The sequence below is a fragment of the Diabrotica undecimpunctata genome, chromosome 7 (assembly GCF_040954645.1).
Source record: "Diabrotica undecimpunctata isolate CICGRU chromosome 7, icDiaUnde3, whole genome shotgun sequence".
NCBI lineage: Eukaryota > Metazoa > Arthropoda > Insecta > Coleoptera > Chrysomelidae > Diabrotica > Diabrotica undecimpunctata.
The window spans coordinates 19,741,828-19,813,916 of NC_092809.1; the positions used below are offsets into that span (position 1 = coordinate 19,741,828).

General features: G+C 31.7%; 3 protein-coding genes across 3 annotated transcripts; all 3 read right to left on the bottom strand.

Moving 5' to 3' along the window:
• Positions 1–8,042: 8,042 nt before the first annotated feature.
• On the bottom strand, positions 8,043–30,128 carry LOC140445026 (cathepsin L-like proteinase). The gene is made up of 5 exons (XM_072536806.1): positions 30,022–30,128; positions 24,292–24,385; positions 18,522–18,857; positions 9,462–9,738; positions 8,043–8,352 (listed from the first exon to the last, which is right to left on the bottom strand). Exons 2-5 carry the CDS (start codon positions 24,373–24,375, stop codon positions 8,105–8,107), a joined length of 945 nt encoding a protein of 314 aa, XP_072392907.1. The 5' UTR covers positions 24,376–24,385; positions 30,022–30,128; the 3' UTR covers positions 8,043–8,104.
• Positions 30,129–38,915: 8,787 nt separating this feature from the next.
• On the bottom strand, positions 38,916–45,020 carry LOC140445020 (cathepsin L-like proteinase). The gene is made up of 5 exons (XM_072536800.1): positions 44,971–45,020; positions 43,063–43,156; positions 40,867–41,196; positions 39,930–40,209; positions 38,916–39,237 (listed from the first exon to the last, which is right to left on the bottom strand). Exons 2-5 carry the CDS (start codon positions 43,144–43,146, stop codon positions 38,990–38,992), a joined length of 942 nt encoding a protein of 313 aa, XP_072392901.1. The 5' UTR covers positions 43,147–43,156; positions 44,971–45,020; the 3' UTR covers positions 38,916–38,989.
• Positions 45,021–52,834: 7,814 nt separating this feature from the next.
• On the bottom strand, positions 52,835–60,160 carry LOC140445021 (cathepsin L-like proteinase). Its single transcript, XM_072536801.1, has 5 exons — positions 60,104–60,160; positions 58,094–58,187; positions 55,971–56,300; positions 53,811–54,090; positions 52,835–53,116 (listed from the first exon to the last, which is right to left on the bottom strand). Exons 2-5 carry the CDS (start codon positions 58,175–58,177, stop codon positions 52,869–52,871), a joined length of 942 nt encoding a protein of 313 aa, XP_072392902.1. The 5' UTR covers positions 58,178–58,187; positions 60,104–60,160; the 3' UTR covers positions 52,835–52,868.
• Positions 60,161–72,089: the final 11,929 nt, after the last annotated feature.

Below are 72,089 nucleotides of genomic sequence, written 5' to 3' on the forward strand. Positions count from 1 at the left end.
ATAGATATTGATTCTTAGAAATTAAATCCACCAGAGAATTCTTTGAAGCATTTGTTTCAGTTAAAATAGTTAGAAGCCTTTGTGACTGGACCAACGAACGTGCTGAACTATATTTTGAGGAAAGTGAAAATTTGTTTCGCAAAATTTATGGTCGAATATAAAAAGATGTTTCTATAGAAGAAATGAATGTTCTTATTTGTCTTTTATTATTAATGGGGGTAACTCACTTAACTAAAATGCATGACTATTGGCGAAAATCCTTTCTATTACGAGGACCACCGGTGTTTTATGGAAAAATTATGAGTAGAGACAGGTGAGTAAGGTAGATTTTATTTTTGTGCCAGAGATGTTTATTTTTGTTTCTTGAAAGTTTTTCGGAATTGTAAAGTTTTTGAAATTCGGACCTCCAGGAGCTGTACAAAAATCAACATCGTTGACGCGTTTAGCTGTTTTTTGCGCTGTTACGTGAAAATACCACACTTCTAATTGACATAGTTGATGAATGTCTTATGCTATACAAAGAGTAATAATATTTCATTGGGTTTAATACATTTATTTAAACATACTTTTTAACAAAGTCTCCAAGAATCAACAATATCCCAAAACCCATGTTCTAACAATAATCTTGACAAGTAGTGACAACTGACAAAGAGTCTCCATACATTGTGCCTAGAGCCCCGTAACCGTAATCATAACCTACTGATATGACATATTTCCCCTTACATTTGATAGTCCTTAAAACGCACTGCAGCCCTTTTGAGTCTAGCGCTAGTTCTATTTTCAGCATTCATCTGGAAGGTTGAAGGTTCCTCTACTCCACAACTCTGATTCCCAGATGTGGAGTTTAATGATCTATCATTATGTGCGAAATCAGTGTTCTTCTTAATTTCCGCTTTAACTAGGGAAGGCCTCAAGTGATAACTGTTTCGCCTGACCACTTCCCCATTTTCTTTCCGCACTAAATAAGATCTGGGTGCCTCATCTTTTTCCAGAATCTTACCTGGTCTCCATTCTCTACCCTCTCTGACACCTACATTCTCTCCTGGCACTATTTCTCTTCGTACCTTGGTGTTTCTATCATAATAATTTTTATATTCGTTTCTTTTTGCCTCTAGTTTCTCCCACTCTTCCTTTAGATTTATGTCTTTGTGCTTTTTATTTGATGGTAGCTTCGATCTAAGAACCCTGTTAGTCACTAATTGGGCCGGTGTTTTATCTGTTCCATTTATTGGAGTATTTCGATACTCCAGGAGCGCCATATCTAAGTCGTCGCCCTTTCTAAGCATGTGTTTTGCAATTTGAACGGCTCGTTCTGCCTGCCCATTAGACCGTGGATAGCGGGGACTGGACGTTACAAACCGAAAATCCCAGTCTTTAGCAAATTGCTGACAATACCACGAATTATAAGGCATGTTATCTGATATGACTTCAAAGGGTATTCCGTGTGTTGAAAAAATTTTCTTTAACTCCTTGATGAACAGCTGAGAAGTTTTTGAATTAATTTTCACTATATCGAGCTATTTAGAAAAATAATCAATCAGAACTAGATATGACTGTCCACCATAATCTAATATATCACTTGCTACCTTTTCAAAAGGTGCTTGAGGCAACTCTCTAAGTAATAGTGGTTCTTTAGCATTGTGACTTTTAAATATCTCACACTTGCTACAATTTCTTACCCAGTCTTCTATACTTTTGTTCATTTGTGGCCAATGTAATATCTGCTGTCTTGCTCTCTGTTGGGTTTTCTGAATGCCTCGAATGACTCGAATGCAATATTCTTAGCATGCTCTCTCTTAATATTTTTGGGACTATAACTCTGTCTTTGTAAAATATTAGTCCGTCAAGTAAATATAGTTCATTTCTTATATAATAATAACACCTAATTGAATCGCTTACTCTTGACAAGGTTTTGGGTCACCCTTGTATACAATATTTCTTTAATAGTTTCAGATCCTCATCAGCATCCACTTCAGTCCTAAATTGTTCTCTCTTCTTATCAGTCATGTCAATAGTATGAACTATTTCTGTAATAAATTTATCATCATCCACTTCACCTTTTATAAAATTCCTCGATAATAAATCTGCCACATGCATGAACTTGCCTAGCTTAAATTTTACCTCTATGTCATATTTAGATAATCTTACCCTCTCTGGCACCTAATTCCCTGTGGGAGCGTAGGTTCGAATCCTACTGACTGCGCCAAGTAATAATATTTCATTGGGTTTAATACATTTATTTAAACATACTTTTTAACAAAGTCTCCAAGAGTCAACAATATCCCAAAACCCATGTTCTAACAATGATCTTGACAAGTAGTGACAACTGACAAAGAGTCTCCATACATTGTGCCTAGAGCCCCATGACCGTAATCATAACCTACTGATATGACAAAAGGCCGCTTGCATTTCAAGCAATGTATTAAAACCAAAAGTTCCAGATTTGGAATAAAATTATTTTGCTTATGCCCCTGCGATCCAAAAATGCGAGGTTATACATTCAACTTCGGACTGTGTATTGGGAAAGATATATATGATGTATCTTATATTCCAGGCACAGCATCATTATCAATGAGTGAGCAAATAGTCGTTTTCCTAATGCCAAATCTATTGAAAAATGGTCGTAAAGTAATTCTGCATAACTGGTATTTGTCTGTCCTCTTGGCTCAATTTCTGATATTAAAAAATATTTTTATAACAGGCACTATAAATATAAGACGAGGACTGCCGCAAGAAATTTCAGGACTTCCCCTAGATAAGTATCAGTCGTGTTTTTTTAGAAATAAGGATATGCTAGTTGTAAGATTTCGCAACAAACGGGATGTCTATGTTTTGACTACAAAGCTTACTGCTGGTTTCGAAGAATATGAAACTTCAAGAAAGTGTAAAGTTTTTTACAAAAAGCCTGCAAATATAGAGTATTATTACATGAACATGGGTGCAGTAGATATGATTGATCAAGAAATCGAACCATATAATATATAATGCCATATAATGCCAGAAAGAACTACACCTGGTTCAAAAAATTAGAAGAACACATACTTCAATGAATGGTGTTGAACGCTGGAGTAATCTACCAAAACGCCTTCAACAAACAAATTTCCTTTGTGGAGTTTACACAAAAATTTTGTGACGAATTACTGTCTCATTACAATCCGCAATATTCTGAATATCGCGAATCTTTCAATAATACGCAGAGAAAGAAGACTTCAAAACCCAAGAAGAAATTGAAAGTGAAATTAATATAAATTGATTAGACTTGGTAAAGATAAACAAAAAAGGCGAAGGTTTTTTGTTTGCTATAACATTGCTAAAAATAAAAATAAATATACGTTTCTTTTCTGTTTCAGCTGTGATGTAGCATTGTGTTCCAAATAAAATTGTTCTCTTGGTATGATATTATTTCAATAGAATTTTTTCTATTGTTCCTACATTTTTTAATAATTTTCGTGTAAAATGGTATTTTATAGATAAAATATAATAATTCGGCTTAGTGACACAAAAATGTAACTACATTTTTTCCCGTTTTGAGATATCTACACCATTGAACTTACTTTAGTGAGTTCTATTGAGTGACACAAAACTGTATCTCTTCGACCACCTAAAACCCCAGTAAGGAGTTTTCGTAACTACAATTCTTAGCAATCTTTTAGTGTCACAGAAATGTAAGTGCTGTTACATTTCTGTGATACTATGTTTTCGTACTATCAATAAGCTGATATTGAGTTACATTTTGTGGCATCAATTTTTTTGCACTGAATGGTGATTGCAGGTAGTAACTGTAAATTTGATAATTTGTTTATTATGTTTAGTAGGGTGGTCCGTTGTATTTGCAGTGCTGTTACAGTTGTGAAACACGTGAATAAGTTGATAATTTGCTTATTATATTTAGCAGGGTGGTCCGTTGCATTTCCAGTTCTGTTACAACTGTGAAGACGTAAAAACGTGAATCAGTTTTAAGTTAATTGTTGTAGAGATTATTATAATAATCGATATAATACTGTTTTATAATTTTATGATTACACCATAATGAATTCAAGAGGGAAGAAATTAGTTTTGTTAGCTCTTAACAAATCGGTACGAGATGATAAAACACATAGCATAATTTACCGCTCTCATCACAAGTGACATATTCAGATAGTGCCTCCCATGTTTCTACCAGTGAACCTAATGTATCATATATCATCAGTATATGAACAATGTGAGGATATATTTTTTTGGTGACGATTAAGCATAAGTGACACGTGTGGTGGCCAAAACCGCAACGTAAATATATCTGCTATGTTGCTTTACGCTGTTCAGACATTAGAGATTCCAAAAATTGACCATTGCTTTTTTGAACCTAGCCATTCGATGATGAAGTGTGACTCGGTCCATTATCATATTGAGAAAGCATAAAAAATGTGGACATATTTGACCCCACTGTGTGGTACTCCACTGTAAGAAGGGCGTCAAAGAAATCAAAATACACTGTACACGAGAGTGGATAGGAAGAGATGTATGACTTCAAAGCTTTTGCCACAATTCTAACAAAAAACAAAAAAGTGGACATCGATGGTAGTAGTATAAATTGGCTAAAATTAACATGGCTGCAGTACAGAAAAGACGATAATAAATATATTTTTTAAATAAAACAAGGAAAATGAAAATTTTCCATGCCAAACCTAACAACGGCATATGAAAGACAAGGGCCAATAAAAGAGGAAAAATATAAGGATTTAGAAAACCTGTGTAATAAAGGCATTATTCTTCTATTCTTCTTCTTCTATTCTTCTATTCGGCTTCTATTCTATTCCTTCTATACTTTCTGCTAGTATCATCTCTTCTATAAGTCGTTGCTCACCAACAATAAGGTCAATCAGTCAGATGTGCAAAGTGACATAATTAAATTTATTGTTTGAAAATGTTTTCGAAGTTTATGTTTAATTAAAAAAAATATTTTATGATTTTAAATAAAGTTATGAACGTCTCGATGGGAATAACCACAATATATTTATTAAAAAAAGAAACTTTATTGGCGTTTCGACTTCTAATTCAGAAATCGTTGTCTAAACATTTTATAAAGTCTCTTTTTTTAATAAATATATTGTGGTTATTCCCATCGAGACGTTTAAATAGTATTTAATCTCACAAATAATTAGCTTTAGAACAATATAAAGTTATAAAATGAATTATGATTATTATTTTTATTATTATCATTAGTAAATTGGGTAATCTTCATTTGTGAAATTAGATTATAATGCTACAGCAACAAAGAATTACTAGTAGGTACCATTTTATTTTAGAAAAGTTTACTCTTAATCCTACTACAAAGTCATTTGTATTTAAATGGCGTGGTTAAGTTTTCGGACCAGGTAGAGATTAATTAATTTTAATTTATTGTACTTTTAATTATTATACCTGCCACTCAGTATGTTCATCTCTCGAAATTTATCGATATTACTCAAATACCAATGACTTTGTAATAGGATTAAGATTAAGCTTTTCTTAAATAAAATGGTACATACATAAGTCTCTATAATAATAGACTTTTCAGTTAGGAACACAAAAATGTATCTCCGCTATTTTATCTAATTGTTGATATTTTTAAAACACAATTTATCCATTGTTGCGTATGATTGTATTACCGTAAAGAATACATTCCTAAGATTAATAATTCGGAACAAAAAAGTTGAGAATAAACTACAGATCATTACAAAATGCAAATCATTTTTTTAAAAACCTTATATAAGCTCTCCTGAAAAGTAGTCATTTTTGAGATACATTTTTGTGTCACTAAGCCGACCAATTTAGCTCACATACTATGTAGAATAATACATTTAATAAAAATATTTTATTTCTAAAATTAGTGTTATTATTACATTAACTTTAATTAGTTGTAGTGTGATGCTGTAATTTAACCGACGACGGCGCGAAGTCGCTCGGTAAGTGCTCAAAACCGTATATCGGAGCCAACTTGCCGAATGGCGGTCCGGCACGAAGGGGTTAATGCACAGCGAAATGATATTTCTCCACTTTTTTCATTCATTTCATTTTTCTCCAAATTAAGTTTTCTCTTTTTTGACTAATATGACGTTGATCCATAGATAAGGTTTAATCCTCTTTATAAGGTTTAATCCAAGTAGCGACACTAGTTATTTTCAGCATTTTAAAATTAAAAAGTTTCACAAGCTCGACTGACGATGATTAAGTTGTCACTTCCATTTTTAAGAACAGAATGATTTTAAAAAGGACAATTCTATTCATATCCCACGCAATAATTATTAAAAATGTATTAAAAATTGAAACAATCTTTTATTACGGGATTATAATCGGTTACCTGCTACAACAATACCAAGAATATTAGGTAGTATCTATACGTGTTATCGGTAATATTGAAGACTGAAATACTGAAACCAAATGAATATTGGAATTACCAGCTACTTAGACATACCAACTATTACTATATTCAATCATTTTACCTACTAAGGGTATCTGGACATTATTTTTAATAACTCCATACTTAAATGAACATTCCAAGTACCCAAGTTTTAAACCTTTTCCTTAAGAGCTTGTCTTCACTGTTCCAGTTGCGTATAAAACTTTTGTATAAACTAAAACTTTTTTGTATAAACTGGAGCAAATCTGTATGTGAACCAAATGAGAATTGAACGTGTCTCACAATACAACTACTTGGGAACTATAATCAATGAGTCGTGAAACAATACCCAAAAGATTAAATTTCGCATCGGAAAGGCAAAAAGTGCATTCTAGACTATAAGTTCTGTGTTCAAGAGCCATGACCTCACCCTAAAAACAAAAATATGGCTCCTTAAATGTTATGTGTACTCAGTGCTTCTGTACGGAGTAAAAACGTGGACATTGAAGGCGGAAACTCTATCAAAACTTTAGGCTTTTGAGCTATGGTCATACAGAAGGATCCTGAAAATACCATGGAAAGACAAAGTCACCAATGAAGAAGTACTGCGGAGGAAGAACACAACTGCGGATTTGGTCAACATCGTGAAGAGCCGTAAGCTCCAGTACTTGGGACATATAATGAGATACGAGCTACTTCAATGCATTTTGAAGGGTAAAATTGAAGAAAAAAGGGCCTCAGGACAAAGAAGAATATCCTGGCTTGCTAACCTAAGAGCATGCCTAACCTAAAAGGCCTCAACACAGCTAGTTCGTATAGCAACCAACAAAGTAAACATAGCCAGCATGACCACCAACGTTCGGAACGGACAGGCACTCTAAGAAGAAGAACATATGTATATTATCTGGTCCGGTACTATAGCAGTAGCTGTCTTCAGAATCGTTGAATCGGATAGCAAGTAAAAGAACAGCATATCTTTTTTTGTTCATAACTGCTTTGAAGATTTCTCTTCTATTTCCATCTGTAGCAAATAAACGGTCTATATTTTCGTGACTGGAATTGAAAATGGCAGTGTAAACAAGAAGTCCCAAAAATGCTTTTAACTCCATAACACCCATTTCTCTAAGATGATGGATAGAACCAGCAGAATATTTCTCACGCATTGCTCGTAATTTCATGTTTGTATTCTGCTCAATATGTTCTAGAATCTTATCACTGAACAACATATTTCAAACAGAAAAGCTGCTAATTCATCACAATCTGCAGGCTCGTCAGATCCCGAAAATTCCGAACATATTTCGTGTTCAGATTCAATGTGATGGTCTTCCAAAATATCGTGTATATCACTGTCACTATCACATTCCTCATTGTACCATTGTGTTTTGATGGCTTGGCCATTACTTCTAAAAATGCACACCACACAAAAAAGTAACACAAACGGTCCGGCTTCGTCTAAGCAACTACTCTCGACCTACCTGTTGCGATTACTTGTCAAGCTCGAATAGTTAAATTACTAGATTGGGCTGGACTACTTGCCTGTCGGCGGTGCCGAGTGCCATTAAGAAAGAATTAAAATATTGAATCGTTTGTCAGACGACGCCTTACTAGTTAAGGGTTAAACATATTTGTATTACGATTTCAGTTTTAACTTTCACTGTTTCTTATACCTTTAAAATAATTTAAATAAAATCAAACCTTTATTTATATATTTATTTATATTAAACATATTTTTTAATTGATCACCATTTACAACTTGGGGTAAGAGTTCATGAGGTTGACACCGCACAAATTCTGTCCACGGATAATTCTGATGTAACCACGCTCACCCCAACTGGTTCCCCATGAATTCTTCACGATCAAGGCATCTTTAGTGTATCCTACAGCAAGAACTCCGTGGTTAAGAGAGGTTCGACAGTTCCTATTGTTATAAACTCCACCTCCATAATGCTGCCATGTATCTGCATCAACAGCTATAGATACTGGACCTACATTAGCTGAAAAAACCTTAATTTTAGTTACTAGAGTCACTTTTCTTAAACGTCAGTAATATATATGTAAATGTAAAAGAAACACAAAATTCACACAAGAGCATTGTATAACTGTAAGTGAAGTTTAAAACTGTTGAATATTGCTAAGGTGCCCGAATATAAGGATACCCAGGCTACGATAGGCTAAGTTCCGGAACACGAGGGTCATAAGGGCAATAAAAATAGATGAAATGACCAAACAAGACTTATCAATGCATTCGAGGAATTAAAACCCTTCTGCTACATTGCAAAGGCAGTAAAGAGAACAACTACAAGAAAGTTGGTAGCTCACCAATCTCTGAAGTGGTGGAGGAATTCACCAGAACAAAAACTGGCAAAACAGTTCATTATAGAATATTTGCCAAAATTTACGGCAGACCTAATAACCATACAGGAAAACAGTGAACTCCGTAGTGGGGCTGCTAATGGGGCACTGTAAGCTGAATAGGCAGTTAAAGCTGATGGGATTGGCGTATGACCTAGCAGATTCTGTTACTTAAAGAAAGAAACAGCAGAGTACATTTTATGTCAGTTTGACTGCCTGGCAAATGTGGGGTACTTCGCATTAGGCGAAGAAATGCCACCGGCAAAGAGGTACGTGAAAGGTTCTATCTAGATGAGATCATTTGAGCATTAACACTTGATAAGACATCAGGTCACTGCTACTATTTTATTTTGTCTTACTTTTTACAATTAAAAGACAAGTAGTTTTCTAAAAAAAATGCTCTAAAAAATGCAAGAACTATCAGGAACTTGTTATTTAAAACTAAAACTTCACTTTTTATTTAAAAAAAAAATAGTGTTGTGCAATTCATACCATATGGCTATTTAAATGATTGTTATATTGGTGCAGCTTGTCATTCCTTAAAGGGTGTCTTACTTTTCATAGAAATTATTGATCATTAATACATAATCTTGTCAGTCAAACAAGTGTTACTTATTCAAGGTCAAGACCAAACACAATTAACATGGGATAAGCATTATTATTAGAATATTGATTTAACAAATCTTAGGCCTCTTCTAATAAAAAACAAATTTCAGAACCAATATCTACTACAAAATAGTTATTAACTTACCAAGAGCATTAATTAGTGCAGTTTCAGTTCTAGCAAGATTTACGTATCCACTGATGGAAGAGACTTGTTTTTGTACCTTCTTGCAACTACCATCTCTACCTGTGTATTTATATTTACTTTCTGCTGCTAGACCATGGCGTTTAACGTAGTTGAAGGCATCTGTCATTAATCCTCCGTTGCATCCACCGTTTACTGTGTCACAATCGACCAATTCTTGTTCACTAAGAGGGACGTGTTGATTTTTGTGAATAGCAAGTTGACCTTCGATGGCTCCGGCCTAAAAAATATATCAAATTACAGTATGAATAATTAAAAAATATTATGTTCTAACAAGCTTTTTACAAAGTACAGAAAACTTGAAATCTCCTAATGATATTTTTTACTTTTGCTAACATATATATCACCGTTTTATATTTGAAGGTATCCCTCATTCTTAGAACTATAAAAAGATAATCCATACATATTTTTTAGTTCTATAATCAATCTTATGCAAAGACAAAACTGATCGGAACTGAATGTACAGCATTTTTGACTGCTTGACACATAGTCATTATAACAATATTCTCTTTCAGATCTGGTTGATCTAGGTCAAGATATTTTAGGAGTGACACTACACCAATTTGACGGATGGAGGAGCATATACGGGTGGTAGCCCAGAAAGCCACGAAGAGTACGGCTGCGATGGGAAGGGTGATGTTTAACACTGCGGCGGCCTTGTGGATTATCACGGGTTGTGTTTCTTTGCATGTGTTAGCAGGAGAAAGGAGACATCTCTATGAGAGTAGAGAATATTTGACATCAGCCATAAAAAAAGAAGAAAGAGAAAGCTCAATAGAAAGATGGCAAGAAGAGTGGAACAACACGAAAGATTTTGCTCAGTGCACCAGGATGCTGATCCCGAGCCTAAGGAACTGGCGAGACTGTGATCACAGGTGACTGGATTACTTCCTGGCGCAAGTGCTCACAGGATATGAATGTTTTAGGACATATCTTCATAGATTCAGAAAGACAGATACAGATAAATGTTGCACTGTTACTCACACAATGCTAGAATTTAATAGATGGACAGTGGAGAGAAATGCACTGGGAACGAGGGAAGCCCTGTTCGCTGTGAATGTACTTGTGCAAAGGTGCATGAATGTTAATCAGCCAGTATATATGTATTTCTTGGATTACAACAAAGCCTTCGATAAGGTCAGACATAACCGTCTTATCGAATTACTTAAAAAGAAAAACTTGATATGAGAGACATCAAGATCATTAGCGCTATCTATTATAATCAGATCGCTGTGGTAAAAGAGAATAACGTCTTTTCAAATGAAATACAGATTGAGAGGGGCGTCAGGCAAGGCTATGTCCTGTCTCCTACTTTGTTCAGTTTGTATTCAGAGAAAATAGTCCAAGAAACACTAGAAGAACTAACTATCGGAATAAAAGTAAATGGCCGACCAATCAATAATATAAGGTTTGTCGACGACACTATTTTATTAGCGGAATGTCTGGAGGATTTACAACAAATGGTTGACAGAGTGGTAGAAGTCAGTGAAGAAAACGGTCTGTCCCTAAACACAAAAAAGACACAATTTATGGTAATTACAAAAGCCCAACAGCGTCAAGAAAACAAAACAATACATGGAGAACAAATTAAAAAAGTTGAAAAATATAAATATCTGGGTACAATAATTAACGAAAATAATGAGTACACAGAAGAAATTAAGGCAAGAATAGGACAGGCAAGAAATTCTTTCAACAAACTGAAAAAAGTGCTCTGCAGCAGGGACCTTTCAATTTCTTTAAAGATAAGACTTTTGAGATGCTACGTGTTCTCCGTATTATTTTATAGGTTGGAGGCTTGGACATTAAAGAAAGATGTTTCGGACAGATTAGAAGCATTCGAGTTATGGGTCTACAGAAGGATATTAATTAGATTATATTAAGGATTATATTAAATTAAGGATATTTTCTCGAGCTTTGAAGAAGCTGCATTAAACATCGGTCTAAGAATAAATGAAGACAAAACAAAATACATGGTCGTCTCAAAACAAGAACGACGGCGAATAAGGTAAAACATGACTATAAATGACCACAACTTCGAAGTGATTAAAGAATTTAAATATCTAGGAGCAACAATCACAAATGACAACAAATTAGAGCGAGAAGTTGAAACGAGAATAATGGCAGCAAACAGATCTTTTTTTGTAATGCAACATCTAATGAAGTCAAAACTTCTTTCACGAGACACAAAAATCCGGATATATAAGACCATAATACGATCAGCAGTCGCGTATGGAAGCAAAACATGGACGCTCACAAAAAGAGAAATAAATAAATTGCTGGTGCGGGAACGTAAAATTCTTCGAATGATATATGACCCTTGCAGAGACAGCGTGACAAACGAATGGAGGGGCAGATACAATAACGAGCTAGAGTCTCTATTCGGAAAAGAAAATCTAGTCAGATATATAAAGGCCAATAGACTCAGATGGGCAGGGCATGTGATACGCAGTAACGACAATCGCCTTATAAACAATGTGTTATGGGAAAGGCCAGAGGGAAGAGGGTCTGTAGGGCGGTCTACAAAAAGGTGGAAAGATGCAGTCAAAGAAGATCTAGAGAAAATGGGAGTGCGACAATGAGAATTACTGGCACAGGACCGACAAAAATGGAAGGCAATGGTAAACGCGGCAAAGACTCACGAAGAGTTGTAGCGCCATTAATGATGATGACGAGAAGGATATTAAGAATAAGTTTGGTGGATAGAGTCACGAATGTCAAAGTGTTGAGAAGAATGGGAAAAGATAAAGAGGTTTTAAATAAAATTAAAGTCAGATAACTGCAATATCTGGGACATGTTATGAGGGGCGAGCGTTATAACTTGCTGCAATTAATAATACAAGGAAGAATACAGGGTAGAAGGAGTCGCGGGAGAAGACACATCTCCTGGTTAAACAATTTGAGAGCTTGGTTTAACTGCACTTCTGCTGACCTCTTCAGAGCAGCAGTATCGAAAGTGCGAATTGCCATTATGGTTGCCAAACTTCTTAGAGGAGATGTCACATGAAGAAGAAGAAGTGGAGAGAAACAGAATGGTTAAGAAAATAGGTATAAACCCTGTTACCGTGAGAGAGATAATATAGATAAAAGAAGGTAGTGCTCCTAATGTGTCGTTAGGTCCCTTAAGCTAGCGGGGACACATGAGCGGAATCCAATTTAACCTACGTAATATTTTTTCACCAATTTTTCACTAATTTATTACCACCCTAATAATTTTTCACCACCAAACCAACCTTAAGGGGAGCGATTCTGCTGGCTTAAGGTTCAAGCTAGCAGAATTCAAAAAAAAAACTTTTTGTTGATGGCATATTTTTTCACCAATTTTTCACTAATTTATTACCACCCTAATAATTTTTCACCACCAAACCCCCCTTAATGGGAGCGATTCTGCTGGCTTAAGGTTCAAGCTAGCAGAATTCAAAAAAAAAACTTTTTGTTGATGGCATATTTTTTCACCAATTTTTCACTAATTTATTACCACCCTAATAATTTTTCACCACCAAACCACCCTTAATGGGAGCGATTCTGCTGGCTTAAGGTTTAAGCTAGCAGAATTCAAAAAAAAAACTTTTTGTTGATGGCATATTTTTTCACCCATTTTTCACTAATTTATTACCACCCTAATATTTTTTCACCACCAAACCACCCTTAATGGGAACGATTCTGCTGGCTTAAGGTTCAAGCTAGCAGAATTCAGAAAAAAAACTTTTTGTTGGTGGCATATTTTTTCACTAATTTTTCACTAATTTATTACCACCCTAATAATTTTTCACCACCAAACCACCCTTAATGGGAGCTATTCTGCTGGCTTAAGGTTTAAGCTAGCAGAATTTAAAAAAAAAAACTTTTTGTTGATGGCATATTTTTTCACCCATTTTTCACTAATTTATTAGCACCCTAATATTTTTTCACCATCAAACCACCCTTAAGGGAAGCGATTCTGCTGGCTTACGGTTCAAGCTAGCAGAATTAAAAAAAATACTTATGATCTACCACAGTGTTTTGCTAGGTTTTTACGAATTTATTACAACTTTAGTAATTTTTCACCCCTTACTACTCCTTTAACAAAAATTAAATAAATTTGTTTTTTCAAAAATACTTGAATACATTTACACGGTGTGTGTGTGCGAGTGTGTGTGTGTGTGTGAAAAACACTTCTGTTGTAATAATTGGTATAATTAATTAAAAATTACTACTTACCTATTACTTATTAATTACTTACTAAAAGTACTACAAATTTCACTGGACTGATAAGTCCGAAAACGTTTTGAACTTAATCCTTTAGGATTTTTAAAATTTAATTAAATATACCAATCACAACAGTGTTTTACTTCAATGTTCGAGTTTTTTAACTATATGATATACAGCCAACTCACGGGAATGATCCCTTTTTAAGTTGTAAAATTTTGTTAAAAAATAGGTAGTGTACAAAACAACAATATTGCAATGTTTAGCATATAAAAAAGTTGGTGAAGTTGGTGTTTGTGTAAATTCTAGCATTTAAAGATGTAAACTACTTTCCTTATTTGAATTTCTAGTATTTATGGGAATTATCTTCTACATTGACACATACGGATTTCAAGATTGGAGGGTTATTGGAAAACAGATCCACTATTCAGCTTAAAATCTTTTTTGCAGAACATCGGAAGATATCTTTTTCTTATAATTTTAAGGTGCTTAATCTTCATCCATAATCCAATGGGACCGAATGTTATTCCTGAAGATCGGTTTTATAGAATAAGAAGTTATAGACTTTTTAATAATAAAATGACTGCTCTGCGTTATCCAGTAAAATAATTATCGCTAGATGAATCGATGGTACCGTGGAAAGTTAGACTTAGTTTTAAACAATATACTAAACAAAAGACATAAAAGACGATATCAAGGTTAGAATTAATTCGTAAATTAATTTATAAAAAAGCAAAGAAAGACGGAATATCGCACGCGAACATTTACCTATAAATCATTGCTAATAAATCGGACAAACGCGAAACGAAAACGAAAAGATGCAGAGTATGTCCTATCCTAAAAATAAGAAAAAACCCAATTTATGAGTGTGTGGATTGTGCCGAGAAACCAGATCTCCCGTGGGAGATTCTTTCAAACATTTTCATAAACAAAATAAATAAGTTAATATTTTTTTGTAATAAATAACCTTTAATTTTTACCTATATTCAACTGACAATGAATGAAAAATCGACTAAGAATTAAAATACAAATATCTTTAAATTTTTAAAATGCTGCTAATATAAATTTATTTTACTACGCAAATAATCTATATCAGCTGTTCTGACCAACCGGTAATTTCGGTCTCATTTGAATATACCTACTTAAAATGTTTTGCAATATAAATTCTTTATGTTATACACCTAATCTTAAAATTATGTTTTGACCAATCGTTAATACTCTTCTTATTTAAATATTATTAAAATATTAAATACCTAAATTATTTTTCAAATTTTCATCTACCTAATGAATGCAAATCTTTTAACAATAGGGTGCAATAGATGCGCACGATCCCGACGACCCTCCTTTACAATCAGATAAATAATGTAATAGACGTAATAAAATTATTTCAATTTGAATATTTCTTACCTGGTAATTTATTCTGTGAAATATAAAAATTCCATTGTATTTACTAAAACTCAACTTGATTTCAGTTATTTTATATTCATAAAAAGGACTAACGATTCGATTTCGCTTAGCCATGTAATACGACTCGAATCAGAGTCAATTTTTTAAAACGGGTAAAATTTATAGTTTTTGGAATAAAGTGTTTTCATATTTTTAATATTTAAACATTGAAAAAATAAATATTAGTTAGTATAGAATAACATTTGAAAACGTTTTTCAATTAGGGTAGTTGAGAAAAACATGACTAGGCTGGTAAAAATATAGTAAAATTCTAGCAGAGCACTCTTGTGTTTTCAAAAAGATTTTTTATTCACCTAGCGTCAATGTGTATCTTGTTGAATGTTTCCCATTATCTGAAGCTTAGGGGGTCAAAAATTATAAGGGTGGATCAAATTTAGTAAAAACCAGGCAAGCAATTTATATTTTCAGTTACAAGTAGAATACAGTAAAATTATAAAAATAGATTTTTTATCACCTTAAATTTTAAGGTAGTAGAATTATTGACTCCTCATAGAGGGTAGTTGAAGGGTGAAAAATTACTAGGATGGTAATGTATTAGTACAAATCTAGCATAATACTGTAGTATCTCATATTTCCGAAAAGATTTGCTTTGCATTCAACCAGCGCAAATGTGTAGATGGTGGAATTGGTGAAGTTCGTTAACATTTAGTAAAAACTAACCAGAGAGTTTCTTATTTTACTTATAAATAGTATTTAGTAAAATTATAAAACAAAACTTTTTCACCTTTAATTTAAACATAGCAGAACTATTGACTTCCACTAAGGGTTAGTCGAGGGATAAAAAATTACTAAGTTGGTAATAAATTCGTAAAAACTTAGCAAAATACTGTGGTATATCATAAATAATTTTTTTAATTACGCTGGCTCGAATATTAAGCTAGCAGGAATGTTTCCAAATAAGATTGGTTTAAAGATGGAAACTTATCAGGGTAAAAATACTTTTTTATGTCAGTTATAAGTAGAGGATAGTGAAATTGTAAAAAAAGATTTTTCTCACTTTCATTAAATTTTAACCTAACAGAATTATTGACTTATCACAAGGGGTAGTTTAGGTGTGAAAAATTACTAGGGTGGTAATAAATTAGTAAAAACTTAGCAGAATACTGAGGTATTTCAAAAATACGTTTTTTTCTTATTTTGCTGGTTCAAATATTCAGCTAGTAGGAAAGTTTTCGAATAGGTTTATGGGAGCAAAATTATCAGGATGGTCAAAGTTTAGTATAAACTTAACAAAACACTTTTTTATTTCAGTTATAAGTAGTGGACAGTAAATTTGAAAAAAAATTTCTCCTTAAATTTTAATCTAACACAATTATTGACTTTTCATAAGGGTGAAAGTTAAGGGGTGAAAAATTACTAGAATGGTAATAAATTCGTAAAAACCTAGCAATACACTGTGGTATATTATAAATATGTTTTTTAATTCTGCTGGCTTGAACCGCAAGCCAGCAGAACGGCAAGCCAGCAGAACCGCAAGCCAGCAGAATGGCTCCCCTTAAGGGTGGTTTAATGGTGAAACAATATTAGGGTGGTAATAAATTAGTGAAAAATGGGTGAAAAATAAGCCATCAACAAAAATTTTTTTTTTGAATTCTGCCATCTTGAATTTTAAGCCAGAAGAACCGCTCCGATTAAGGGTGGTTTGGTGGTGAAAAATTATTAGGGTGGTAATAAATTAGTGAAAAATGGGTGAAACTATATGTCATCAACAAAAAGTTTTTTTTTTGAATTCTGCTAGCTTGAACCTTAAGCCAGCAGAATCGCTCCCCTTAAGGTTGGTTTGGTGGTGAAAAATTATTAGGGTGGTAATAAATTAGTGAAAAATTGGTAAAAAAATATGCCATCAACAAAAAGTTTTTTTTTTGAATTCTGCTAGCTTAAACCTTAAGCCAGCAGAATCGCTCCCATTAAGGGTGGTTTGGTGGTGAAAAATTATTAGGGTGGTAATAAATTAGTGAAAAATTGGTGAAAAAATATGCCATCAACAAAAAGTTTTTTTTTTTAATTCTGCTAGCTTGAACCTTAAGCCAGCAGAATCGCTCCCCTTAAGGTTGGTTTGGTGGTGAAAAATTATTAGGGTGGTAATAAATTAGTGAAAAATTGGTGAAAAAATATGCCATTAACAAAAAGATTTTTTATTTTATTATTCTGCTAGCTTGAACCTTAAGCCAGCAGAATCGCTCCCATTAAGGGGGGTTTGGTGGTGAAAAATTATTAGGGTGGTAATAAATTAGTGAAAAATTGGTGAAAAAATATGCCATCAACAAAAAGTTTTTTTTTTGAATTCTGCTAGCTTGAACCTTAAGCCAGCAGAATCGCTCCCCTTAAGGTTGGTTTGGTGGTGAAAAATTATTAGGGTGGTAATAAATTAGTGAAAAATTGGTGAAAAAATATGCCATTAACAAAAAGATTTTTTATTTTATTATTCTGCTAGCTTGAACCTTAAGCCAGCAGAATCGCTCCCATTAAGGGTGGTTTGGTGGTGAAAAATTATTAGGGTGGTAATAAATTAGTGAAAAATGGGTGAAAAAATATGCCATCAACAAAAAGTTTCTTTTTTGAATTCTGCTAGCTTGAATCTTAAGCCAGCAGAATCGCTCCCCTTAAGGTTGGTTTGGTGGTGAAAAATTATTAGGGTGGTAATAAATTAGTGAAAAATGGGTGAAAAAATATTACGTAGGTTAAATTGGATTCCGCTCATGTGTCCCCGCTAGCTTAAGGGTCCTTGTGTCGTTAGCCTAACAGCGGCCATCTCACTTTCGGAGTAGAGTACGTGCGACAGTCAACTGCGCACAAGTAGGAGAGGGTGGTTTTAATTGGTAGGCAGGATAACAGAAAGGTATCTGTTTGTAGGATCTGCTTCTTCTAAGGGTAAATGGGCTCGGATGTACTCCTCTACTCTGAATCCAACACACGCCAGTCATTTCTAGGGATGGGTTAATCTGGTAGTAGGGTTTTTAAAAATTTCCACCCTAAGAGAGAAAAAAAAAGAAAAAAAGGTCAAGATATTTAACCAATTAACCTTGTGTCTGATATTAGGTTTATAAATTATTACTCCAAATATCGTTTCCTCTTTTAACTGTTTAGATAGCTATCTTGATACTATATAGTAGTTTTTTTCATTAGATTCCTGAAGGATTTTTTTATTATTTTTCTAAAATTATTAGGAGTTCTGTGAGAAGCATTGAAATATAAATCAAATTGAAATATTATGATGATATTATTACAATTACAAAATTAGTATCTTTACAACTGATTTAAGCAATTTAATATACTTAATGAAAATATACCACAATTTTAATCGAAAATGCCTTTTTTCCCAAAAATTTCGGTGTTATTATTAATACTTACAGCACTGAAAGCCCAGCAGGATCCACAGCTTCCTTGATTTTTGACTCCCAAATCAGCGTTTTTATTTCTCCAATCAACCTCTGTTGGAACTTGTAAACTAGACACAGCTTCAAATTTTTCAGTAACCGATAGTTGTGGCCTTTGAGCCATTTGAGAGTCCAACATAGCTTTAAATTCGGCATTGGACCAATCCGTAAATTGATTTACAGCGAGGTAGTAGGTTTCTTCTCCAATTTCATATTTAGCATTGTGTTCGTCGATTTTGCGGAGGTTCTCTTGGAAAACTCCGAAACGAAGTTGTTCCTCAATAAGGTTGTAGGATTTATTATGTGTTGCCTTGAAAAATAAAATAATTAGCATTTTTTAAACAAGATCTTCGCAAAATGTAACTTCAAAGAATAAACAGTTATATTATAAACAGTTTCGTTATAAGGAAAAATGGCGAATATATTTGTTTACCGTACAATAATCGGAACAAAAAAAAATAAAGTGTTATCTATGTTATTTAGCTCATTGTATAAAAAGTAGGCTGTTATTTTTAAAAATTGTGAAATTAAAATGTTAATGTTAAAATACATACAACTATTTTAGCAATACCTGAGGGAGAAACTTAATAATTATTATACGAAGAACAAAAAAGGATCCAAATCTAATTAAATTGAGTAAAAATCTTTTTCTACATATTTAACAAACTTCAAAATCAAAAACAAATTGAAAGTCACTAACACGACACCCAAATGGCCAAACCCAGGGTTTTAAATAATACGAAATATGAAACTCTCTGATTATTTTTCAAATGGCATTTCACCAAGTTTAAAAGAACAAAAATGTGAATAATAAACCAATAACAACAGACCACACAATAATTGTATTTAAAGTCACAAATTAAGAAAAGAAGAAGAAGAAGAAAATATAAGAAAATTTTTTAACATATATAATTAACAAATATATATTAGCAGCAAAAAATTAAAAAACAGAAAAGCACCTGGTCCTGATAAGATAAACAATGAACTGCTAAAATATGGAGGAACAACACTACGCAAATGGCTCCTAAAATTATTCGTCGATATAATAAATACCGGAGTAGTACCAGCGGAATGGAACGAAAGTCTCCTGCTACCGATACTTAAAAAAGGAGACTCGAGAAATCCTGAAAATTATAGAGGCATTAGTCTGATGAATAGTACATTAAAATTGTTAATGGCAGTCATAAAAGATAAAATCTAGGAAAAAGCGAACATGGCAGATGAACAACAAGGCTTCCGGAAGAACCGCAGCACAATAGACGCAATTTTTATTATCAGACAAATAATAGAGAAGTCTATTGAATATGGAAAACCAGTATACATGTGCTTTGTAGATTTAAAAAGTGCTTTTGACAGGATGAAGCGAAATGACATCTTAAATTTATTACAAGCTGAACAAATAGACCATCAGATTATAAGGACAATTAATGAAATTAACAAGAACAACAAGACCAGAGTTATAATGCCAACAGGGGAAACAGAATGCATAGAACTAAAAGGAGGAATCTCCTTTGCAGTACTAATTACCGATGATGCAGTACTAATTGCTGATAATGAAGATAACCTACAAAGGCATCTCCACACCTTCAATATCACAGCAAACAAACTTAATATGAGAATATCAGTAGAAAAAACTAAATGTATAGTGATCAGTAAAGAGCCGCGTAGATGCAAACTAGAAATATGCGGCAAAATTGTAAAACAAGTAATGAAATTCAATTACCTAGGATTAGAGATCACTACTGACAGGGATATAAGAACAGAGACCACAAGGCAAGCATCAAAAGCGGCAAGAACAAGTGGTTGCCTCCGAGAAACCATATTGAGAAACAAATATCTGACCATGGAAAGCAAAATAAAAGTATACAAGACAACAGTAAGACCAATCCTAACATATGCAGCGGAGACAAGGACCGATACAAGAAAGACGAAACAACAAATCAACAATATCGAAATGAAAGTATTAAGATCAATAGCGGGCATATCATTAAGAGACAGACAAAGCAACAGAAGTATACTCGAACAATGCAAAATTCAAAATATTAACAGGTGGATAAAAACAAGAAAAAAAAACTGGAACGAACATGTAAACCGAATGGGACCAGATAGATTAGCGAACATCTGTAAAAACAACAAGCCGTATAGCAGAAGACCCGTTGGAAGGCCGCTAAAAAGGTGGAAAGATAATGTACAGTCAACAACGACTGAAACAGAATAAGAGGCAGACAAACAGGAGTAATCCTAGTCCCGCGAAGAAGAAGAAGAAGAAGAATATTAGCAGACATTTAAAAAATTGAAATTAGTGGGTTATAAGCACAAGCCATAATGATTAAATATGAAAAGTAGCAATACAGTATCCGTCTAAAGCAACGGGCTAACCCGCGGCCCGCATGTGACCAGCTGGGTGACTATTTGTGGCCCGCGGATCATATGCAAACATTTTCTTCTTTTAATGTACAAAATCTGCAAAAATAATATCAATGTGTATAGTTCATATTATATTTCATATAAGAAAGGTAGCCGTGAGCTCGTTGGTCGTATTCCGTGAGCTCAGCCGCTATTCTGTAGCATGTATCTTGTATCTTGCGACGTAGTCTAACGTGTGATCGCTTCCGTTGTGTGCGTAAGCCCCCTTTCAGACGAGGATACTGTATCCGAGATACGCGTATCCGAGACGCAGATATTACAGACTCAGACGCAGACTCAAATGGAGCTTTTCACACGAGACGCGCAAGGGATACAGTATGCCAGATACCGAATTCAGTATCTCGAACCTTCCTGTCGCCGACGACTGAATACGTATGCCAGATACAGAAGAACCATTACGTTAAATGAACGCTTTCTGACATGAATACTTTTGCACCACATTCCATAGACGCGCGATTTTCTGTCGAATAATTGTGAATGAGCAACGAAAGAAAGAAGGTGTTTTCTGAATATAGTTAAATAATGGAGCGTGCTGTATTTGATAATGACAAATTTATTTGTTTGGTACAATCAAATCCCTGTCTATGGGATACAGCATCGCCAGATTACTGCAATAGAAATAAAAAGCAGCAGTACTGGGTCGAAAATTCTAAGCGAAAATTTTGAGGCCATGACTGCAGTACAGCAAAATTAATATGGTAAGAAATAAACATGTTTTTATTATAAATATATAGGTTTTTTGTTTCATACGTATACAGTTTAGTTTTAAAAGTTTGCTAATTGGAATTTTGATTATTTAACTAATATCAAACTACATTATTGTAAAAGGAATACGGTCATTTTTTATTTAGGGCGAGGTAAACAATTTACAAATTGGAGATAAGTACACAAATTTATTTTAAATTTAAGTCATAGACTTTAACTTTAACTTAAAGTCATAGAAAGCCGTTCTTTTGATGAAATACTTCTACGCATAGTTGTGTCTTTTTTACGCAATTGAATTTCCAACATTTTATGAAGTTCTTTAAACGACTTCACAGACATTCGAAAATAGTTAAAAAACTTCGATGGATCTTGCAATAAATCTTGATACAGCAAACTATACGTTCCCTTGGTTTCTCTTAATTCTACAATAGGATGAAACCACAAATTACGTCGTCTTTTCAGTTTCTTTTTCTTTTTATTTAATATGTACCACAGCATAACACACTCTTCTACATCCATAATCCAAAAATATAACCGCACTGCACTGCTACTATTTTTATACTGACGAGCATGCCCGTGAATCCGATACATCAGCTATCGAAAATTCTGTATCTCGCATACAGTATCTCGCATACAGTATCCTCGTATGAAAACCCTCTTAGCGTTGTGTTACTTTTACATACACATTGATAAGAATACAAGTTTCCATAACCAAATATCCTGTCTACTTCTTGAAGTGTACTTCTGAAAGTGCACTGAAGGTAGCAAACCCAGCTTTTATGTATTTTTTTTAATAAATACATATTTTTCTCAGAAAATTGTGTAATACTGATGTCATTTCACTGATTTTTTTATTTAAAAACCGTAGACCAATAATGGCGACAAGTAGTAAGGACGCTGGACCAAAGAAGAGAAAAGTCACAGAAGAACTAAAAAAGTTTCAAAGTAAATAGACTATAAACTATGTTTTTGTGGAATTTAAAATTAAGCCAATATGCTTGATATGCCATTATTATTTTTCGGTCTTAAAAGAAGATAACATTAAACAGCATTACGAGACTAATCAATCAAGCAAATACGTGTAATATGTACAAAAGGCAATTCGATAAGAACAAGTAGATGTATTAAAAAAAAAGTTTCTGCGCAACTTTAGATATTTACTGGAGCGGCACAAGAGTCTGTATGCTATCTAGAAGCTAGTTATGCGGTGACTATAATACTATCAAAAAAAATGTGCCAGAATAGAAAACGGATTTCTCAAAAATAAGCCTGTCTCGTTAAACTGTTACTTCTTATTGTACTATAAGAAAATACTGGAAAACATATTGAAAACAATTTGAAAAATCGAACATCCAAGTTTATATTTTATGCTCTAGCATTTGTGTTGCATTTTCGTTTTACCCTGTATATATTAAAGCACCTAAAAATATTCTATATGTTTTTGCGTCGCTGAGATTGGTAATATAAACATTTTTAGTTTGTTTATAATAATTTTAATTGCTATTTCATTTGTTCTTGATTCCGCCTAGATATTACGCAGCAAAAAAATATGAACCTTTTCACTTAGGTTGATGGGAAAGTGATGCGGGGAGGCGAATGATTTTTAAGGATGAGATCACTCTTCGATGAACCGCGATAGCAGTCGGTTTCATTGTTATAGTCATGAAGAATTTTGTAACATCGGGAATTCGTAAAGTGCAGTAGTCGAAAGAATGGAGAATCAGAATGAGTTCTAAACGGGCAAGATCTTTTTCGGTTTTCGATTAAGACAACTGAATCTTAAAATTACGTAAAATAATGATGAAATGTTATCTTTGATCAGTGTTTTTACAGGACATTAAGATTTGGACACTATAGAACTGGCAGATCAATCGCCTAGAGGTGTTTGAGACGTGGTTTTATAGAAGAGTGTTTCGAATAGCCTGGATAGCAATACATACCAATGAAGCTATGTATATAGAAAATGCCGCTTGTAAATTATTTAAAACTATTTTAAGGTTTTCTACCTAAGGCATGTTGTTAGAGAAAACCGATACAGAATCTTTCAGTTTATTATAAAAGGTAAAATCGAGGGCTGCAGAGAAACTGAAAGAAAGCAAATGTCATGACACGACAATATGGCCCGAAAGACAAAGAGGAAGGACACATTAAACCGAGTTGTGGATAACGTGCGACCCTGTCTGATACCTCTTCTTTTCGGTCTCGTTGTCTTCTTTAAAACAAATCTTGTACAAGAATGAATCTCTATCATATATTCATATGGTTTCTGGATATTTAAACAGCCTATGGTGTTCGACAGTAACAGACATAAATTGGTTTCTGTACTTCTCATTTTTATGTTAAAGTTTACATTCTGGTTATGATTTTCATTGTTTTTATTGTCGATAAAAATGACTCCTAGAAGAAAAGTCATAAATACTCTAACTATTTTACTAATAAAACAAAATCTAGTTTGACTTTGTCTTGCTATGAGAACGTACTGTAGACAAATAAATGTTTTCAGTAATGTCTGATTTCATAGTTTCGTCTTATGATTGACGTCACCAAATGAGTGAGTTAGTTTCTTGAAATTTTGTAAGACCTATAAAATAAAATAAAAGTAAAATTAATACCTTAAAACTGGTCCATTGTTCGAAGGCGGATAATTTGGCATTTGTGGCTACAATAAGGGCAGCAGCGATGATCAACAGCTTCATTCTGACTTTTCTGAAAACATGTTTAAGATATATATATATATATATATATATATATATATATATATATATATATATATATATATATGTATATATATATATATATATATATTTATATATATATATATATATATATATATATATATATATATATATATATGTATTGTTATGGATCAGTTTATCGATCAAAAATAGAATAAAGAGTTTTTTTTTATTATTTTAATATATAGCGGGCATATAAGTTAAAATACAACCCTGTACTTATTTGTAATCGTTAGCATAAGAAAAGACATTGTTTCCGTGACAGACTAGTTTTTCCTTGAAGGACTAAGTGAATAGTGAAAGGACAATGGAATTCGTGTAATTATATATTTAAGGAATAAACTTTGTAATTGTATTTTGCGGTGGACATTTTTCGAAAGTAAATAAGAATTAGATTTAGATATGAGATAACAAGAATTTGGAAGCTTATTTCGGTTGAAAAAGGCAAAATTGTTAATGGTTTCTGAAAAGTAATTTGAGTGAAATTAGTTTATTTGTTTTAAATATTATGTTGGAAATTTTCTGAATCGAAAATTAGTGGGAAAGATGAATGCTTATGATTGGTTAAAAAGGAATGATGGGGAATGAGAGAGTTTGAGAAGGTTGTCTGGGGAGATTGAAAAGATGATTATTATGTTACCGGCAGACCAGAAGAGAAGACGTGTTTTTTTTGTGTAGTCAATCGGAGTAAGAGTGTTTTTCGTTCGTTAGTGAAAAAGGTGGAAGCTGAGAGCAGATCAAAAACGAGAAGATTAATACCTCTTTTGAGTCTGCATAGTCCACGAGATCTAATTGAGAAAGAAAGGAGAATTTGTGAATAAAGAGTACCGGTCAAAAGAGGTTTGGGCTTGTGTTTTCGGAGGAGTAGTTTGCTGGTATGCGGTTTGGATCGATGCTGGGAACGGGAAAGATTTGATGGTAGCCGGACATAATCAATCAAGGAAGGAACTGTGGTTTGATCGAGAGGAGACATCATTGGTGTAAAAAAAATAAAGGTCAGTCAAATAATTTGAATGAAAGAAAACTTTAAGACATTCTAAAGATAAAATCAAATATAAGCATACGAACTAAGATTCCAAGTTTTAAAGAGTTATTTTTTTGTGAATAAATTATATTTTTTATATGGTAAATTTTTTAGTAGATATTATTATAAAACAGATCAATAGATAGTTTGTTAATTAAAATTAAATTAAGAGTATAGGAATTTGTTGGGAAAGATAATTGCCCACAAAAAGTTATTTATTAACATTCACCGTATTGCTTATTAAAAATAAATAATAATTTGTGTGCATATTTATGTTGTTTTAATGTAGTTCCGTTTCCTGTTCTATCCCGATTATGAGCAACTAGAAGATACTGAACCCACTAGAAGAGATATATAAAGTAAACTGATTAAAGTAAAATTAAAAAGGCACCCTGAGAATTTTTAATAGTAATTGAATTGTATGACTCTGCATAAATTAGTGAACTAATTAATTAAATAATTGGATTAATTAAATTAGTCTTAATCAATAATAAAACATCAACATATATATATATATATATATATATATATATATATATATATATATCATCATGTGCAGCTTTATCAACCGTTTCCAATTACGGTGCAGCCTCCCTTATTTCAATGTTATTTTATGTTCTTATTATTATTCGACGATGTCTTAGTTATACGTTGTTCTAATAATTTGCGCTCATTTGCGCCCATATTTTTCTATCTTGTGCTATTCGAGACCACGTTGTTCCTGTGGTTATATATTCCTGTGACTATATATATATATATATATATATATATATATATATATATATATATATATATATATATATATATATATATATATATATATATATATATATATTATATATTAAATTTATTTAAATTAACAGAAAACGCTAAAGTATCCATAAGTAAATTTAATACAAAATAAAAGATTTGTGATCTTTTATAAAAGATTTGTGATCTTTTATAAAAGTTTGGAATTGAAAAAATAATTTTAACATATAAAGTATGATCTCCACGTTGGCTTATTACAGCGCATTATTACATCGTTTATAGTCAAAATAATTGTTTGCTATTAATTATAGACTTTAGTGGAAATTAGCTACAATTTCTGTTGAGAATATATACAATTTAATGATGTATGAATGATTCCGAATATTTTAATTTTCCCTGAAATCTAAAAATCTAAGAAGCTTATCAAACGGTTGACAACTTCGCTTTAGTTAGTAAACACTAGCGTAAAACCTTTGGTTGTTTAGTTGAAGTTTATTTTTTAAGGAAAAAAGCTTGTTTTAACTATAGCTACATTTATACAAAAATATGTGTGATTTTAACTAATTGTCTTAATAGTTACATGTTCTCTGTCAACAAAATGTCAACACGCTATTTTTTGGAGTATAGTAATTTATGCGTGAAATTTACAAATTCACAATGGGGTTAAATTGATAACATTTTTTCTAAAGAAATCTTAAATTAGTGCTTTCTTTTCAGAAAAAAATGGTTCGAAATTATATAAGAAAACTTGGTGCTCGTCAATATAAGGAATATGACGAATTACGGTTGGAAAATTTCTAGGGAGAGGATGGTCCTTACGACGCGCTTTCAAAGAAAATAAAATTCCCTACGGAACCCTTAATAACCGCAACAATGGCCGATATGGAAGAAAAAATGGTTGTCAGACTATATTTTCCGCGAACGAAGAAAAAACCATTATACAGCGTGATGCAATATGCGACGAGTGGGGATTTCCCTTTGACTTCATCATCACCATCATCATGCAACCTATTCTGTCAACTGCTGGACATAGGTCTCTTCCATTTTTCGCCACTCTTCACGGTTCTGTGCTTCTTATTGCCATTTCTTGGATATTCCTCTAATGTCGTCCATCCAGCGTGTTGGTGGTCGTCCTCTGCTAAGTTTGTCTTCTCGTGGGCGCCAGTCAATTAGTTTTTTGGTCCATCTTGTGTCTTTCAGTCTCGCTATATGTCCTACCCAATTCCATTTCAGCTTGGCTATACGTTCGACGACATCACTGATACCTGTTCTTTTCCTTAAGTCTTGATTCCTTATTTTGTGTTTTTTTGTCACGCCGAGAATTGATCTTTCCATGCGCCTTTGTGCCACTCGCATTTTTATTGCTGTTGTTTTTGTGAGCCTGAGAGTTTCTGCTCCGTATGTCATAATAGAAAGAACGCATTGGTCAAATGTCTTCCGTTTCATAGCTATGGGGATGTTGCTCTTAAAGATGTCTCTTAGTAAACCATACGCCGCCCAAGCAAGTGTTATTCGTCGTTGAAATTCGCAGGTCTGGTTGTCGTTGCCTATTCTGATTTCATGACCAAGATATATGTATTTTTCTGTCAATTCTACCACTTGATTTTGGATGATTAAGTGTTCGCTGGGAACTAAATTTGTCATAAATTTGATCTTACTGATGTTCATCTTTAGACCTATTGTTAAAGATACGTTTTCTAATTCTTGTACCATTTATTGTGCTTCACCCAGATCTTTGGTAATAAGTACTATGTCGTCTGCAAAACGCAGATGATTGAGCATTTCTCCATCTATCTCTCTCTTTGACTTGCGGGATATAAAATATTTAGCCACAAGTGTTTTGGATGCCCAGGGCTGACAAGTGCCTTTTTTCAAAAACAATTTACCTGGAACTGACTGGGTATATTCATTACTGAGACGATATAAAAGAAAAATTAGGCAAAAAGTGGCAAGCAATATTAAAAGACTTAAAGCTAATATCTCAAAAGAAACTTTAGTTGCCTACTTCGAGAATCTGCGTAAATAATTAGAAAATATTCCGCCTAATAACATATTCAATTACGACGAGACCAATGTACAAGATAACCAACCCCAGAAACAAGAAAATGATATTTCAACGCGGCACCAAATATCCCTAACGAGTGTTTAATTTTACTAAAGCAGCAACGAATATAATGGCGTGTTCTTCGTCTTCAGTATTGCTGTCACCACCATATATAATTTACAAAGCAGAAAAATGTGGTTACAATGGACTGAAAATAGTCCAAAAGGATCACCTTGCTGTACTGACAGATGCTGCTCTGTAGGTTCTCGATATATTCGCACCTATTATGGATGGATAGAATTACAGACATTCACGGATTGGTTTACTTTGACCTATTTATCACATGCAAAACGTCTTAAAGGGCGAAAAATAGTCATAGGAGATAACCTTTCCTCGCATTATAGCGATGAGGTGAAATCTTTACGCGAACAAAACAATGTGGACTTTATATGTTTGGTTAAAAACTTAACACATTTGACCCAACCACTTGATGTCGATTTTTTCTGTCACTTTTAAATGGTATGGAGGGAAACTTATAGTGATTGGAAAAACTGTCACCCCACATTGTCACCCCACATTAACCACAATAGATAAGAAAGATTTTCCAAACTTGTTAAATACTATCCTGTAGCACACGGACAAAAAACAAAAACAGCGGACGATAACAGCGCTATAAGTTTTAAGTAAGTTACCTAGAGAAGATGAAGAAATAGAGGGCCAAATCGACAACCTTTTGGTACATTATTCAAAGGAGAAAAGATATTCAGGTACACCATCCAGGCGTAATATTAAGCAAACTAAACTAAATGTCTAGCCAGGAAAAAGTGTTGCTCAGCAATCTGATGAAACTGAAACCGACAGTGAAGTCTGACAATAATGATGGGGTTGAATATTTTGCCTATAACAAGGATGATATCAAAAAATGAGTTTTTCTGTTACATGAAACATTAAACATAATAAATTTTCGTTTGAAGTGAGTGATATTATTGCTATTTTGCCCTATCCTGAATTCCTTAATTCAACAGACACAGCTTTTATGTTTAAAAAACGGACTGATGTAATGGAGATGTAGAATATCAGTTAAACTATACATATGTTCGAAGATGTTTAAAATTATGTTTTTTGGTATTCTATATTGCAGCACTAACCTAACTTGGTCATTCTTTGGTTCAAGCATATTAAAGTTTACTTTTCATGACCTGTTTCACACGATTACCATTTTTAGAAAATACTAGTTTTTAATGAATATGGCTCTTTGGTTCAGTTTTTTTTTTTAATATCGTTGATAACTTTTGTTTGTGAAACCTAATTTAGAGCGCATTAGCATATTTTTGTTTTTTGTGTGAGTAAAATAATCTGTAGAAAAGCAAATTGTGGTTGAAATTGCAATGATCAATTTCGCCCCATTATACATTTTTCAGAATACTTACATTTTTTTAAAAATATTTATAACATGGGGTGCACATGATCGGCTGGCATTACATATTATGCTATTGTCATTCACTTAAAAAGGGGTTATCAATTTCGCTCCACTCAGGGTATGAAATTGTTCATCCAGTTGTTTGCATTTTTTAGTCAAAATCTTAATCAAAAAAAATTTATAGATGGAGACATATTTAATATAGATCTTGTTAAATCATATTAGTAAAAAAGATATAGTGAATTTTAGAATTTACTATCATGTTTTTGAATGAATAATTTTAGAGTGATCAATTTTATCCCATTTTAAAGTATTTATATTAATGAAAACAAATGAAATACAATGGTACAAAGTATATGATCTTCTTACCTTTTACTAAAAGAATAACAGAATACAACTTGTAGAAGTAAAGAAATAGTAAAAGTTTTATACTAATTTTTTATCTTAATCCCCTTGATTCTTAATCCCCTTGATATTTATCTTGGTAGTTCCTACAAATGTACTTTACGACGATGAGTATATATTTTGCATACAATAAGATATCCAACTGCGTCTCATACAATTGCTTACTAAACAACAAATGATGAGTGTCACCTTCGTTACTTATTTAATTTGTATTGTATTATATTGTATTGTTAAAGTCATATCGTCTGTCTGTAAGTGATATAATTCTTGGAAAGAACAGTGAAATTTGGTATATATATTCCGGTTCATTTAAATACAAACGGCTAATAGATCTGATTCTCATTTTGCTTTTTCTTGAAAGAAGTCTCCTATAAATACTTTACCTTTTCAATATTAGGCTACTTTTAACAATTTCTGCTTGTTGGCAGGAAGCCATAAGTCATCGAAGTTGCAGGCAGTAGATCGGTTTGGGCAGGACAGTATATGTTCCATATTCTCTATGGCGCCACATTCTCATTTATTATCTGTTTCGTGCCTAAGGCCTTAATTTATTTTATCGGTTTTATTGGTGCCACCTCGCTTCTTATTCAGTTCAGTGTTTTCCATGGTGGCCATGAGTGAAGTTTGCACCAGTGGGTATTTACTCAACGAGTGGGTAGTGTGCAGGACTCTCCATCGTCACATCCAGGATCTAGATGTTGTTGTCTTTTTTAGAGAGGGTGTTGTTGGCTTCATACAACCTGTTGTTATTTTGCATATTTTATTTAGGACAACGTTAACTTTCTTGGTGTGAATCGATCTGGACCAAACCAAAAGGTATACTATGCTGTAGAATAGCAGGGCACGCGAACGATAGTTCTCAAAACGTTAGTGCTTATAATAATAATTAGACTTCGGCAAATATGCATATTGCATATTTTGCATATTGTGCATATTTATGCAAATATTTCATATTTTGGCATATTTGTATAAAAGTTTGCATAAAGTGCATAAAAGTTCAGATTTTTATACTGTATTTGAAAATTTTTAAACATACCAATTTATTTCAATTCTTGTATAAAATTTTGTAGTCATTTTAATCAAGAAATGATCTAAGTACGTAATCTCTACAGGTACAAAACATTTACAATTTCAAAGAAGATCAATTTAAGTAGCCCTCAACATTCTTAGAAAGTCTCGGTCACTGAGGCATTCAGTTATTGGATAATCGCTAAGGGTTCGCTCATTTGCATTTTATGATCTAATCCCCAAATCTATCTACAATTTATTGTATCTTAACAGCAGGTAAACGGCTAATAGTTTTGTTCCTAATTTAGGGATTTTCCAAAATCTCCCAGTTTATTGAATTAAGTACCTAAACATTTCTAATTTGATGCTCAGATTTGTAAATCATTTTTGTTTTGATATTCAAAGCGTAAACACTCGTTGTGCGTAACAAAAAGGAATATTGTGATTTTATAATGCCTAAAACAAGCAGTGCTTCAACTTGGATTAAACCTTATAAAGAGCTGTCTATGGATATGGGAAAAATCTACTGTTCAGTCTGTGGCAAAATTGTAAGTTTCTAATATTTTCTATTAAATATCTAATATTTCATACATACAGGGTGTTTCCAAATGACACTTACAACGTTTGACTGTAGATACTTCTCGAAAAATTGAACAAAACGATATAGTTAATGAGGGGTCAAACTTATTTACTTTTCGAGATACAGGGTGTTAAAATTAAAAAAAATTAAATTCTTTTAGTTAAATTTAGTACTTGAAATTTAGTACTCGTAGGTTGTTTTTAAATGAAAAATAGCTTCCTTTAGTGAGAAAAAATTGTCCATGGTACAATACAATGGTGTGTATTTAGAAAAATTTTTCACCTTTACTTTTTTTCATGAAGTCAGCTATTCTAAAACACAATTATTTTTATTGTAATTGAATTAACAAAAAAAAACTTTTGTTGAATTTTAAAATAAGTTATATGATGTACTAATGGTTAGTAACAAAAACTAATTTGTGGATTAATACTGCATTTAAAACTTAGCGAGTGTTTGTTTTCCAAACCAGTTATTTGATTAACCAAAAACACCTTGTATATTTTTATATTTTAAAGGTTGGGTTAAAATAAAGGTTTTTATTTTTATTTATAGATAGCATGTGAGAAGAAATTTCAGATAGACCAACATGTGAGAACTGCTTCACACATTGCAAAAAATGGAAAAATAGGAGGAAAACATCAAACTTCAATGGCTAAATGTTTCCAATCTACTTCAAAAAAATTAGATGAGCAAGAAACTTTTAATGAAGACTTATGTCGCGCATTAGTGTCTGCAAACATACCGCTTTCAAAATTAGCAAATGTAAATTTTAGTTCGTTTCTAAAAAAATATTGCAAACTTAATGTTCCAAGTGATCGGTCTCTAAGAAGAAATAATGTGAACGGGCTATACTCGTCGGTGTTAATTAATATTAAGGAAGAAATTGCAGATAATTATTTTTACATATCTGTAGACGAAACCACTGATTCCTTAGGAAAGTATATTGCTCATTTATTGATTGGTGTTCTTAAAGAAGATACCTTACCAAAATCTCATCTTATTTCATGCCAGCAACTTGAGAAAACAAATGCTTTAACAATTTCGCGTTTTATACAAGAAACATTAGCAACTTTTTTTCTTCTGACAACTATTCCTTCTAATAAATTACTGCTTATTTTATCGGATGCTACTCCTTATATGGTGAAAGCAGGACAAAATTTAAAAATATTTTTCCCAGATTTAATACATGTTACTTGTGTAGCGCATGGATTAAACAGAGTTGCAGAGGAAGTACTAAAAAAGTTTCCTCTTGTAAATACCATGATATCCAGTGTCAAAAAAGTATTTCTTAAATCTCCTATAAGAATTCAACTTTATAAAGAAATGCTACCTAACATTCCTCTTCCACCACAACCTATTTTAACGCGATGGGGAACATGGTTAGAAGCAGCTAATTTTTATGCAGATCATTTTGTTAAAATAAAGAACATAATTGATACGTTAACAGATGAAAGTTCCCAATCTCTTTTGGATTCTAAACAAACTTTTCAGAGTAACTTGCTTCAACAAGAACTCTCATTTATAAAATCAAATTTTAGTTTTGTTCAAAAAACAATTACTCAGTTAGAATCACCAAAACTGTCATTGTTCGAAAGTACAGCATTAATAAAAGAATTTGCGCCATGTTGTCGGAACGTTAGAGGTAATATTGGAAAAGATATTTTAAAAAAATTTGAAGCTACTATGGAAAAAAATAAAGGTTACCATATTCTTTCTGAAGTAGTCAGTGTTCTAGCTGGAAATATTTCGGAAACAATTAATTTAGAACCAAATGTTTTGGTTAGTTTGAAAAATGCTCCCGTTACATCAGTTGATGTTGAACGAAGTTTTTCCATATATAAATATATGTACTCAGACAGAAGCCACAAGTTTTTGTTAGAAAATTTTGAACACCACTTGGTCATTTATTGTTACCATAATTCTAGATAAGTTTATTCATACTTAAAAATGATGTAGTTACTTAAAATAAATGTAAATCTTAATGAATAGTAGGAAATATTTAGTTATGTACACTTTTTTTTTTAAATAAAATTGTTACTATTTTACGATTGTTTTATTTATTTGTATGCATATTTTGTAAAATATTTGCATATTTTCGAGTAAACACGTGCATATTTATGCGCATATTTTCTACATTTTTATTTGCATATTTGCCGAAGTCTAATAATAATAAAAAATAATTACAAAAAATAAGAAACTATGAACTAAATAAAATTCTTGTTTACTTTTGAACTTTGAAAAACTTTGAAATGTTTAAACAATCACCACCTTGTGCCAAACAAAAATCAAATCTATTATACAAAGCTTTTCTGGTGGTATTAAGTTTTAGTAAGTATTTGCCCATATGTTTTGTGTAAGTTTGACTATCTTTGGTTGCTTAAAGTTGCACCCCAAACAAGGGAGAGTAGCGGAAAGAAAAATCTGGGGTGACCCAGGGGGCCATTTTATTGTATCTTGTGTACTAATAACACTTTTAGAAAAAATTAAATCCAAATAGTCTCTGACTTAACGTGAAGGACAGCTGTTTTGTTGAAACCAAATGTCGAAGTTTAAGTTGATTCAAAGATGTTGAAGTGCAGGAACAATTTGATTTAGTAGCAAATCAAGATATTCTACTGCATCTCTATCGTAATTTTGATAGGTTATTTCTTCTTACAAGTTTCTTACAAATAACTTAATCAATGTCATCAAAAATTACGAATGCAAACGCATTTGTAGTCAAAGTAAATTATCAGACAAACGAATGATCATGGACATCATGAGAATAGCAAAAAATTGTCATAGATACACGATAATTTTCTGGCAAAAGTTATGTTATTCTTAGGTATGAAGAACAAGTGTAGAATTACATCATTTTATTTGGCGTAAGCGACAAGTTTCTACAAGCGTAGATACCTATCTTATAGATAATGATGTATGTATCAGACAAAAAATCTAAAAATAAGTTTTTTAATATTTATTTTTAAAATATATTTACTTATCTAATCATGTATTGTTTCAACTATTCCTGGAAACAATTGCTTTCGTAGTATAATGTAAAAACTAAAGATCTTATTCAATGGATTTCCCCTTTAAACGTATATTTGAAAAAAAAACTATTTTTAAATTATGTACTTCTAGATATCCACAAAATATGCGATATATTATATATATTTCTATCTGTCAAATATTGTTGATTTTAAAAATGTGTTTAAAATTTATGAAAAATATTTGTATAAAAGTGTTCTTTCAAACGTTAAAAAATTATTTTTACTGATTAAACTCAGAAAATGTATAGAATGATAACACGGAGCATATGAGGTATAGAGCAGTTTTTGATAGGGTTTCGAAAATAAGCTATATTATTTAGAAATCAACCAAGAATGAAAATTTACTTAGAAACTGGTCTGGACAAAAAATTGCTATTCAAGAAAGTCAAAAAAATGGAATTACGTATATCCGTAGGTAATACAGAGTATAATTTTTGTTAAAAAAATGATGTTAGTAATGTTTTTATGTCTAAACAAATGTGTTTATCTTTATGCAGGAGAAAACACTATAGTTCAAATTTTTAAATATCTCATTAAAATATTGGTTTATAGGATCAATGTATCAGCACGTTGCTGTAAAACTCCAAAAAACCTAGTAAAATAACTCCAGTTACTGTGTGGCGTTGGGCTTTCATTACACAAGCCCAACTGAATTTTTTTTATTTATATTTCCCCAAATGAAAGGCATACACTCTAGACCAAAATTAACCGGCCACCTTAAAAATGGGTAATTTTTGATGTATTATATCTCCTAAACCTGTTGTCCGATTTAAGTGATTTTTTAATATGTTATAGTCTTATTCCTTGACAATATCTTTATAATAATATTGTTGCTAAACAGTTAAATTTTCATTGTATACCGGGTGTACGAATCAAACTGTGTTTTTTCTTAAAGTTTACATTACCCCGTGGAATATTATAGCATTTATAAAATATTCAAATTAAAACTCTAGCCCTACAGTGTTGTGGGAGCAGTTGTGGTGCGCGAGCTGGACGAAAAGCCCTCAAGTTTATTTCTGATAGTCTTCTTCTAATCGTTTGTCTACTCACAGTAGCTTTTCTCACCTCAAGAAGAGACCTACGAGCTTCAGGAGCAGTGCAAAAGCGATTTCTCAATACTTTACTGACAATGAAGCGGTCATCTCGAACTTAAGTGCATCGTTTTCGGCCTTGACCTAGCCTGCGGTTGTACAATCCTGTCTCCCGAAATCGTCTGATGGTATCTTCTCTTGTAGTTCTGGGTACATCGAGTATACCAGCGATATGACGTTGACTGTAACCAGCATCAACTAAAGCCACTCCCCTTGCAGCATTAGTTGGAACGAGTGGCATTTTTAAAATCACCAACAATAAATAAGCACTAAAATTTCAACTTAAACAATATTCACTCACAATGATATAAAATGACAATTTTAATTGTTAATTTTAATTACAAATTTAATTTTAATTACAAATTGTTCAAGAATTGTTATTACCACGGAAACAGATTTGCAACAATGTCGTACAACGACTATATGTCAAAAATTCTTCGATGACACAAATTAAGGAAACAAACTGTCACAGGTAATGTAAACAAAACAATAATAAAGGTGGTGGGGTTAATTTTGCTGCTGAGTTAAATCGTCTGTATTGATGAAAAACATGGCTAGTTGTTAAACTACCTAACTTTTGTATTATCCAACATAAGCGAATGAATCAAAAAACAAAATGTTGAGAAAACATAAGGCTATAGTTAGGTTTCAATTTCAATATTTTATATATGCTAGAATATTCCACGGGGTGATGCAAACTTTAAGAAAAAAACACAGTTTAATTCGTATACCCGGTATACAATAAAAATTTACCTGTTTAGCAACGATATTATCATAACGATATTGTCAAGGAATAAGGCTATAATATATTTAAAAAATCACTTAAATCGGACAACAGGTTTAGGAGATATAAGACATCAAAAATTACCCATTTTTAAGGTGGCCGGTTAATTTTGGCCCAGAGTGTATTATACTATTTACTTTATTATAAGACTCGACGCATGTACAATTGATCCAGGTTGGGTCGCGACTAATGATCTTCGATTTTCACACTGCTATACAAAAAGAGCAATGTTGGAACGCCACAATACAGCATTGAAAACCTTACAATTCCTCTTGGTAGACGGCGAAGAGGAAGACCACAGATGAGATGGGTGGACGACATCAAAAGAATAGCCGGAAAAAATTTAAAATATGTTGCTCAGGATAGAGATCGATGGAAGGAGTTGGAAAAGGCCTATGTTCAAAAATGGACGAGAGAAGGCTAAGAAGAAGGGTCGCGACTTACATTACTAAACTCGTCAGCAATACTAGCACTCGAATTGAAATATGCACTGTGTATACTCCCTTTAAATGACTTGCAAGGTTGGAAACAGTAAATATTTAATTCTGTATGATAACAGTTACAATTTCTTGTTTATCAATTATTTTAGTAATATAACATTTGACACTGAACTAAATTCAACTAGAACGCATGTAGAATTAAATAATTTAATTTCTAAGATTTCTGTGTGTCCTCATGTCACAACGGATAGATATCTCAAGCTCTCAACATCCAGTTTTATGGGTAAATCATTATTTGCAGTAATTTTTTTTAATAAAAGCAGCCTTTATCCTCGTTCATTTTGTCAAAATAGGTTGCGGACCAACGATTTATTAGAAAATTTTTTTCTGATACATCCTGTCTGTTTGCCTGAATCCGGGCAAAAACACCAATATAATATATTCTGATAATACCTTATTCCTTATTATTATAGTTTATTTTATGAATGGGTGCTAACAATGGCCCTTTAGTAGACCTATAACGACTGGAAGTATCTAAAATTATAACTTAGAAAAAAGGATTTCTTTAGTAAGTAAAAAAGCAAAAGATTTACGAAATTAGCATATTTACTAAAAATTAAAATGCTTATATAAAGACTTGTGAAACTCGTTGAAACTCTTTGATCTTCAAAAATCCTCATAAAAAAGTTTACTGAAGTTAAATCTAGAGATCCAACTGTCTGGGAAAACCTTATTTAAGTAATTTTGTACCTCAACGCCGTAGTGTGGGAAAGCCACATTCTGTTGGAACTACAAATCATTTCTATTTGGCAATGGCTGATTCGGCTGTAATAGCAGATAATCCTGAAGAAAGTCCAGATAACAAGTAGCAGTTAAGTTTTCCTTAAAAAAATATGGTCCTATAACGAGTGTTTATGAGACCGGCCAAACATTTACCTTCTCAGGATATTGTGTTCTATATGATTACATTTAGTGTGGTGCTCATTTGTCAAGTGTCCATATGTCTGGCTGTTTACGTAATCGTTGAGCATAAAATCTGCTTTATCTTAAAAACGTACCTTTTTTATGAAACTCTGATCTCTGTTACATCATTTCATAATGGTTTCACAGAATTCGACTCTTCTGTAAAAGTCATCTTTAATCATCATCATGTAAAAGTCATCATCAAACTTGATGATAGCAACTAAGTTGATAGCGACTCAGTTGCTATCATCAAGTCCTCGTAGACTCTTCGTCTCAGGACCAGCAACTTCATGTGGAGTCATACGTCGCCATGTTATCATATCCACTGGTAACTTTAACATCTTAAAATATAATACCAAATATTGTAAACTAAATTGTAACATATAACTTTTAACGGGTTTTTACCCTGATATTTAGTGGCTCAAAACATGTACACCTAGACACTGATGATGGAACATGATTTCCGAAAACGTTTTGTCTTCATGACATAGCCCTATTGGGTTTTTAATTTATATACTTTTATAAAGGATTTTTACTTAAAAATGTTTGTGATACATAGGCAATAAAATGAGCAACTTTATTGCTATCTTTTGCCTCATCAACCTGAAACGAAAACAGCTTGTCGCGCAACTTCCCGAGTAGCTGATCCTGTTCATCTTAGACTGGTCTGAACTGAGGAGATTCAGACGGTCGACAATGTTTGAAACAACTAGGAACTTCTCACGAAAAGAGACATCGGTTTCGGATAGATGTCGCCCCATATCAAATAATTAACTTTCTCCGTAATTTATATAATTTAGGTAATAAAGGTTTTACTGTAAGTTTAGCGTCAAAATACTTAAGGTACATTATTATTGCATGCATATACTGTCATTTTAAGAGAGAAAATTGGGTCGCAAATGGTAGAAGGTAAAGAAACGCTGAATAAAGTCATTTTTATTTATTTATTTGTTTATGCATATATATATAAATATATATATATATATATATATATATATATATATATATATATATATATATCATTTATTTATTATCATTTACAATTTAGGGTAACTGTTCATTTGGTTAAGACCGCATAAGTTGTGACCACGGCTAATTCTGATATAACCAAGTTCACCCCAACTGGTTCCCCATGAATTTTTAACGATGAAGACATCTTTAGTGTATCCCACAGCAAGAACTCCGTGGTTAAGGGTGGTTCCACAATTTTTGTTGTTGAAAATTCCACCTCCATAAAACTGCCATGTGTCTGCATCGACAGCAATGGATATTGGACCTACACTAGCTGAAAAAAAAATTGAATTTTAGTTACTATTTTAAGTTACATAACTTAGCTACGGAAAATATTTATACAAAAGGCAACAAAAACAAGAGAAACAGTAATAGGTTACAAAATAAATGTATTCTCATTATTAGAAATGACATGTTTGGGATTGACAAATGATAATATTGACAAAAATTTGCAAATGACATTCTGAAGAGGTTCACAAAAAGTTTTATGCGCTCTCCAAGTAGTGTCGAATTTATAGGTAGGTGAAGTAAATGATTGCAGTGTTGTTGTTTCCAAAAATCAAATATTTCAAATTTGTCTTGCATTGTTTTAGTTCTACGCAGATGTAAAAATTGTTACTGGCCAACTTAAGACTAGAGATCTCACCATTCTTATGGGTGACCTTAATGCTATAATAGGAAAAGGCAGACACAGTAATATTATTGGAGATTTTAAAATGGGCAATAGAAATGAAAGGGACAAAGGGGAGACTATTTCGCAGATTTTTGTAAAGAATATAATCGATGTATAGTGAATACCTTTTTCAAAGTACCTAAACGGAGATTATATACGTAAAATCTCCAGCAGATTCCCATCGTAATATCGTAAAAAATCAAATTGACTACATAATAATCAGTGAGCGAATTGTTGGCCGAATTAAAATTAAAGCTTTTAAAGTTAAGACTTCAAAAAATATATTGACTTACCAAGAGCACTAGCCAATGCACTTTCAGTTTTGGCGACATTTACGTATCCGCTGATGGAAGAGACTTGTTTGTTTTGTACTTTCTTGCAACTACCGTCTCTAGCTGTGTATGCATATTGTTTTTCTGATGCAAGACCGTGGCTTCTAACATAGGCAAAGGCATTTGTCATTAAACCACCATTACAACCAGAGTTTGTCGTATCACAGTCTACCAATTCTTGCTCACTCAGTTGAACATGTTGATTTTTGTGAATAGCAAGTTGACCTTCGAGGGCTCCGGTCTAAAATATAAGTCAAAAATTAAAAAACACCAATTAAATGCAAATACGTATATTTTTTTTTTTTAAATAGTATTGATGTTTCTTGTCTGTCTTTTTTTTGTTTACTCTTATTTCAAAAACAATTATACAAATATAGAGAGCTGACCGCAAGTAAACAGACACAATGAGTGTTTGACATTTATTCATTATGACAATATCTTCTTTCAAATATGATTAATATTCTAGGTTAAGATATTTGATCATTTAAGCAGGTATTCAAAGACTCCTCTTTTGGTTTCCGTGCCAAACAGTAAGTACATCCCGACCTCTTAACGTTTTTGTAAAAACTACTCCGGTATCAGTTTTCGTGTAGAACAGTTCATCCCGGCAACATTGTGTAACTGCATAGCATCGTGACCTTCTCTCGCTAATTAAAAGCATTTTTCTCATTCTCTCATTTTTTCTTCACTTCCATACAGAACCACGGAGTTTTTTCCATTGGGGGAAATTGTTTTTTTTTTAATTTTTATAACACAAATTGGCAGGTAATACTGTATTTATACTCTGCAACAATATTAGATCTGCAACGTTACTTCTCCTATGCTCTCTTGACTACATTTGATTTTTAAAAAAAGTTTTTAATTAAGAAGAAAAATAAATATTATTAAAAATACTTACGGCACTAAAAGCCCAGCAAGAGCCACAGCTTCCTTGATTTTTGACTCCCAAATCAGCTTTATTTCTCCAGTCAACAGAATCTGCTTTTAAGTTGGGATCTGCTTCGAATGTTTCGATAAAGGATAGTTCTGGTCTATTAATCATCTGAGAATTCAACAAAGCTTTAAATTCAGCGCTGGACCAATCGGCAAATTGATTGACGGCAAGGTAGTAGGTCTCTTCTCCGTTCTCGTATTTGGCATTGTGTTCTTCAATTTTGCGCAAGTTTTCGTGGAAGACTGCGAAACGAAGTTTGTCCTCAACAACGGAGTAGGATTTGTTGTGTGTTGCCTTAAATATAAATAAGTAATTTGATTAAAATTAGATCTTGTCAAATTTTACGACAAAGAAAAAATATCAAAAAAAAATGTTAAAAAATGTTTTCGTAAAAATGTTACTAACATTTGTACGAAAATAAAAAATATCAAAAATATAACCCGATAAAAATAATAACCCGATTATTCATGCTGGCAAGTTTCTTTAGCCCCCTTGTTAGTTAGCCCCCTTAAGTAAGATTAACAATAGTTGCAATGCAACATGATAGAACTGCATGTATTGTTCATCCAATAGGCTTTCGACAGCACATACAGACAATAATTATTAAAAGAAGTGAAAAGGATGGAAATTCCAGCAAAGTTAATAAGACAGGCTCGAATTACAATGAAAGACTCATCAGCAAAAGTTAAAACAACCGAAGGAGATACAAACGACATCAATATAGAACGTGGCGTAAGACAAGGAGATAGTCTGTCTACGACGCTATTCAATATTATACTAGAAGGAGTAATCAGAGACAATGAACTGAAAAAGACAATTATTCGACATTCTACAGAAATCACAGCATACACTTCTAACGTTGGAAAGGTTAGAAGTGGTATTAATCCGCCAATGAACAAGCAGAATTGCTTAGAAAAAAAAAGAAAAAGAAGAAAAAAATTTGAATTAGAGCAACATATTTTAATGTCTGTGTATGAAATCAATTTATGGAGACAGTTTAGTTTGCCAAAAATTAATTCGTATGAAGTAACTGAGTGTGGATAGATTTAGCAAGACGATAAGTTCATCCGAATTTTTTCGAAATAAATACTGCGATGGAGTATTTACAAAAATATTTTTATACTTGTAAAAGAAAATTCTGCACAAGTAGAAAATGCTGCAAGTTCTGCTTCAAGAAGAAAATTTAAACGACTCTCAAACAACAATTATCCAGATCAATCATTTTTGGATGATTTTATAGTTTAATATTGCTTTTTGAAGTATTATGTAATACCATTTCCTTTAATTATTTTACTTTAATATTAAATTTAATATTTTTACAATAAGGAAAAACTGTTGTTTACTATTAACCAAGTAAATTATTTTAAAAATTACTTCATCGGCGTTATTTGTTGAAGATAATTAAAATTACCATTTTATTACTGACACTGTTGTCATATATATTATTATTATGGAAAGATTGTCTAACTATTGTAATTTCAAACAAATTTTGTACACTACTAGAGGGTTAGAAGTTTCTTACTAAAATGAAAATCATTTTCTTTGTGCCTATTACATGTACTATAAATAAAGAAGATTGTGCGCTACTCGCGGTTCGGATAAACATTGGTATAACTTTTTAATTATTCAATTTGGAAATCTGAAACTCTTCGGAAAGCTTTTCCAAATATTATATTTTATTGTAGAATTGATTGAAAAGGGAGATTCAAAATTTTGTGACACAAATTTTTTATCAGAAAAAATATCTAACGAGAAGCCTACGATTTTTTCAAAAAATCCCCTTTTTGTTCATAAATAAAGTTCGGACATATCTCATATTTTGCAGAAATTTTCATAAAATCCTATGTCAAAATTAGGAATGGCGTCAAATATTTCTTTACTCTTATAAAAAAAATTTATTCAGAACATTTTAGTACCAAATTTGCTTGGTTTCCAGCGAGTTATAAGTTTATCGAAAACTAAAGCACTTTTTGGGGCTTCGCAGCTCGTTTACTAGGAGGCACATACCTTATATGGGATACAGTTAATTTATAATAAATTATACTTTAAGCTAATTTTCATATATAGTCTTTTTTTACCTCTTAACGTATAAATGACAGTATTTTTATTCAATTGTGGAATAATAGTGCAAAATCGTAAGAGTAATACACAAATCAATACCTTAAAACTGGTCCATTGCTCGAAGGCAGATAGGTTGGCATTTGTCGCCACAATAAGGGCAGCAGCAAGGATGAACAGCTTCATTCTGATTTTTCTGAAAATGTAAGGCAAAATAGTAAGTAAATCTAAGAAACAGTTTGATTAAAATTTTAAATCTGACCGATTTAATATCCTAACCTACATATAGATCTAGCTAAGATGTGAAATTTACTAGTGCAGGCTAAACAAGGGACCTAATTGTCCCGTAAATTGTATCATACGATTATTCAGATTATTGAGAAACTTGTTGAGTTTGTTTATTCTCTACTAAATTATGAAAACTCTAAAACTAGTCTATTTATTTTGTTTTGTTTTTTTTTATTAGTCTATTTATATTACAAAGGGGATCGATTTTTATTATCGGTAATTATTGCCTCCTTCGATTCACATTCCATTAATTTAAAATAGAGAATATACCATGTGTATTATATCACTAGAGAGATACTTCTTTGGAGGATTCAGGCATATATCGCTACCTTGGAAGAAGATTGTTATATCTCAAAAAAGTCAAAAATGAACTGTTAGTAAAGGGACTTCAAATATTCTATATTTTTTGTATGATTACGTCATAAAGTTAGTTTATGCTTATTACCATCAGATGGCAGAAGTGTCGTTATTGGTATTCGAAAAGTTAGTTCGACATTTAGCACAATATTGTCATATTTCAGTTGCTTCCTAGGTATCATGGTAAGTGGATGTACTTCTTTTGTGGAACACAACATCTTTTTGAGTTATTTCAGTATTAAAAAAAATTAGTATTACTATATTTTATTTAAAGGACAGAGTACTATTTTTAGATATGTCATCCTTTCTCAAAACACAATAATATAAGGCAATAAAATAAATCTAGACAGTTGCGTTTGGATTTAGTTCGAGTCCCTTACCATTCTCTTACACGTGTTTTGGGGTTTACCCGTCATCACAAAGACTTATAAGGTGACTGGAACTAAATCAAAACTCTTTCGGTTATCCCCAGGTGCTCTGTAGAGGGCTTCGAATATACTGTCGAGAGCTCCTCTACTTAAGTCCATTTTCGGGTTATGGACTTGGAAAATATTTATCTTCGGTGTCTTGCCTTGAAAAAGGCAAGATATTTCTTACATGACAATTTCTTCGTCGAAATAAAAACACCAAGTTAAGTTGAAACAATTCTCAGCCACAGAGTATGGAAAATAAATGCAGTATAATTTTTATTTCCATAGTCATCTTTGACATATTTGTGAGCAGATGTGTGAATCTGTAGTAAAAGTGTGAATCTCTTAACGCAAGCTTGCGGTTATTTTTTAGAGTTATTACTCTTTTAATTAACTGGTGTTTCATAAAACTGCAGTTAATATAAAAAGAATGATGAATGTCTAAACAATTGATTCAAGTTCATCTGGATTGACAAATGACAGATATCTGTATTGTTTAAATTTATCCTATTTGAAATAAAAATGAATTTATTTTAGAATATTGTCCAAATATCAACGTGGATTGTTTTAAGTAACACACGCTATATAGACATAACATAAAACTGTTTAAGACGTCCATTTTGGACTCAAATAATCAATGTATTTAATAAAAAGCACATATATACAGTAATTTAGTAACTATGTACACTATACGTACATTGTAAATAAGATGAAAGGCTTGAGAAATACTCAATAAATACAATACATCAAATAAAGTTAACAGACGATTTAAAGGAATAAACCTAAATTATCAAAGCACAAAGAATAAAAAAAAATAACATAAAATGATCAATATTGGATAAGTAAAAATCAACATGTTCCTATGCTTAATAGAATATTTGATCAAATGGTAAGATAGGACACAATATAATATAAACCATATTTATTTAAAAAAGTACCAGGAATGTGATCTTACCTTTTGCTAAGAACAACAGAATATAACTTGTAAGTGCAAAAATTAGTACTTTTATACTAAATTTTTAATCCTCATCCTCTTGATATTATCTTGATAGTTGCTACAACTATACTTCACAACGATAAGTAAACACTTTAAATATAATATAATATCAAAATGCGTTTCAAAGAAGTACTTAGTGATAAAGTTGACAAATCACTTTCAACTGAACTTATTTACATGATTTTATTTTTAATGAAATATATGCGTACCAAAAAAAAATATTCCTCTTGTTCACAAAATCTTTGTCTTATTTGAGATACTTTGTACCATACATAGTAAACTAGATTATTAAGAAGTAAACTTAGAACATGGATGCACTATATGCTCGAAGACACCGTTGCTCATTCTTGGTAGATTATGGGCGGGCTCGTTCAAAGAGGCGAGAAATACAAGAAAGAATAAATTCAAAATAGAATAGAACAAAATGAAAATAGGGAAGAGAATAACTTGTCAAAAGAAAAGCACCACTGTTTTTAAATATTTGAATCCCAAAGAAAAAAACAAAAATGTGATATTCGCAAAACATACAGAAAAGTGCATAGCATAAAAATAGAAAATGGTGAAATTCATTGTATGAAAATATATTATTTTAAAATATCAAATATCATAAATATCCCATACGGTTTCCTTCCATCTTATACACATATTCTATTATATTTTTTTTCTTTGTTGCGAGTTATGGCGAGACCGTTTACCTTTATTTTACTGTCAACTCGCATTAACCTTTTTCTTGTTGTTTGAAACGTTCTGAACGTTTGGCATTCCTTTCCTCAGGTAGCTTAGCTTCCTTCGTGGATGTGTTAGTGGTTGCTCTGAAAACCTCAGAGTCTTCTAACATTATTGCCACAAATTGGTCGCATTGCTCCTGTAGTGATCCTTTCCCAAGTTAACATGCTCCTTTTCTAACTTGGCTGCACCATACTTAAGACGACCAACAGTCAGAAATACGTATATACGGTTGCCTTCCATCTTATACACATATGTTATTGTACTTTTTTCCTTTGTCGCGAGTTACGCCGAGACCGTTTATATATATATATATATATATATATATATATATATATATATATATATATATATATATATATATATATATATATTGTTATGATATGTAAAATCGAGAAAAATATTGGTTTGTTTAAAAATATTTCAAAGTTAAAAAACATTAAAATAATTCAGATAAGTAGGATAATATCCAACAAACATTTCGGAGAAGGAAAGTTATTAAATCCTTGGATTTCCTGTACTAAACATAGTGTAAGCTTTGCATAAATTATTTCTTTGTTATACTTGAGTGACCCGCATAAGTTTAAGTGAAAGCCACAGACAATTGAACGGGGTTTTTCAAAATACATTAATGCAGTGATTAAAAACAATAGAAGGGATTATAGAAAGTGGTTTTTGTTAGTTTTTAAGAATTATAGAAAAATATTATTTGTAAATAAGTTTTAGGAAATTTATAAGTATAGGTAAAAATTTGTTTGTTATCGAAATGAAAAAATGGGGGAATTGTGACGAGTTGTGATTGGCGGAGATTGAAAAAGGTGGGATAAGTATGTAGGAAAAAGTTTAGCGAGATTGAGGAGAGAGAAAAGATATAGGCAGTTGATTTTCCAAGTCTGTAAGAGGAACAGTGATTGTTCTCTGGTGGTTCCAAAGAAGTAGCAAGCAGTAGTGTTGAATGTTAGTGAGTTTTTGTGGAGTTAGTGTATCTGACAGAAGCTGAAGCAGCAAAATATTGTAAGTCATATTTTCCTACTTATATTCCAAGAGTCACTGTTCAGGCCAACGAGAGATTCAGTTTATCGTAAAGAGAAGATATTCCAAGAGTCATTTTTCACTCGGGCCAACGAGAGATTCAGTTTATCGAGAGGAGAAAGGCTATCATAATTTGAATGATTTTTGCTTTTGAAGGAGATCATTAAGGACGATATACTTGCAACAATCTGTTGTAAGATTGCTGATTACATAGGAAGCGGTTGAGAGGAGATAATACAGTCTACAAGGAACAAGGATTTGGACCACTCATCATCAGAGAGAGATATTTTTGTTTTCTGCGGTTTTTTTTTTTCTTTTATTGATAACACAATTTTTACTCGTAATTTAGAAAGGATATAAATATTTTGATTAGGAGAGTTAGAATAGTTTGGGATTTTGAGTTTTCAATTAATATTGTTTGTACCATAAATTTTGATTGTTCACGTACGGAGAACAAAATTTTGAGAATCCTTATATGAGATTTGTTTATTGAAAACTTTTGAGTGTGAATTATTTCATTATTTTTATTTCAATATATAGTGTTAGATCATATGTGTTTTTTATTATTCCGGTATTCTCTGGACCTTACCTTTCACATGTAATAGCATAGATATTGAAGCACGAATTTAACCCTGAGATAAAAGAATTAAAAATTGTGATAGAGTCATAATCATATCATTTAAATAATTTTAATTAATCAAAAAAATTAATTAGCTAATTATTGCTTGGCGCACCAAGACTTTAAATATCACAATAATATATATATATATATATATATATATATATATATATATATATATATATATATATATATATATATATATATATATATATATTGAAATGATATAAAATATAGGAGAAAGAAAAATAGTGATTAAAAATAATTTATAAGTTACACATTATTTACAATTATAATATTGTAAATATATTTAAGTGAGCCATGTGCATAGGCAACCAAAAATACTCTAAAAGTGACGTTTAAGTAATGTAGAAGTGGGGTTATTTTTGTTAATTTAAAATGTTTAATTTACATATAATTACGGATTTGAAATAGTGTAATTTATTCATTTAGGTTGTTTAAATTACATATAAGTTTATATTCTGATCTGAAAAGCCTAAATGTCAATAAAATTCTAGATAGAAAAGTAAAGAATTCTCTAGAATACAGAATTTAACCTTTGTTTACGGTAGAACCTTCTCGAATATGGTTATGTCTGTGGATCGAAGATATACTTTTTCGAGGACATTCATATATAGAACAATTCGAATATGATTTCTTGCCAGATGGTTCTGGAACATTGAAAAGGTATAAATACTCGGTGATTTGGATTCAAAAAGGCCAGTCAGACAGTTACAGTTAGAATGAAATCATTAGGGAGCCAGTCAGTCAGTAAGACAGAAGACAGTTACTATGAAGTCAGTATAAAGTCAGTCAGAATTAGGAAGAAAGTATAAAGTATGCAATAATCAGGGATTTAGTATTAAAATTTGATAGTATTGAAAAGTATATTAGAAGAATATTTTGGAGATTGGAAGAAATTAGAAATGATATTATGATTGGAGATTAGTAGAAATGAAATTATAATAGTTATATGGTGATTGGATATTGGTGTATTAAAAAGAAGAATAAATATAAATGCTATTAGGAAGAAAAATATTTTAAATTGGTGGAAGCTGATAATTAGAAAAAGTAATTTCACAAAAACAAGGTAACCGAAGCTGAGAACGAAGACATTGAGTGGTGATTAAAATCTATATAGTGGAGAACAGTTTCATTTAGGCATTCAGTGACAGAAAGGTACAAAATTTTGTTAATATAATTTAGTTAGTGTCATAACAATTTCAATTTTAAAGATAGTTTGTTTAAAATTTACATTGTCTATGTAATTTAATTAGTTCCATAAGAATTACAATTTAAAGATAGTTTATTTTAAATTTACATTGGCTATGTTAAATATATATGTGTGTTTCATAATAGATATAATAAAGATAATTTAAAACAGTGCTTACAAACTAATTCTTTGAGAACCGCGATAAAACCCTATATACAGGGTGGTCCTTAAGTAATTGTACAAACGAAAACCGTAAATTCTACACTTTAAAATATTACGATTTAAGCCAAATTGCTTTAATAAAATGTTGATATTAAGAAAGATACAGGGTGTTAAAGTGCAAATTTAAAATTCTATTTTTTGCTATAACTCTCATGTTTGTAAAGATTTATGCATAAAAATTTACAACTGGGTACTTTTAAATATGAGAAATTATAATTTGCTACACACTTTGATATAGCTGATAGAGGGCGCCACATATGTGGCATAAATTTGCACTTAACTTTTTTGCTGTTTGAGTTACCTGCATTTTTGATAAAAAATCCTAAAGATACATTATTTAAACAAAAAAAAGGTATACTTCTTAATAACTTCAAAACTTAACAGTTTTCGTGATAATCGCATTTTACAAATCAGCTGCATAATTCTGATTTAAGGCAGTTACTCCAGGCAACGAAGGAAAAATAGCAAAAAACATTAATAAATCTAATTTTTGGTATAAAATTCCTTTAAGTAAAGTTAATAGTTAACGAAATATTAAATAAAATAAATATATCAGCAGGATAATTAATAATAGGATTTGACAAAAACAGAATAATAGGATTTTACATCAAACATTTTACGTTTTATGTTAAATTAAAGTCATAATCAAAATATTTTGTTTACAAACCAAATTAAGAAATAGTTAAACTAAATAACATAACTTTTTGTCAAAGTAAGTGTTCCATATATCCACCATTTTCTTTAATTCATTTGTCAATATATTACATAAAAGATCGTCTCATGTTAAATAGCATCATTGGTTCTAAAGAAACTGCTGCAGTATTTATTTCTTCCCATAGTTGTTTTAATACACCAAAATCAAGCGGATTAAATTCTGGGCTACGTGGTGGCTATAATCTATAATGGATGAATATATTCTTTTGGATACATATCCAAACCTTATGGTATATTATGGAACTACATCTTATTTGTGGCAGAGGTTAAATAATGTGTTAAACTCTGATGTATTTGATTCATGGGTTACTTATATAAACACGGAATAACCTATCGATGTCATTACTTATTTATATGATTACGTTACAGCTTACGAGTAACTATAATTACATCTCAAACAAATGGTCTGTTATGATTAACTAACGAACTAATATAATGCTGAACTAAATTACCTGTGTGTTTACTATATTTATAACAATATCGGTTATGAGGCCAACGATGATGTTTTTGTAAAAATGCTGAGTCTTTAAGGTTAGATTGGTAGAAAAAGTATTATGAAACAAGACACATATGTGTTATTAAATCCCTGGCTTTAGTTTCTAATTGTCCTAATAAAAATGGTTAAATAATTTACGTAATGAATGATAAGTATTCTTTTGGAATTTTTTATAAATTAAATAATTATATCAATATCTCACCACATTGCAAAGGAATATGAGTGCCACGATCATTCCAACGTTCAGAACAGTTATATTTAAGTATGTTCTCACTGCCTTCTCTCTAGAATGTGGTGGAGTACCATCTTACATAAAAAACATATTTTGTGTTTTCAGCATTTTACAATAGGGAAAAAGTAATACAACTCCAGTAGCGATAGAAAAGGGAAATTGTAAACATGATGACGGCCAACGTCTGAATACGGACACGGCACCTAAAGAAGAAGAAGAATATTTTCTTCAATAAGACATTTAGCAGCCATAACAAAATTTTTGTAATGTTACATTATCATCTTTGAGTTGTTGTAATAAGAATCAACTGTGAATTATGCTTATCTACAGGTATTCAGTGCTTCACCGCACAAATATTACAACTAAGAATTATTATGCAGCTGACTTATAAAATGCGAATATCTCGAAAACGGTTAAATTTTGAGGTTATCAACAAGTATACCTTTTCCTTGTAAAAATAATGTATCTTTATTATTTTTTAACACAAATAGAGCTAACTTTAAGAGCAAAAAAGTTAAGCGCAAATATATGTCACACATGTGGCATATGTGGCGCCCTCTATCAGTTACATTAAAGTTTGTATAAAATTATAATTTATCCTACTTTGAAGCATCCAATTATAAATTTTTGTCCAAAAATATTTACAAACGTAAAAGTTATAGCGAAAAATAAAATTTTAAATTTCCACTTTAACACCCTGTGTCTTTCTTAATATCAACATTTTATTAAAGCAAGTTGGCTTAAATCGTAATATTTTAAAGTGTAGAATTTACGGTTTTCGTTTGTACAATTACTTAAGGACCACCCTGTATATATATATATATATATATATATATATATATATATATATATATATATATATATATATATATATATTATATATATATATATATATATATATATATATATATATATATATATTAAAAACACTCATTGCTCATTAAAAAGTCATTCACAAATAATACATCATCACAATATATATATATATATATATATATATATATATATATAATATATATATATATATATATATATATATATATATATAATATATATAATGATCATAAACAAGAAAAACAGCATTAAGATAGTAGCAACAGAGAAGTAATGACGAAATAAAGCAAAGAACATCAATAGAAACAGACATACTAACATATATAGAACAAAAAAGATTAAAGTGGTATGGACATGTAAGAAGAACTAGCGACAGCAGATGGATAAAGAGAATAACCGAATGGAGCCCCATAGGAAGGAGGAAAAGAGGACGACCCCGAAAATCCTGGAGGAACGAAGTAGACGACGCCATGAGTAAGAGAGGCCTAAACGATGTAGAATGGAACAACAGAGAGAGATGCAAACGGTTGAGCGAGGGAAGGCAGTGAATACTGTAGAATCCCTAAATATATATATATATATATATATATATATATATATATATATATATATATATATATATATATATATATATATATATATATTTATATACGCCCAATTACAAGTTTATTCATGATTTTGTATAAATTTAATTTAACAATTACAGAGATAGTGATTCGACTTAGACTGGTCTGAACTACTGAGGACATTCAGACGGTCGACAATGTTCGAAACAACTAGGAACTTCTTACGAAAAGAGACATCGGTTTCGGATAGATGTCGCCACATATCAGATAATTAACATATTCTCCGTAATTTAGGGATTAGAGGTTTTACTGTAAGTGTAGCGTCAAAATACTTAAGGTACATTATTATTGCATGTATACAGTGATGAGTGCCTTAAGAACCGGCAAAATAACGCAAAAGATAGAAAACATAATACGCTGTGAAATAAAAAGAGATGAAAGTAGTAGAGGTGAGAAACTATTGATATTAACCTATAATTTACTTTACATTACATTAGAATTATCGAAAGAAAATTTCCCACCTTTAAACGTTAGCTTATGAGCTGGTTGACTTCAGTCATAGTAATACGTAACACGTAATGTAAGTAAAACAGTTTAAGTAGGAGTATTTTTTATCCAAAATTAAAATATTGATCAATAATAAACTATGATTTGAGACGTCGCATACACTCTTCTCAATACAGTATTATCATAGCTTGTTATTCTGTATTCGTCAACACAGAATTAATTATCAAATTACTACAAATTACACTGTTTACTTACATTTGCTTTATTACCTTCAATCAGTTTTTACTTTATACGAAATTTAAAAAATGTAAATGTTCGTCGTCATACTTTTAATATTATGACTGAAGTCAACTAGCTCATAAGCTAACGTCTAAAGGTGGGAAACTATCGATAGTAGATTACTAATGTAATTTAACGTAAATTAGAGGTTTCTATCGATAATTTCCGACCTCTACTACTTTCATCTCTTTTTATTTTACAACGTATTATGTTTTCTATCTTTTGCGTTATTTTGCCGGTTCTTAAGGCACTCATCACTGTATACTGTCATTGTAAGAAAGAAGGCGCGGTGAAAATAATTATGGAAAATTGGGTCGCAAATAGTAAAAGGTAAAGAAACGCTGAATGAAGTCATTTTTATTTATTTATTTGTTTATGCATATATATATATATATATATATATTATTTATTCTCATTTACAATTTAGGGTAACTGTTCATTTGGTTAAGGCCGCATAAGTTGTGACCGCGACTAATTCTGATATAACCGTGTTCACCCCAACTGGTTCCCCATGAGTTTTTAACGATGAAGACATCTTTAGTGTATCCCACAGCAAGAACTCCGTGGTTAAGGGTGGTTCCACAATTTTGGTTGTTGAAAATTCCACCTCCATATAACTGCCATGTGTCTGCATCGACAGCAATGGATATTGGACCTACACTAGCTGAAAAAAAAATTTAATTTTAGTTACTAGTTTAAGTTATATAACTTAAAGCTACGGAAAATATTTATACAAAAGGCATCAAAAACAAGAGAAACAGTAATAGGTTACAAAATAAATGTATTCTCATTATTAGAAATGACATGTTTGGGATTGACAAATGATAATATTGACAAAAATTTGCAAATGACATTCTGAAGAGGTTCACAAAAAGTTTTATGCGCTCTCCAAGTAGTGTCGAATTTATGGGTAGGTGAAGTAAATGATTGCAGTGTTGTTGTTTCCAAAAATCAAATATTTCAAATTTGTCTTGCATTGTTTTAGTTCTACGCAGATGTAAAAATTGTTACTGGCCAACTTAAGACTAGAGATCTCACCATTCTTATGGGTGACCTTAATGCTATAATAGGAAAAGGCAGACACAGTAATATTATTGGAGATTTTAAAATGGGCGATAGAAATGAAAGGGACAAAGGGGAGACTATTTCGCAGATTTTTGTAAAGAATATAATCGATGTATAGTGAATACCTTTTTCAAAGTACCTAAACGGAGATTATATACGTAAAATCTCCAGCAGATTCCCATCGTAATATCGTAAAAAATCAAATTGACTACATAATAATCAGTGAGCAAATTGTTGGCCGAATTAAAATTAAAGCTTTTAAAGTTAATACTTCAAAAAATATATTGACTTACCAAGAGCACTAGCCAATGCACTTTCAGTTTTGGCAACATTTACGTATCCGCTGATGGAAGAGACTTGTTTGTTTTGTACTTTCTTGCAACTACCGTCTTTAGCTGTGTATGCATATTGTTTTTCTGATGCAAGACCGTGGCTTCTAACATAGGCAAAGGCATTTGTCATTAAACCACCCTTACAACCAGAGTTTGTCGTATCACAGTCTACCAATTCTTGCTCACTCAGTTGAACATGTTGATTTTTGTGAATAGCAAGTTGACCTTCGAGGGCTCCGGTCTAAAATATAACTCAAAAATTTAAAAAATCAAATCAATGTATATATGTATATTTTTTAATAAATTGGTATTGATGTTACTTGCCTGTCTTTTTTTTGTTTGCTCTTATTCCAAAAACAATAAGTAGATTATACTTATTTATATTCTTATAACAATTGTATTCAAATATAGAGCTAACCGCAAGTAAACAGATACAATGAGTGATATTTAAATATTATGACAATATCTTCTTTCAAATATGATTATTATTCTAGGTTGAAGATATTTGATAATTTAAGGAGGTATTTAGAGTAAGAACCGAAAGATAAAGACTCCCCTTTCGGTGTCCGTGCCAAACAGTTGGTACAGCCTCTTAACATTTGTGTAAAAAGTACTCCATTATCAGTTTTTGAACAGAACAGTTCATCCCGGCAACATAGTGCAACTGCATAGCATCTCGACCACTTCTCTCGCTTATTACAAGCATAATTTCAGTTCAGTTCGCGAATACAGGCGCTCTACGTAAATTTTCCAACGTCTGACTGGCTACTTGTGTTGTAGAAAGGAGACAATTCACTTCACAACTACAATAACTTCTGTTACCAATCTTAAAAATAAGTTAACTCGGCAACTGTTTGTTACTGTGAATGGTACTATCGAAATTATAATTTTTTTTCAACTGTTTTTTTTTCCTTCTTCTTTTTTATATCAACAATTTTCCTTGTTCGTTAGCGGGTTATTGCCTCTATGAAAGATTGTCACTCCGTCTCTTCTGATTGTTTCTTATTACCCTTTTTGAATAATAGAATTAGCTCGTGTCTTATCTTCTTCTTATGGTGCCTATCCGTTACGGATGTTGGACACTAACATGGCTATTCCGACTTTGTTGGCTGCTGCCCTGAAAAGTCCGGTAGTGGTTAAGTTAAACCATTTTCGCAGGTTATGCAGCCATTATATTTTTCTTCGTCCTGGACCTCTTTTCCCATGCAGTTTACCTTTAAGTATGGTCCGAAGCAGGTTGTATCGTTGTTCATTGCGCATTATATGGCCCAGGTATTCTAGTTTGCGACGTTTTATGGTTATGACTAGTTCGCGCTCTTTACCCATTCTATGCAGTACTTCTTCGTTGGTAACTCTGTCTATCCAAGAAATCCTCAACATGCGTCTATAGCACCACATCTCAAATGCTTCGAGTCTCTTCAGTGATGCTGCAGTTAAGGTCCATGACTCCACGCCATATAAAAGAACGGACGTGTCTTATAATATTGTTAATTAATGTTGTCAGTTGATCCGTTATTGCCGCTTCACCTATTTGAGCAATTCATTCGGTATCCCATTTTATCTACAGCTTTTCTGTCCTTGAATTTTAAAGTGTTTGTTGTACTTTATTCTTGCATATGTGAACTTCTGCGTTTATGGTAATTTTTGGTGTTTATGGTTTCAACATCATCTGTTATTCTTCTGTATATAATTTCTTCAAAAAATCAACCCACGCATCCTTTTCGATGTGTGAACCTCTTATCAAGCGTCAAAATCGTACTCCGGTTCTTATGAGAACTCAGCAATCGTTTTTAATTCTTCTTAGAAGTGCATATGTTTCATTTCTTGTTCTCTTGTAGTCTTCGTACGATTGTTGTGTTTAGTTTGATATGTACTTTAGGGAAGCGTTTTTCTTATCTCTTGCATTTTTCCTTCACCTTTATATAGAACCACGGAGTTTTGTGCTTTGGGAGATTTTTTTTTAATTTATCTAACGCAAAGAGGCAGGTAATACTATATCTAATGTCTGCAACAATATTAGATCTACAATGTTACTTCTCCTAAGTTCTCATGACTGCATGTGTTTCTGAACAATTTTTTTTTCAAAACTAAGAAGAAAAATATATTATTAATAATACTTACGGCACTGAAAGCCCAGCACGCTCCACAGCTTCCTTGATTTTTGACTCCCAAATCAGCTTTATTTCTCCAGTCAACAGAATCTGCTTTTAAGTTGGGATCTGCTTCGAATGTTTCGATAAAGGATAGTTCTGGTCTATTAATCATCTGAGAATTCAACAAAGCTTTAAATTCAGCGCTGGACCAATCGGCAAATTGATTGACGGCAAGGTAGTAGGTCTCTTCTCCGTTCTCGTATTTGGCATTGTGTTCTTCAATTTTGCGCAAGTTTTCGTGGAAGACTGCGAAACGAAGTTTGTCCTCAACAACGGAGTAGGATTTGTTGTGTGTTGCCTTAAATATAAATAAGTAATTTGATTAAAATCAGATCTTGTCAAAATTTTACAACAAAGAAATTACTAACATTTTTTCGAAAAAAAAAATATCAAAAATATAGCCCGATAAAAATAATAACCCGATTATTCATGCTGGCAAGTTTCCTTAGCCCCCTTGTTAGTTAGCCCCCTTAAGTAAGATCAATCTATGAACATGATAGAACTGCATATATTGTTCATCAACTTCCAATAGGCTTTCGACAGCACATACAGACAACAATTATTAAAAGAAGTGAAAAGGATGGAAATTACAGTAAAGTTAATAAGACAGGCTCGAATTACAAGGAAAGAGTCATCAGCAAAAGTTAAAACAACCGAAGGAGATACAAACGACATCAATATAGAACGTGGTGTAAGACAAGAAGATAGTCTGTCTACGACGTTATTCAATATTATACTAGAAGGAGTAATCAGAGACAATGAGCTGAAAAAGACAATTATTCGACATTCTACAGAAATCACAGCATACACTTCTAACGTTGGAAAGGTTAGAAGTGGTATTAATTCGACAATGAACAAGCAGAATTGCTTAGAAACAGGGAAGAAGAAGAAGAAAATTTGAATTAAAGCAACATATTTTAATATCTGTGTATGAAATCAATTTATAGAGACAGTCTAGTTTGCCAAAAATGAATTCGTATGAAGTAACTGAGTATGGATAGATTTAGCAAGACGATAAGTTCATCCGAATTTTTTCGAAATATATACTGCGATGGAGTAAAAGAAAATATTTCTGCACAAGTAGAAAATGCTGCAAGTTCTGCTTCAAGAAGAAAATTTAAACGACTCTCAAACAATTATCCAGATCAATCATTTTTGGATGATTTTATAGTTTAATATTGCTTTTTGAAGTATTATGTAATACCATTTCCTTTAATTATTTTACTTTAATATTAAATTTAATATTTTTACAATAAGGAAAAACTATTATTTACTATTAACCAAGTAAATTATTTTAAAAATTACTTCATCGGCGTTATTTGTTAAAGATAATTAAAATTACCATTTTATTACTGACACTCTTGTCATATATATTATTATTATAGAAAGATTGTCAAACTATTCTAATTTCAAAGAAATTTAGTCCACTATTAGAGGGTTAGAAGTTTCTTACTAAAATGAAAATCATTTTCTTTGTGCCTATTACATGTACTATAAATAAAGAAGATTGTGCGCTACTCGCGGTTCGGATAAACATTGGTATAACTCTTTAATTATTCAATTTGGAAATCTGAAACTCTTCGGAAAGCTTTTCCAAATATTATATTTTATTGTAGAATTGATTAAAAATTGAGATTCAAAATTTTGTGACACAAATTTTTTATTAGAAAAAATATCTGACGAGAAGCCTACGATTTTTTCAAAAAATCCCCTTTTTGTTCATAAATAAAGTTCGGACATATCTCATATTTTGCAGAAATTTTCATAAAATCTTATGTCAAAATTAGGAATGGCGTCAAACATTTCTTTACTCTGATAAAAAAAAATTATTCAACACATTTTAGTACCAAATTTGCTTGGTTTCCAGCGAGTTATAAGTTTATCGAAAACTAAAGCACTTTTTGGGGCTTCGCAGCTCGTCTACTAGGAGGCACGTACCTTATATGGGATACAGTTAATTTATAATAAATTATACTTTAAGCTAATTTTCATATTTAGTCTTTTTTTACCTCTTAACGTATAAATGACAGTTTTTTTATTCAATTGTGGAATAATAGTGCAAAATCGTAAGAGTAATACACAAATTAATACCTTAAAACTGGTCCATTGCTCGAATGCAGATAGGTTGGCATTTGTCGCCACAATAAGGGCAGCAGCAAGGATGAACAGCTTCATTCTGATTTTTCTGAAAATGTAAGGCAAAATAGTAAGTAAATCTAAGAAACAGTTTGATTAAAATTTTAAATCTGACCGATTTAATATCCTAACCTACATATAGATCTAGCTAAGATGTGAAATTTACTAGTGCAGGCTAAACAAGGGACCCAATTGTCCCGTAAATTGTATCATACGATTATTCAGATTATTGAGAAACTTGTTGAGTTTTTTTATTCTCTATTTTTATTCTTGTGCTATATATGACACAATATTTTTACTATATAATATTATATACAGATTGGCCAGTGAAAATGGTCTACCCTTATATATGACAATATCCCTTAGAAATTATGAAAACTCTAAAACTAGTTTATTTATATTAAAAAAAGGGGATCGATTTTTATTATCTGTAATTATTGCCTCCTTCCATTCACATTCTATTAATTTAAAATCGAGAATATATCATGCGTATTATATCACTAGAGAGGTACTTCTTTGGAGGATTCAGGCGTATATCGCTACCTTGGAAGAAGATTGTCATATCTCAAAAAAGTCAAAAATGAACTATGTTAGTAAAGGGACTTCAAATATTCTAGATTTTTTGTATGATAACGTCATAAAGTTAGTTAATGCTTATTACCATCAGATGGCAGAAGTGTCGTTATTGGTATTCGAAAAGTTAGTTCGACATTTAGCACAATATTGTCATATTTCAGTTGCTTCCTAGGTATCATGGTAAGTGGATGTACTTCTTTTGTGGAACACAGCATCTTTTTGAGTTATTTCAGTATTAAAAAAAATTAGTATTACTATATTTTATTTAAAGGACAGAGTACTATTTTTAGATATGTCCATCCTTTCTCAAAACACAATAATATAAGGCAATAAAATAAATCTAGACAGTTGCGTTTGGATTTAATTCGAGTCCCTTACCATTCTCTTACACGTGTTTTGGGGTTTACCCGTCATCACAGAGACTTATAAGGTGACTGGAACTAAATCAAAACGCTGTCACCTCGGGGGAACAATTAAGGGTCTAACCACTTTCGGTTATCCCCGGGTGCTCTGTAAAGGGCTTCGAATATACTGTCGAGAGCTCCTCTACTTAAGTCCATTTTCGGGTTATGGACTTGGAAAATATTTATCTTCGGTGTCTTGCCTTGAAAAAGGCAAGATATTTTCTACATGTCAATTTCTTCGTCGAAATAAAAACACCAAGTTAAGTTGAAACAATTCTCAGCCACAGAGTATGGAAAATAAATGCAGTATAATTTTTATTTCCATAGTCATTTTTGTGAGCAGATGTGTGAATCTGTAGTAAAAGTGTGAATCTCTTAACGCAAGCTTGCGTTTATTTTTTAGAGTTATTACTCTTTTAATTAACTGGTGTTTCATAAAACTGCAGTTAATATAAAAAGAATGATGAATGTCTAAACAATTGATTCAAGTTCATCTGGATTGACAAATGACAGATATCTGTATTGTTTAAATTTATCCTATTTGAAATAAAAATGAATTTATTTCAGAATATTGTCCAAATATCAACGTGGATTGTTTTAAGTAACACACGCTATATAGACATAACATAAAACTGTTTAAGACGTCCATTTTGGACTCAAATAATCAATGTATTTAATAAAAAGCACATATATACAGTAATTTAGGAACTATGTACACTATACTTAAATTGTAAATAAGAGGAAAGGCTTGAGAAATACTCAATAAATACAATACATCAAATAAAGTTAACAGACGATTTAAAGGAACAAACCTGAATTATCAAAGCACAAAGAATAAAAAAAAATAACATAAAATGATCAATATTGGATAAGTAAAAATCAACATGTTCCTATGCTTAATAGAATATTTGATCAAATGGTAAGATAGGACACAATATAATATAAACCATATTTATTTAAAAAAGTACCAAGAATGTGATCTTACCTTTTGCTAAGAACAACAGAATATAACTTGTAAGTGCAAAAATTAGTACAACTTTTATACTAAATTTTTAATCCTCATCCTCTTGATATTATCTTGATAGTTGCTACAACTATACTTCACAACGATAAGTAAACACTTTAAATATAATCAAATATCAAAATGCCTTTGGGAGAAGTACTTAGTGATAAAGTTGACAAATACTTTCAACTAAACTTATTTACATGATTTTATTTTTAATGAAATATATGCGTACCAAAAAAAATATTCCTCTTGTTCACAAAATCTTTGTCTTATTTGAGATACTTTGTACCATACATAGTAAACTAGATTATTAAGAAGTAAACTTAGAACATGGATGCACTATATGCTCGAAGACACCGTTGCTCATTCTTGGTAGATTATGGGCGGGCTCGTTCAAAGAGGCGAGAAATACAAGAAAGAATAAATACAAAATAGAATAGAACAAAATGAAAATAGGGAAGAGAATAACTTGTCAAAAGAAAAGCACCACTGTTTTTAAATATTTGAATCCCAAAGAAAAAAACAAAAATGTGATATTCGCAAAACATACAGAAAAGTGCATAGCATAAAAATAGAAAATGGTGAAATTCATTGTATCAAAATATATTTAAAATATTAAATATCATAAATATCCCATACGGTTTCCTTCCATCTTATACACATATTTTATTATATTTTTTTTCTTTGTTGCGAGTTATGGCGAGACCGTTTACCTTTATTTTACTGTCAACTCACATTAACCTTTTTCTTGTTGTTTGAAACGTTCTGAACGTTTGGCATTCCTTTCCTCAGGTAGCTTAACTTCCTTCGTGGATGTGTTAGTGGTTGCTCTGGAAACCTCAGAGTCTTCTAACATTATTGCCACAAATTGGTCGCATTGCTCCTGTAGTGATCCTTTCCCAAGCTTTCTGAAGTTAACATGCTCCTTTTCTAACTTGGCTGCACCGTATTGATGAAGACGACCAACAGTCAGAAATACGTATATACGGTTGCCTTCCATCTTATACACATATGTTATTGTACTTTTTTCCTTTGTTGCGAGTTACGCCGAGATCGTTTACCTTTATATAGGTATATATATATATATATATATATATATATATATATATATATATATATATATATATATATATATATTGTTATGATATGTAAAAACAAGAAAATATTGGTTTGTTTAAAAATATTTCAAAGTTCAAAAACATTAAAATAATTCAGATAAGTAAGATAATAAACAACAAACATTTCAAAGAAGGAAAGTTATTAAATTCTTGGATTACCTGTACTAAACAAAATGTAAGCTATACATAAATTATTTCTTTGTTATACTTGAGTGACCCGCATAATTTTAAGTGAAATCCAAAGACAATTGAAACGGGTTTTCCAAAATACATTAATGCAGTGATTAGAGACAAATAGAAGAGATTTTAGAAAGAGGTTTTTGTTAGTTTTTAAGAATTATAGAAAATATTATTTGTAAATAAGTTTTAGGAAATTTTATAATTATAGGTAAAAATTTGTTTGTTATCGAAATGAAAAAATGGGGGAATTGTGACGAGTTTTGATTGGCGGAGATTGAAAAAGGTGGGATAAGTATGTAGGAAAAAGTTTAGCGAGATGGAGGAGAGAGAAAGGAGAATCAGTTTTTTCCAAGTCTGTAAGACGAACAGTGATTTGTTCTCTGGTGGTTCCCAAGAAGTAGCAAGCAGTAGTGTTGAATGTTAGTGAGTTTTTGTGGAGTTAGTGTATCTGACAGGAGCTGAAGCAGCAAAATATTGTAAGTCATATTTTCCTACTTATATTCCAAGAGTCACTGTTCAGGCCAACGAGAGATTCAGTTTATCGTAAAGAGAAGATATTCCAAGAGTCATTTTTCACTCGGGCCGACGAGAGATTCAGTTTATCGAGAGGAGAAAGGCTATCATAATTTGAATGATTTTTGCTTTTGAAGGAGATCATTAAGGACGATATACCTGCAACAATCTGTTGTAAGATTGCTGATTACATAGGGAGCGGTTGAGAGGAGATAATACGGTCTACAAGGAACAAGGATTTGGACCACTCATCATCAGAGAGAGATATTTTTGTTTTCTGCGGTTTCTTTTTTTTTCTTTTATTGATAACACAATTTTTACTCGTAATTTAGAAAGGATATAAATATTTTGATTAGGAGAGTTAGAATAGTTTGGGATTTTGAGTTTTCAATTAATATTGTTTGTACCATAAATTTTGATTGTTCACGTACGGAGAACAAAATTTTGAGAATCCTTATATGAGATTTGTTTATTGAAAACTTTTGAGTGTGAATTATTTCATTATTTTTATTTCAATATATAGTGTTAGATCATATGTGTTTTTTATTATTCCGGTATTCTCTGGACCTTACCTTTCACATGTAATAGCATAGATATTGAAGCACGAATTTAACCCTGAGATAAAAGAATTAAAAATTGTGATAGAGTCATAATCATATCATTTAAATAATTTTAATTAATCAAAAAAATTAATTAGCTAATTATTGCTTGGCGCACCAAGACTTTAAATATCACAATAACTGGCTTCCAAAACGTGGGGCTTGAAAATATCGCAGCTTTACATTTGAAGGAAGGGAAAGAGATCTGGAATAAGTACAGGTGATCCAGAGATAAAAACATATAACATTGAGGGAATTTGAATTTGAAAGTATTTTGACAATTTTTCCAGGGAATATAAATTTGATTTATTGTTTGATCGTAGTTAGTGGATATTTACTGCTATTGAATTATTTGATTTTATTTTCTTTACCATTCGTACATTTGATATTTATTTTGAATTATTTGAATTTTACTAATTGCAAATTTGATATTTGTCGTGAAAATTTAATACATTTGGGGAGAAATATTGTCGTGTTCTGAAACATATAGAGTGTTGTAAAATTTCACATTTGGCGGGGACAAAAACAATAACAAAAAGTAACAACATGTCTGTCACAAGGAGACAAAGTAAAATGCAGGAAAGGAAGGAGGATAACAGAGAAGATGAAACAATTTTGGAAGAAGTATCGGATAATGAAGGAAATGTGACAATAGTTGAGGAAAGAAAAGAACTATCAGGAATAGATAAAATATTACAACTAATGCAACTCCAGTCACTAAAAATGGATAGAAATCAACAAGAAACAAAACAAACAATAGAACTAAATAACAGAAATATAGAGCAGCGTTTGGAAAACTATGAACAAAAATTAGAAGAAAATGATAGAAAAATGGAAAAGCGTTTGGACAAATATGAAAATGAGGTAAAAGTCTGTTTAGAAAAAGTCAGAGAAGAAACAGAGAGGAAACTAGAGATGCAGAGAGAAGAAATAGAAACTAAAATGAAAGATATTAAGACTGTACAGAAAAAGGAATTAGAACAGTTAGAAACAAAATTTGAAATGGCTTTACAAGAAGACAAGAAAGAAATAGAAAAACAAATTGAGGATATCAGAAAACAACGAGATATGGGAGACAGGAGAGAAGTACTCATCCAAAGTCCGGGTGACATAAAAATACAGTTTGGCGGGGATATTCGGAAAACACACCCAGTACCGTTTGTTAAAAATTTGAAAACCAAATTACAACATATTAGATATTTTGACGATTGCAAAGAAACAATTAGAAACCATTTGAAAGAAGGAGCAGCGTTATGGTATGAAAGCAAGGAAGATGAGTTTGAAAATTGGACAGATTTTGAAAATAAATTTCTCAACTATTTCTGGGGGAAAAATAAACAGAGAGAAATCAACCAAGAGCTACAGAATGGAAAATATCACGAAAAAATGGGAATATCTGAAGAAAGATATGCTTTGCAGATATATAACAATTCAAAATATCTAGAATACAAATATTCTACCGAACAGCTGGTAGAAATGATCAGCAGACATTTTGAGGAAACGTTGGAAGATCACGTGATTTTGAGAAACTATCAAGATATTGATAGTTTGTGCCAATTCCTTCAATTAAAAGAAGCGAAAAGAAAAGAAATGAGAAATAGAAGACAACATGACCAATATAATGGACCGGAAAGAAGGTATTCATCAAATTATGACCAGAGAAACCGACATCCCAGATCAACAAACGAATATAGGCCGAGAAATTACAATAATTACAATAGACAACAAAATTACGATAACCGGAATGATACACAAAATAGAACAAATGAAAATCACAACAGGAATAGAGATGCACAAAATCCTCCGAATAGGAATACGAACGAACAAAGGGACGATAGAAATAATCAGAGATTCCAACGACAAAACAGAAGAGAGATGAATCATGTAGCAATAGAAAAAGAGGAAGAAGAAGTATTCAATGAATCCAGACAGGATTTTCAATAAGGCATCCACTAAACAAAAGTAAAAAACTCTCCGGTATATTTTGTCACCCGAGAGAGTTTATACAGTTGGCGGGAAACGAAAAACAAAATTCTAATTCCAGTCTAATTTTTTTAGATGCATTTATAAAACATAAAGCGATTAAAATTCTGATTGATTCTGGATCGGAAATTTCGTTAATCAATAAAAAACTAGTAAAAGAATTAAATATGGACAGATTTGTGTATAAGATTCCGAGGGTGGCTTTAGTGGGTGCAAATAATAAAAAATTGACGACAGTAAACGAAGGTTTAGGAGTACGGATCAGAGTGGGAGACCAATTCTATATTATGCAATGTGTGGTGATCGAAGATCTAAATCATGATATGATAGCGGGAATTGATGAATTGAGTGAAAAACATATCACCATCAATTTTTCGGAAAATCAACTGGAAATCAGAGCAGAACCAGACAACATAGAAGAAGAAAAGGAAACAGACAGGAGAAAATTTTCTGAAAGGATAAATGGACAAGAAAAACATAAAGAAATCAATATGACGGTAGAGGATAAATCGAAAGCTCAAGAAAAAAATCAATCCGAAGAGGAAAAGAGAATAAAAAAAAAGAAGAAGAGTTCGAAAAGAAAGCAGGAAAAAAAGGAAGTTATAAGCAGAAAAATGGAAGGAGCCGAAACATGGTGCTCGGAATACCAGATAGAAATTAAAGATAAAGAAAAAATAGAAGAAGAAATAACGGAAGAGGACAGAGAAGAAATGGCAATTATGGACGAGAATCCAGAATTTTGTGAAGAAGTAATACGGACAGTGAACACATGTGAACAAACTGAGGATGAAAGAAAAATAATATGTGGAGAAAACATGGAGAAGGAAATAGAGAAGATTTTAGAAAATTATGGAGATCTTATTAATGAAGAAAGCCGAGTGGCTAAAAATTATGAACATTCTTTTAAAGTTAAAAACTTAGAAAATTTTAAATCGAAAACATATCCAATCCCGTATAAATACAGGCAAAGCGTCGGACAGGAAATTGAAAATATGATCAAAGACAAGGTGATCGAAAGATGTGACTCTCCATATATCAACCCGATAGTATGCGTAAAAAAATCAAATGGTGATTTGCGATTATGTTTAGATGCAAGAAACATTAATTCGCACACAATCGCGCAATACGAAGCGCCTTTGAACATAGAAGCCATTTTTGGACGAATCACAGGATCACACATTTTCTCCAAAATCGATTTGAAACACAGTTTTTGGTTAATACCTTTGGCAGAAAAGTGTCGAAATTATACCGCTTTTTCTATCGACGGAGTGGTGTACCGATTTAGGGTAGTACCATTTGGACTACAAAGTGCATGCGCTGCTTTGGTTCGCGCATTACACACAATTTTAAATAGGCATGGAGAATTTGTTGTACATTACATAGATGATTTATTAATTTTCTCACCGGATATAACAAGCCATCTACGACATATTCATACTGTTCTCGAAGAACTTGATCAAGCCGGATTAAAATTAAATATTCAAAAGTGTCAGTTTTTCCAAAAAGAGGTATTGTATTTAGGATTCAAATTAGACACAAAAGGGATTAGTCTTGCAGAAGATAAAATCGAAGTCATAAACAACTACCCTAGGCCAACCAATTTAAAAACTTTGCGGGGATTTTTAGGAATGGTAAACTATTTCAAAAAGCTGATACCAGACCTCAGTACAAAAGAAATACCGCTAATAGCATTACTTAAGAAAAATGTCAGATGGAAATGGGGAACGGAACAAGAAATCGCTTTCAAAAATTTAAAAGGAGCGTTTTCCACAGCTGTAAGAGTGCACCACCCAAGATATGAGCAACCTTTCATTCTCAGGACCGATGCTTCCATAAAAAAATTTGCAGGGGTGTTATCACAGATACAAGACGATATAGAGGTGCCAATATGTTTTGTTTCCCGTGTAACCAAAACGTATGAGAGAAAATACAGCGTTACTGAATTAGAGTTTGCCAGTGTGTTATTTTGTGTAAACAAATTACGTTTTTACCTACTTGGGGCAAGATTCACCATTGAAACGGACCACGCAGCGTTGATACACATATTGAAAAATAGGTTGGTAAATAATAGAATTCATAGGGGCATTCTTTTACTCCAAGAATATGATTTTGAATTTAAATATATCAAAGGAACGGACAATATTTTGGCTGATGCGTTGACGAGAGATGAACAATTCCGCAAAGAGGATCACAAAACTCTCCACGTAGGCATGAACATAATGAGAGAAGAAGCAGGCTTATTTTCGTTGGCCAAAATCAGGGAAAATCAGGAAGAATTGAATGAAAGAGAAAAGCAAAGGGCTGAACAAGAAAATAACCTATATTTTAAGAGGGTCGATGGTAAAGAACTCTATGTAATCACGGAGCAAATGGCAAAAGAAGTTTTTTTAAAGTTACACTGTGACAACGGACATATTGGAAGTAGAAAGGTGTGGCTTATGTTCAGGGAGAACTACATTTGTCGACAGGACTATACAATAGCCAAGGAGGTGACTCGAAATTGTGTGACATGCCAAAAGTGTAAAAGTAGGAACTTTAAAAATGAAAACGTCACAAAAAACGTCGTAGCTCGGAAGAAACTGGATATTGTTGCTATTGATATGTTGAGCGATTTGATACCAACAACTCAAAGGAATAAACACATATTAGTTATGGTGGATCTTTTCTCAAAATATGTTAAATTGTACGCATGCAGAACCACAAAAGGAATTGAAATACTTAGGAAGATAGACAATTTTATAGAAACGGTGGGAAGACCAGACAATATTTTATTGGACAATGCGACATATTTTAGGAACGAACGTTTTAAAAGGGAATTAAGAGAGAGAGGCATCGATACAAAATTTATAAGCATCCGTCATCCACAGAGCAACCCATCGGAGCGTTTTATACAAGAAGTCACAAAATTTCTACGAATTGCCGCGGAAGAACATCATCGACATTGGGACAGAAAAGTGTTTGAGATCGAGACCTATTTGAATTGTGCTCCAAATACGGTTACCAAAGAGACGCCTTTATATATAATGAAAGGAACAATGCCTACAAGACCGTGGGAAGACACCGCCCCCAAACAATACGAAGAAGTGATCGAATTGGTTCAAAGAAGATTGAGACGAAGTGGAGAGAAATATCTCCAAAGACAAGAGAGAACCCGAAGAAGAAGGCCGATCAAATTCCAGAAAGGAGATAAAGTCTTAGTGAAGGCACTGAGGGTGTCGAATTTACAAAATGGTATTTGTGCTAAATTGATGCCGATATTTGAAGGTCCATATAGGGTCAATACGGAAAATGGGGTAAATAGTTATGAATTAGCGCACATAGAGACAGGAAATATACGGGGTATTTTTAACATTCACGACATCTATCAATATCATGAATAGATTTTAATAACATAGTGAAATAATTTGATCCTAGAAAACTTTTGTCATTTTTAAAATTTAACAAAGAGTTTTCGGCAGATCAAATGGCGGGGATTTGTTATGATATGTAAAATCGAGAAAAATATTGGTTTGTTTAAAAATATTTCAAAGTTAAAAAACATTAAAATAATTCAGATAAGTAGGATAATATCCAACAAACATTTCGGAGAAGGAAAGTTATTAAAGCCTTGGATTTCCTGTACTAAACATAGTGTAAGCTTTGCATAAATTATTTCTTTGTTATACTTGAGTGACCCGCATAAGTTTAAGTGAAAGCCACAGACAATTGAACGGGGTTTTTCAAAATACATTAATGCAGTGATTAAAAACAATAGAAGGGATTATAGAAAGTGGTTTTTGTTAGTTTTTAAGAATTATAGAAAAATATTATTTGTAAATAAGTTTTAGGAAATTTATAAGTATAGGTAAAAATTTGTTTGTTATCGAAATGAAAAAATGGGGGAATTGTGACGAGTTGTGATTGGCGGAGATTGAAAAAGGTGGGATAAGTATGTAGGAAAAAGTTTAGCGAGATTGAGGAGAGAGAAAAGATATAGGCAGTTGATTTTCCAAGTCTGTAAGAGGAACAGTGATTGTTCTCTGGTGGTTCCAAAGAAGTAGCAAGCAGTAGTGTTGAATGTTAGTGAGTTTTTGTGGAGTTAGTGTATCTGACAGGAGCTGAAGCAGCAAAATATTGTAAGTCATATTTTCCTACTTATATTCCAAGAGTCACTGTTCAGGCCAACGAGAGATTCAGTTTATCGTAAAGAGAAGATATTCCAAGAGTCATTTTTCACTCGGGCCAACGAGAGATTCAGTTTATCGAGAGGAGAAAGGCTATCATAATTTGAATGATTTTTGCTTTTGAAGGAGATCATTAAGGACGATATACTTGCAACAATCTGTTGTAAGATTGCTGATTACATAGGGAGCGGTTGAGAGGAGATAATACGGTCTACAAGGAACAAGGATTTGGACCACTCATCATCAGAGAGAGATATTTTTGTTTTCTGCGGTTTCTTTTTTTTTCTTTTATTGATAACACAATTTTTACTCGTAATTTAGAAAGGATATAAATATTTTGATTAGGAGAGTTAGAATAGTTTGGGATTTTGAGTTTTCAATTAATATTGTTTGTACCATAAATTTTGATTGTTCACGTACGGAGAACAAAATTTTGAGAATCCTTATATGAGATTTGTTTATTGAAAACTTTTGAGTGTGAATTATTTCATTATTTTTATTTCAATATATAGTGTTAGATCATATGTGTTTTTTATTATTCCGGTATTCTCTGGACCTTACCTTTCACATGTAATAGCATAGATATTGAAGCACGAATTTAACCCTGAGATAAAAGAATTAAAAATTGTGATAGACTCATAATCATATCATTTAAATAATTTTAATTAATCAAAAAAATTAATTAGCTAATTATTGCTTGGCGCACCAAGACTTTAAATATCACAATAATATATATATATATATATATATATATATATATATATATATATATATGTATTGAAATGATATAAAATATAGGAGAAAGAAAAATAGTGATTAAAAATAATTTATAAGTTACACATTATTTACAATTATAATATTGTAAATATATTTAAGTGAGCCATGTGCATAGGCAACCAAAAATACTCTAAAAGTGACGTTTAAGTAATGTAGAAGTGGGGTTATTTTTGTTAATTTAAAATGTTTAATTTACATATAATTACGGATTTGAAATAGTGTAATTTATTCATTTAGGTTGTTTAAATTACATATAAGTTTATATTCTGATCTGAAAAGCCTAAATGTCAATAAAATTCTAGATAGAAAAGTAAAGAATTCTCTAGAATACAGAATTTAACCTTTGTTTACGGTAGAACCTTCTCGAATATGGTTATGTCTGTGGATCGAAGATATACTTTTTCGAGGACATTCATATATAGAACAATTCGAATATGATTTCTTGCCAGATGGTTCTGGAACATTGAAAAGGTATAAATACTCGGTGATTTGGATTCAAAAAGGCCAGTCAGACAGTTACAGTTAGAATGAAATCATTAGGGAGCCAGTCAGTCAGTAAGACAGAAGACAGTTACTATGAAGTCAGTATAAAGTCAGTCAGAATTAGGAAGAAAGTATAAAGTATGCAATAATCAGGGATTTAGTATTAAAATTTGATAGTATTGAAAAGTATATTAGAAGAATATTTTGGAGATTGGAAGAAATTAGAAATGATATTATGATTGGAGATTAGTAGAAATGAAATTATAATAGTTATATGGTGATTGGATATTGGTGTATTAAAAAGAAGAATAAATATAAATGCTATTAGGAAGAAAAATATTTTAAATTGGTGGAAGCTGATAATTAGAAAAAGTAATTTCACAAAAACAAGGTAACCGAAGCTGAGAACGAAGACATTGAGTGGTGATTAAAATCTATATAGTGGAGAACAGTTTCATTTAGGCATTCAGTGACAGAAAGGTACAAAATTTTGTTAATATAATTTAGTTAGTGTCATAACAATTTCAATTTTAAAGATAGTTTGTTTAAAATTTACATTGTCTATGTAATTTAATTAGTTCCATAAGAATTACAATTTAAGGATAGTTTATTTTAAATTTACATTGGCTATGTTAAATATATATGTGTGTTTCATAATAGATATAATAAAGATAATTTAAAACAGTGCTTACAAACTAATTCTTTGAGAACCGCGATAAAACCCTATATACAGGGTGGTCCTTAAGTAATTGTACAAACGAAAACCGTAAATTCTACACTTTAAAATATTACGATTTAAGCCAAATTGCTTTAATAAAATGTTGATATTAAGAAAGATACAGGGTGTTAAAGTGCAAATTTAAAATTCTATTTTTTGCTATAACTCTCATGTTTGTAAAGATTTATGCATAAAAATTTACAACTGGGTACTTTTAAATATGAGAAATTATAATTTGCTACACACTTTGATGTAGCTGATAGAGGGCGCCACATATGCCACATATGTGGCATAAATTTGCACTTAACTTTTTTGCTGTTTGAGTTACCTGCATTTTTGATAAAAAATCCTAAAGATACATTATTTAAACAAAAAAAAGGTATACTTCTTAATAACTTCAAAACTTAACAGTTTTCGTGATAATCGCATTTTACAAATCAGCTGCATAATTCTGATTTAAGGCAGTTACTCCAGGCAACGAAGGAAAAATAGCAAAAAACATTAATAAATCTAAATTTTGGTATAAAATTCCTTTAAGTAAAGTTAATAGTTAACGAAATATTAAATAAAATAAATATATCAGCAGGATAATTAATAATAGGATTTGACAAAAACAGAATAATAGGATTTTACATCAAACATTTTACGTTTTATGTTAAATTAAAGTCATAATCAAAATATTTTGTTTACAAACCAAATTAAGAAATAGTTAAACTAAATAACATAACTTTTTGTCAAAGTAAGTGTTCCATATGTCCACCATTTTCTTTAATTCATTTGTCAATATATTACATAAAAGATCGTCTCATGTTAAATAGCATCATTGGTTCTAAAGAAACTGCTGCAGTATTTATTTCTTCCCATAGTTGTTTTAATACACCAAAATCAAGCGGATTAAATTCTGGGCTACGTGGTGGCTATAATCTATAATGGATGAATATATTCTTTTGGATACATATCCAAACCTTATGGTATATTATGGAACTACATCTTATTTGTGGCAGAGGTTAAATAATGTGTTAAACTCTGATGTATTTGATTCATGGGTTACTTATATAAACACGGAATAACCTATCGATGTCATTACTTATTTATATGATTACGTTACAGCTTACGAGTAACTATAATTACATCTCAAACAAATGGTCTGTTATGATTAACTAACGAACTAATATAATGCTGAACTAAATTACCTGTGTGTTTACTATATTTATAACAATATCGGTTATGAGGCCAACGATGATGTTTTTGTAAAAATGCTGAGTCTTTAAGGTTAGATTGGTAGAAAAAGTATTATGAAACAAGACACATATGTGTTATTAAATCCCTGGCTTTAGTTTCTAATTGTCCTAATAAAAATGGTTAAATAATTTACGTAATGAATGATAAGTATTCTTTTGGAATTTTTTATAAATTAAATAATTATATCAA

What these genes read in the sequence shown, in the direction of transcription:
- LOC140445021 (XM_072536801.1), bottom strand. Translation starts at nt 58,177, where the DNA reads ATGAAGCTGTTCATCCTTGCTGCTGCCCTTATTGTGGCGACAAATGCC. An exon ending in CGTGCTGGGCTTTCAGTGCC is followed by an intron (nt 54,091 to 55,970) that starts GTAAGTATTATT and finishes GTTATATTTTAG; the next exon opens with ACCGGAGCCCTCGAAGGTCA. An exon ending in TGCATTGGCTAGTGCTCTTG is followed by an intron (nt 53,117 to 53,810) that starts GTAAGTCAATAT and finishes TTTTTTTTTCAG; the next exon opens with CTAGTGTAGGTCCAATATCC.
- LOC140445026 (XM_072536806.1), bottom strand. Translation starts at nt 24,375, where the DNA reads ATGAAGCTGTTGATCATCGCTGCTGCCCTTATTGTAGCCACAAATGCC. An exon ending in AACAATGGACCAGTTTTAAG is followed by an intron (nt 18,858 to 24,291) that starts GTATTAATTTTA and finishes TTATTTTTCAAG; the next exon opens with GCAACACATAATAAATCCTA. An exon ending in TGCACTAATTAATGCTCTTG is followed by an intron (nt 8,353 to 9,461) that starts GTAAGTTAATAA and finishes AGGTTTTTTCAG; the next exon opens with CTAATGTAGGTCCAGTATCT.
- LOC140445020 (XM_072536800.1), bottom strand. Translation starts at nt 43,146, where the DNA reads ATGAAGCTGTTCATCCTTGCTGCTGCCCTTATTGTGGCGACAAATGCC. An exon ending in CTTGCTGGGCTTTTAGTGCC is followed by an intron (nt 40,210 to 40,866) that starts GTAAGTATTTTT and finishes CTTATATTTTAG; the next exon opens with ACCGGAGCCCTCGAAGGTCA. An exon ending in TGCATTGGCTAGTGCTCTTG is followed by an intron (nt 39,238 to 39,929) that starts GTAAGTCAATAT and finishes TTTTTTTTTCAG; the next exon opens with CTAGTGTAGGTCCAATATCC.